Source organism: Triplophysa dalaica, chromosome 7 (genome assembly GCF_015846415.1).
Source record: "Triplophysa dalaica isolate WHDGS20190420 chromosome 7, ASM1584641v1, whole genome shotgun sequence".
NCBI lineage: Eukaryota > Metazoa > Chordata > Actinopteri > Cypriniformes > Nemacheilidae > Triplophysa > Triplophysa dalaica.
In genome coordinates, this window is record NC_079548.1 from 17,854,509 (window position 1) to 17,926,597 (window position 72,089).

The 72,089-nt window shown below is 38.3% G+C and overlaps 3 protein-coding genes across 6 annotated transcripts; 2 read left to right on the forward strand and 1 right to left on the reverse strand.

Annotated features, from left to right (window-relative positions):
* Positions 1-17,752: 17,752 nt before the first annotated feature.
* On the reverse strand, positions 17,753-21,067 carry uncx (UNC homeobox). The gene is made up of 3 exons (XM_056753496.1): positions 20,744-21,067; positions 20,076-20,251; positions 17,753-18,996 (listed from the first exon to the last, which is right to left on the reverse strand). The coding sequence occupies exons 1-3, from the start codon at positions 21,000-21,002 to the stop codon at positions 17,995-17,997; spliced, it is 1,437 nt and encodes a 478-aa protein (XP_056609474.1). The 5' UTR covers positions 21,003-21,067; the 3' UTR covers positions 17,753-17,994.
* Positions 21,068-29,677: 8,610 nt separating this feature from the next.
* On the forward strand, positions 29,678-35,594 carry zfand2a (zinc finger, AN1-type domain 2A). Of its 3 annotated transcripts, none has more exons than XM_056753707.1 (10): positions 29,678-29,809; positions 30,294-30,375; positions 31,221-31,315; positions 31,629-31,760; positions 31,885-32,036; positions 32,118-32,237; positions 32,304-32,394; positions 32,497-32,573; positions 34,224-34,363; positions 35,236-35,594. In XM_056753707.1, exons 2-9 carry the CDS (start codon positions 30,321-30,323, stop codon positions 34,333-34,335), a joined length of 834 nt encoding a protein of 277 aa, XP_056609685.1. In that variant the 5' UTR covers positions 29,678-29,809; positions 30,294-30,320; the 3' UTR covers positions 34,336-34,363; positions 35,236-35,594. The 3 variants fall into 3 exon arrangements, with proteins under 3 accessions (XP_056609685.1, XP_056609683.1, XP_056609684.1); XM_056753705.1 differs by having other exon boundaries at positions 34,224-34,308; XM_056753706.1 differs by having other exon boundaries at positions 29,691-29,809; positions 30,297-30,375; positions 34,224-34,308.
* Positions 35,595-51,416: 15,822 nt separating this feature from the next.
* galr2b (galanin receptor 2b) lies at positions 51,417-58,838 on the forward strand. Of its 2 annotated transcripts, XM_056754037.1 has the most exons (4): positions 51,456-51,525; positions 53,510-53,593; positions 54,141-54,538; positions 56,502-58,838. In XM_056754037.1, the coding sequence occupies exons 3-4, from the start codon at positions 54,165-54,167 to the stop codon at positions 57,262-57,264; spliced, it is 1,137 nt and encodes a 378-aa protein (XP_056610015.1). In that variant the 5' UTR covers positions 51,456-51,525; positions 53,510-53,593; positions 54,141-54,164; the 3' UTR covers positions 57,265-58,838. The 2 variants fall into 2 exon arrangements, with proteins under 2 accessions (XP_056610014.1, XP_056610015.1); XM_056754036.1 differs by lacking the exon at positions 53,510-53,593 and having other exon boundaries at positions 51,417-51,525.
* The last annotated feature ends 13,251 nt before the right edge of the window (positions 58,839-72,089 follow it).

Genomic DNA, 72,089 nt, shown 5'->3' on the forward strand with positions numbered 1-72,089 from the left:
TACTTTAATCTCGACCGCCCGATAAATTATACAGCTCTGCTCTCAATCTAATGAAGTAATTGCCTAAAAGATTCATTGTTCCTTTCATTTCTGGACCCATCCTAGCAACAGAACTCTCAAAGCTATCATTCCCCCCCCTCAATTTATTTCTTTCCATCCCTCTCTCTCCCATGGCATACGTTTGCATAAAAACATGCAATGACCTCGAATGTAGTTTCCCAATCCTCTGTGTGTGGTTATCCCACATGGCCACATTCCCCGGTTTGCACAGGTTTGTATGTGCTAATATGCTTTGGCGTTTGGCTCTGTTGATTAGAGTGATTGCGATGGGTTGTATTTTTTTCACAGCGAAGCCACCGTGCACACTGGGTGTTACAGAAGCAAAAAAGACCATAATCCCTTGCAAACAAGCATCTTTGGCTGGAAGCTGATGGCGGTTTGGTGGCGTGGTGAAGCGAGGGCCGCAGTTAAACAGACACTATGAGAGACTGAGAGAGCTCAGCTTAGATAAGGGCGATCATGCTGAAAATGACTCCCAGGTAAGACCTCTATCTCTGGATACCCAGCTAGAACAAGTCTTATCTAGTCTGGTCCTGATCAGGATCTTAAAGACCAAACTGCATGAGCTCTCTCTGTAGAGCAATAAGACTGTGGAAGCAGTTGAGAGTTATTGTTTTTGTTGGCTTAGCTCACGGCCCACTAAACTTTCAAACCAATCCTTGTCTAATCAGCACACAAAAAGAGTCAAAGACAGGAAATCATCGAATATAAAAAAGAACGGCTTTTTATTAAATCCAAATTGGATCTATAAATCCAATTTGCTTTTGATGGCAGTAATAATAATATCCAATCTAATCACACGCCTCAAAAAAAGGACTGATGTGTTTTTTTAGACACTTTGATATTTTACTTTAATTTATTATATGCATATTATAATTGCCAATATAGGCCAACATCTACAGTTTTGTGCACCGATAAACAGTCAGAAAAATACAGAGGGAGGGGAATGCTAAGCGGATTACTTACTAACCTACTTGCATTTTAAAATCAATTCTGAAAAATTAAAACTACGTCGAAAAAGTAAAAGATTAATAATTCCAAGCACCATAGCAGACCTCATAGGTTCGACTGGCTTTTTCAATTCCTCCACACACAAAGCTCAAAGATCTAATTGATGTGCTTTTAAGTGCACAAACCTTGACTTGTTTCAGAGGCAAACGAGAGATAAGAATGTGTCTGTGGATCAGGAGTAGCGCCATTCAAAATCCCATCACCCAGGTCCCTACGCAGAAGCCTCTGGATTAGAAGAACCAGATTAAAAAACTCAATTTAATTAGGATGAATGGAGAGATCCTCCACATGAAAGAGTAATAACTCCAGTCTTGCTAACCAAAGATAGCTCGGGTCCCGCCGAGTTCTCTACACTACAGGTAAAACTGAAGATGAAATCAGACCCGACGAGATAAGAAAAGAACGTAATGTTGGTATCATCTCCTTCCTCTCTGCGTTTCTCATCTTTCTCGCCGTCTTCCAAATGCAGATCAATTACAAACCGGAGAAGCCCGGGTGTCACATGTGATTCACAATGTCAATTTCATGCTTTCGAAAACTGTTTGGCAAGTGCTCCCTCACTTTACATCTGGTAACCAATCAGAAGGGCAGCATGTTAGAGAAAGAGACAATTTAATGGTGTGACAGTTAACCAGCGAGCGCAATGTCGCGAGATGGTGCCAGGAAGCCTCTGTCTGTCATGGGCTGATATTTATTTATTTACCGAACAGCACGGCACAAATAAAATGTCACATCTCATTTACACTCTTGCCCTTTGGAGATGCACAGAATCTCTTTAAATCACAAGTGTGGAGTTGCTCTGTCTGATTAAAGTTCGGTGAAAGAGCTCCGATGACACATGCCGCGGTTTAATACAGGGACAATTGAAATGAGAGAGTTAACACACTCGCACCCCCGCCAAGAAAATGAGTTTAAGTAACCGATGCATGCTGGTCCATTTGATGCTCCGCTATAGGGGTGACTTTTCTGTTAAAGCATATTTCCTATGAAGCCATTTTAGAGGATTAAAATTGACAAATTGGTGTTGTCACAATATCAAGGGCTCCTTCAAGTCGGAATTTTACATTTAAACCCGTGTTTGGCAAGACAGAGGGGGAGATGCTGAACTCCACCCTCCACGAGCAAGGTCCCGTCTGAAGAAAAAGACAAGATGCTTCCTCTGTCCAGGGGGGTTAAGCTTTGGGAATAAACACGCTGCACTGCCAGGGCTATTTCGCATGCTGAAAAGAAGCAGTCCACTAATCTATGAATGGAAACGCCAGGGCACCCCTGTGACAAATGTTATCTCGGCGTGGCATAGAGGGTTGAAACCTATTCAACCCCCCCTCCCTCGCTCTCCAGCCATTGCAAAGATTATGTCACCATAATCCCTAATGCAGACGTTTTGTAGCCTAGATGGGCAGGTGATTCCAAGTGTGAGGAAAACAGCAGCGCAAGTCCAGCACAAACGTCATTATTCTTTTTCTTTCAATGCCAACAGAGGTGTACACCGCTGAGCTGTTGTCGTATATTTTTATGAGGCTCAGGAGCTCCTGGATTGAATAACTTTAGAGGAAGAGACGGCACGGCCTGTCGTCGGAGTGAACCCGCACGAGTGACAGCAGACAAAGCGAGCCAGTTTTTCTCTCTTTCCGTGCGCAACAGTGTTTCAGAACAAATAAAAGCGGTAACTGAGACCGCGGTTGGAGACGTGAGGTCAAAGCACTCATTATTTCTCCCAGCCCAGTGGAAGCTGAACTTTCTGCGAGTGGGCTGTTTAATTGATTCTTATGGAACGGTGGTATTGATTACTTAAGAGCCTCTGGTCTTAATGCCTGGCTTGCCTCCTGCCTCACACCTTCATAAGGCAGAGCCTGGCGCTGCAGGCTTTTATTGTGCCTCTAAAAGTGTAGCTGAAATAATAAGGCACGAGCGGCATCTCCGGTGACCCATTGGTTGCGGGTGATTGTGCCGCCTTGATTTTATTTAATTGAGTTTGCGTTGGCTTTAATTTAAATGTTGATGTAGCCTCAGATGAGGTCATTTACAGGGCCGCGATTCAACGCGGCGTAATTGGACTCCGTTCTTTTTGCGCAGGTTTGGGGAATTCATCGGCGGATGCTCAAGGACACGCAGGCAAGATGTCCAGAAATTAGACGGGATTAATTGAAAATCTTAATTACTTTCTGAGGGCATAAACATCTCAATATCAATTAAAACGTATTTCCAGCGCACTTGCAGGATATGAGGAGCAGTAGTAATTAGATATTGAGACTGTCAAGACAACTCGACGGGGTTGTGCATAAGCCCTCCGATTGAGTGGGAAGAATAAATGCGGAATTTGCGAATACCTGTTTCGTAGGAAGGCTTCGGCCTTCCCGAAGTTGAGCAAAAAAGTGGGAAAATCCAGCAAAGCACATTCGGGTTATTATTGAAGTGTCTTAAATTATAGAGTGCATATTAAGCAGCGTTATATGACTTGGGCCAACAGGGAAATAATATCCTCCAGCTTGTGCAGAGCAGTGCGCTTGAGTGGGCAGATAAAAGCTGGTGTAAAAATGGGTAGTGGATGAGGAAATGTTTTGGAGGTGAAAAATGATTGTTATTCCGGGGACACTTGTCTGTCACAGCCGGCAGTGTGGCCTTGAGCCCTCCCTGTCATTCGCTCGGATTTCACACACATCTGTTTCTCCTACATTTTTCCCGCTAGTTTGTTTTTTCCATTTTAATTTCCTGTCTATCTGTGGGGATTTGAGCAAAGGGCTTGTGTTTTAGAGTCGGTCTCGACCTCATATCTCTCTCTCTAACATTGACTCTTTCCCACAGCGGAAGAAAAAGGGTCTCGGCAGTCATGAACCATTTAGCCAGAGGAAACCGAGGGGCTGCTCCTTTAAACTGGGATTTTTGGACCAATCTGTGCAGTGTATTCGAATTGCAGAGTAACAAATGGACAGTGGAAGGGGTTTGTAATGGTGATTAGAGTCTGAAATTGGTTCAGATTTACAGTGTCAGTCAGAGATGGAGGGGAAGGAATAAGCAGTCTAAGCGGTCTAATGGATCCATCAGCTCGCCGCGGCTGCTCAGTGGGCCGAGTGAGGTCACCAGCCATCCGCGGGCGGCACAAAAGCACTTCAATTTTGTTAGGAAATGTATCAATTTAACTGACTCGAGCGGCACACTGGAAACCTAATGAATCTGGACTCAATTTTCCACCACACTGCCTCTGTGAACCGGAGGAAACAATGCTGCCGGTGAAGGGTTGAGGGAAGTCGGCCGCCATTGGCTGCTCGCAGGCCAGTTGGGAAGACATAGCCCGGCCTTCGTTTATCTAGCGATAGCCGCGACCCGGACCGCTGTCACTCATCTAACAATGATGTCATTAAAGGTAAATTGGCCTCTATTTCAGCGGGATGATAATGCTAATTGAGTGGCAAAACATAATACCGAGAGCTGTTGTGTGCCGTCGAGGGGAGGAGGGGAACAGATTAAATGGCCATACAATAGTGGGTGTCAGGCACGGCAGATGTTGCTTTGTGCAGAGGACTGCATTGACATATCTCTTGCTTGTCAGGCCTGGGCTTTAGGAGAGTCTTACAGGACCGGGGACCAGATGGTCTCAAACAGAGTTTGACTAAAGCGGTTAAACAGAGGCTGGTTATTAAAAAAAGACAACTCTACCAAGAGAAACGGGTTGCTTGGTTGGTAAATAAGAGAGCGGGACGGCCTTATCGATCAGACTGACACGCGCCGGCCCGACTTCAGGCTAATGAAAGGCCTCTGGACGGCAGGCGTCATGTTTATTTAGGGGGCTGCGCCTCTCGGGATAGTGGATGGGCAAGCTGCTCTTCTTAACATGCACGCTTGCAAATACGCCCATCCCAGTGTGACGCTTTCCATTCTAACATTTGTCAGACAGTAAATTCTCTGTGTGAACAGCTGAAAATTACAATGCAGAAAGAGATATAAAGGGAGTGTTTACCTCATAACAATAATCGCATAATTGTTCGTTTCCTGTCTGAATGTCAACCGATGCCGTCTACACCATTAACCGTTAAACTTTTTATCACCACGGTGTTGAGATAAAATTCTAACGGTTTTGCTTTGATGCTGTTTGTTAATTTGTCAGGGAACATCACACTGTGCTGTGATTTCTGCAAACATAATGATCATAATTACTGTACAGCTGAACCTGCGATCTGGGTTTTGATTGCAAGCGAAATGGCGCTGGTGTTGCGTTAAAAAAAACGTTACCCTGTTGGTGTAAAATAGCTACTGATTCTACACCTAGCGTAACGGTTAGCTTTCGCTTTTAAATGCTGGTTTATTTTAATGTTCGCCGCCTCGGTGGATTAGAATTGAAAGGAGGCCCTTCCACTTGACCTCTCTGTTATTACGAACACTGATCTCATTTGGCAAGTCAGACGGCGGCAGCTCCGTGTGTTTCACGTGCCTTCAAAGCAGGCCACGCTAAACACGGGGTGATGAGGAGAATACCTGAAATAAAGACTTGAAAGTGAATTTAAAAGATTCTGAATGATATCCTTGTTTTTAATGTGGTTTTGTAATCAATGGTTTTGGTAGTTTTTTTTACAATTTGTCTTTATTTCTAGTTTGTTAATAAAGATAATTGTCAAAGTGGATTGTGTGATTCCATACAGCTGGATACAATAGAACAGGGAAACTAAGCTGTCTATGCATTGCAGCTCATCTCAGTGGGGTGCACAGCTTAAATCTGCAAAATAATGCAAATGATCAACACGCATCAGTCAAGTTTGCTTTGATACACAAATCCTAGTTGTGCATAAAAAAAATCCTTATTTGTTTCAGTCATGTTTGCGTTCATTGTTGCAATTAACCTTTTACTTTACAGTATATACACATACATTAAAGGGATAGTTCACCCAAAAATTCTATTTTTCATCTTTTTTCTGCGAAACGCGTAAGAAGAATGTTGGTAACCAAACAACAATGGCCCCTATTGACCTGCATTGTATGTACACAATACCACTGATACATTTTTCAAAATATCTTCTTTTGTGTTCCACTAAAGAAAGTCTTTTAACTGACATGAGGGTGAATGAATGATGACAGCATGTTTATTTTTTCGTATGATCTATCCCTTTCAGTGTATAAATCACGCCTGAATCTATACAGTATAAACAAAAAAGCCGAATTGTCAGTCACATTGTGTGCTCGGGTCACATAGGAACATCCCTGTGTTTCTTTTCTCGGCTGTAGGTTAAAAAAAGCAGTTCGAGTGCCGCCTAAATTGTTCTCATCCCACTTCACTTACGCCGGGATCACACTCCTGAATTACTCAATCAGAGTTTGTTTAGGAGCAGGATAAAGCACTAAGAGAGGCTGATGATGTGACCGGAGCTCAGATTGATGTGTGATTCCCTGACATTTCAACCATGCTTGCTCTGCTTTCCTTCAATCAGCCCGGGCTCTTCGCTTTGTCATTTCAGCCGGAACAAACACAAATAAGCAGGCAGATTTGCACCCGCGCCCTCAGGACAGGGAAAGTTCTGAAATGCTATTTGACAGGTTCACGTAGACTGTTTTATTTTGTCTCTCTTCTCCGTCCCCTAGGTGTTTGACTGTGAGACATTTAATCGCGGGACTGGCGCTTTCATATCAGTAACAAAAATCAAATAATGCAAGATGATTTACTCCCCCTAGCAACCAGGGAGCACTCTCATAGCAACCAGCCGAGCCTCGGGCCTCAGTGTAATCAGCTTGAAAATATTTCAATTATTGTGTTGATTTTAGTGGATTTGAGAGGCGGTCGGCGAGCGCCTCAGTACATTCAGCCCATGACCTGCAGAGGAAGACATTGATTTAAACAGGTGTCAGAGAGGGAAAGTAGAGGCAATTTAAATGGGAATGGGATAGCAAAGTCATTGAGCACTGTTCGGGGCACGTGTGACATCCGCCTGCTGCTGCCGAATCAATGCAGCTCAACTGAAGAAAAAAAATCTCACCTTGAGGAATCATCTGTCTGTCGTGGCCCAGTGGAGCACGAGGATGGAGGTTTCACCGAGCTTCTCCCCGGCCTACCTTAAGCCCGATCAGGTTTTTAGCGGCACCTTTGGGCCCACAGGTAGCTCTGTGGATTGAACGGCTAAGGAACCCGGGTGGACGATAAATAATGCAAATAAATGGATGCAGTTTCACGTAGATGGCCGCTATGCCGTGCTTGAGCTCTGATAAATTAACTGTGCTGCCCGAAATAGTTTAACAACAACGGCTTTGTTCAGGTCAAAGGTAATGTAGTATCCGCTGCGAATGGAACTTTTTGTTAAAACTCGCATTTATAATTGGGACTGGATTTTGCCGTTGTCTGCATTAGTGGCTTTTCTTTGTTTCCACAAACCGTGGGGGAAGAAAGGAGACAACGGTCGCTTCATTTAGATAAATGAGAACTGCATAATTCAAAACATGAGAGGCGGCGTTAATGTATAATCATACTTTTCACACTGCCGGCTGAAGTAGAAACCGTACGGTATATTGTAATCTTTTTTGCTTAAAAATGTCATTTCTCTTTAAAGGATTCATTAGGACTAAATTTAGCAGTGGCGCTCACCATTATCTTAACCGCTGGAAATATTAACGTTGGCCTTTTATTGAATTTGCAGGGTTATATTTAGCATGCAAATTGATTCCTTTCACTTTTCCACAAATACAGATCATTTCAGCATGGCTAATTTTGAGGCGGAGAGAGGAGTCGTCGCTGTAATTAAAAGAGCAGAGATCTCCGTCTACAAGTGTCCCGAACTCAATCTCCCCCCAACCCCTCCGTACCAGCCTGGATTTATCTTCCGGGGTGATTGTATCATTGTCCCAGGCTTATCTACTATTACCAGTAATGGTCACTGGTATTTATAGCATTATCACGCAGGATTTCACAATTGTATAATATTCAGACATAAATATGGCTGCTTTCGTTTCTTTTTTACCTTTGCTAGTGCGGTTACATGATCAATGTGTCAATGCACTTCCACCATTATGGCTCTTAAATCAGGAAAATATATATCAATGGATCAGATGGATCAGGCCTCATGGATCTGGCTACACAGCTATTAGAAGAAAATACCCAAGTTATGTTGATGGAAAATAATGTAAATGTGTTTTTGTGTTTTGTGATCACACAGATGAGGGTTTGTGTAATGATTTGCTGATGTCATATGCCCACGGTCAGTCTGTGAGCTGTGGGCATGTGTAGGTGTTGTGTTATGTGTAATGAGTTATGAAACACACTATTCCCAGAGGTAATGGATTTGAATATTTTATAAATGCATTTTTAGGCCAAATGTAGCATATATTGTTATATTGAGCCATATTGTGTATATTGCCGTGAAAAACTCTAGAATAGTTTTTTTTCTGAAACAGTATTTATTCATATTTATCCCCACCTGGAGTTCTTTATATGCAAAGAGACCTCATCCAAATTCTCTAATATTTACAGACTTCATAGATGATCTCCAGGCATTATGTGTAGTAAACATCCATGCATCAGCTGTCACACCATTTGTGAAACTTGCCATCAATGGCACAGTTATTTAAAACTTGTGAAAGATATTTGAGATATTTGATCGCCTGTGTTAATATCCTCATTTGAAGCACAAAAAGCTCCATGGGAGGATTTTTTGAATATGAGCCGTGCTAATGCGTGTGATCACACATTAACCGTCTGACAGCATTTCACTCTCCGCAGCCAGTCTATTAGGATTTTACACAGAGGTAGGGTCTAAGTGTCAGGTGTCATAATTTAATTGTGTTGTTTTCTATGCCTCTCCTCTCACTTTTGGGACGGGTTTGCGGGCTAATCTATGTAGTGTTCTGTCACTACCCTCTTTTCAGCCTTTCTTTGTTTTAAACTGGGGATGAAAGTAATCCACCTTCTCATTTAAAGGGATATTGCAAAACTTGTAAATTACTCATCCTTCAAATCTGTTCTCGTTCTTCTGCAGAACACAAAAGAAGTTCTTTTGAAGAATGTTGTTAAAAGAAAACCAACGGTTTTTGGTCAATAACATTCTTCAAAATATCTTATTTTGTGTTTTGCGGTGAAAAAGAAAGTAATGGAGGTTTGAAATGACAAGAGGGTGAGTAAATGATGACAGAATTTTCATTTTTGGATGAACTATCATCAAGTGGATCATTATCTCTACGTGATTGCATTGAATTAAATTTTAATATTGTATTGTATAAAAGTAGCCCGTTAGCTCAGTGGATTCACTCGGGAAAATACTGTAAAATATGAAATCAAGTATATGGCCAGAAAATGCTGTTCAGTGAAACAGGACTTGTGTTTTTGTCAGTTTTATGGCTATTTTTTATAGTTTATTCTCATAACAAACAAAGCACTGTGATGTTATATGAAACTGTGCTGCAATTATTACTCGTTTAGAGCAGTGACTTTTATATTTTGTTATATCTAAGTGAAGATGCTCACACTATTTAAGACAATTCTGTTGTTTTCATCCTTAATCATTGGCAACAGATAATAACACATGCCTTGCTCAAGACCAGCTCCAATTTGGCAAACGCAAGGAATTAGTCTGTTGAATGACAGAACGAGAGAAAAAAATCCTTCCTAATAGCCTAAATATTTGGAAATTCCTTCCATGTGTTTAGCCGTGCACACTCCTCATTCGCACATGTACTTTATTCCAAATAAATGAAGCAGGTTTTGATAAGCTACTTTGGAAGGACAATTGTTTGCCAAAGTTAATTACAGAGTCAGAGTATCTACAATGATAGTGCCTTCCCACTATTGTCCAACGTTGCATTTCCATTTCTATATTATTACGCTGAAATTCGGGTTACAGTAATGCTTGCATGTTATCCCGAACAAGAATTAAAATTCCGCCTGACGTTTACTTTACATATATTATGCTTAATTGAATTTGTGTTTTGTAGCCAGACTGCTGGGGGGAAATCTTGATTTGTTTGCAGAAAATTAACGTCCTAGCGCCAGCCTACGTATCCATCTTAGAAGGTGTTTGTGGTGCTTTAATTATTTCCGGCCTACCTTAATCGTTTATTTCGAATGGCTGAGCAGCTTATCGATAGCACCAAAATGAGTGTTGTGTCTTAAAACTTCCCTTCCTCAGGTTCTCCCCTGGTCGCCAATACAGTGTGGATAAAAGCAATCCACAGCCAAGCGGACTCACTGATAGATATGGTCACACTTTAGAGAGGTAAACACTATCGATTCAGCTCCACTATCGTCTCTAATTTTCTTCAAGCCATTGAGCAATACAATCCTTTATAACTAATCGCACTCGCTTGTAGGCTTGGAGCACAAAGTTTGAGCCCGTTTTTCGTGGACTTGTATTCGTATTGGGTGGGATGATCTCTCAGACGGACCTCCCGAATTGGAGCGTTTCTGCACCATCACGTCTCCCCACTTCCTTCGCTCTTATGTGATTGATCGGGCCAGCGTCAGGGTCGTGGCACGCTCTTCTGCAAGACACTTTTGAAGGTGATATTTCAGACCCAGTTAGAACCTATTTTCCCTCACTATTGAATAAAATGTGGACCCTGGGCGAGTTTTCGGAGCCTGTCCTTGAGCCCTAATGGGATAGTGAATGTCTGTACTACCGGGGAGATTAAACCTTCAGTAATGTGAACGTAATAGTTAAGTCTGGGTTATTGGCCCTGCTGCGTAAAAAGCATTTGCAATTTTGGTTTAATGGGGTAGCTAGGGTGGTGAACCTTCATGATGGGTTTTGAAGCTTGACAGCACCTAGTCACCATGAGCATCATTGTATAGGTAATGATTCTTAAAACACTTCTACTTTCATTTTAAGATATCAGCGTAAAGGTTTTGTACAACATGAAGGTAAGTACATAATGACAGAAATTTTCAGGTGAACAGTTTCCTTAAATAGCACTTCTCTGTATGTAGTCACGGTTCTTCCGAAACCTTGGATGTCCAAATTCGCTGTTTTCAGGAAATGTGCTTTTTAAATGATAAGACACTGTGATTTTAAAATTGCACTAAAATACTTTTTATTTGTTGGATATTTGCAAAACCCAGTGACAAACACACTTTAAAACTTTGCTGTTGTTTTGCAGCAGGTTTACCAGTAACTTACTGTAGTTTGATTACTTTACTATTAGTACTGTTTTCCATTTGAGTTGAACTGTACTTTAACCAAAACTTTAACACTTTAACTTTTGAGATTCAACATGAGCAAGAAGAGACCGCCATTAGCACAGCAACTTTGCAAAAAAATACATTCTTTCTAAGCCTTTTTGTCTTGTGTTTAAAAAACATTTAAAACTTTTTAAATTACATTTGCATAAAAAGAAAAGTGACTTTACATTTGAAGTCTTGTTTCATTAAAGAAAATATAAGAAATGGGTAAGTTTATGTTTAAAACAAAATTGTAAATTCAATCTGAAGTAAGTTACCGGCAAACCTGCAGCAAAACTACAGCAAAGTTTAACAATGTGAAGAGTGACTAGTATAAAGCGAAAAAACAGTGTGTGCAAAACTTGCGCATATTAACAGTGTAATTATCATTATGTCCAAACATACACAATTATAATTTTTGAGAATTTTGGGAACTTTTCTATTTTTCGCTGCCTTTGGTGCAGAAATTACACACTTCATATTTAATATCATTCAGCAAACCTCACACCAGCAATTCATATTAATCTGGATCATGACACTGTGAAATGTTTGATATCTTTTGTTTGCATCATTGAGTAACTGCTTTAAAAGCATCACCAGAGGAGTTTGATAATGGACTGAGAAATAGCTTTGACATTATGTCTTTTAAAGTTCACCTGAAAATCTTATTTTTTAAGGAGATTCTCTCCCTGTGAGATGTCGCCAAGTGAACCTGTTTATTGCGCGTCTGGTCTTTTGTGAATCTGACTACCTGCGTCCTCTCCGTATGAAACGAGGAAGGTTAATGCAGTTTAAGGTATAAAATAATTACTAATTATCCCAGGGTTAACTATACCCGTTGGCAATTCCTCTCATGTCCCGCTATGCCAGGCTTGACCCAAATCAATGATAAAATTTACTTTATAAATTCCCAACAAAGTTTGACCTTGCACAGGTGGAGAACTGGGGAAGGGAGTTAAATATGGGGATGGATAACAAACAAAGGTTTATTTTCATTTGAGTGATTTGTAGAGAGAATAACACCACACTATAATGAAAACCATAGCTAATGTTGAATATAAAAAGCCTCCAGGAGCTTAACTCTGAAATTCAGCACCAGTTGCAGATTTTTTACAACAACCCTTCAAACTGTCACTTCACCGTTATATGAAGTCATTTTGATGTTAGCATGTTCTTTACTGAGCACATCAACGCATTTACACCTTCTTCTGAGCTGTGATGGGTTACATTACGTCACAGAATCCATGTTTAATACCGCTCCCCTTACGCTGTATATATTTTAACAAACGGATGGATCAAAGAGCCAGTAGTTTTGCTAGTTGGTAAACGGTCAGTGGGGAGCTTTTTTATCTTTCACATAACTAGAGTTATTTGTGACCCGTAAAGGGCCGACACTTACAAATAGATTTGGACAGTGTTGCCTTAACATCTGGAAACCCTATTTAACTCATCCCATCTCAGGAAGTTTTCACACTTCACGCTTCATTAACCTCTAGGGTCTGGAGTCCCTGGGAAGACAGGGGAGTGAAACGCTTGTTTACACAGCGCCATCTAAATCACCACCAGAGCTTTAGCCATCACTGTGGCACATCAGCGCAGGTGAGGAACATACAGGTGCCGAGCTCTGGAGGATCCTTCCCACCCATCTCCATTTTCACTTCTAATTGATAACGAATTAGCTTTCAAGTGAGAATGAACCGCTGGTGTCACTTCTCGGTGAAGCACATCTTCCGATTTGATTTGTGTCTTACCACTGCCAGATTCTGCATTTCATTTTCTGATTCATTTTGCTGTGACACCTCACACTGTGACAATTGTTAACAACGCGTTATGGATTGTGCCTAATTCTGTAGGATGATCACGAAGAAAATTACTTTTGCTTTTAATCATCCGCACAATGTTTTCTTTCATTGACTAATATACGAAATGTTGCCATTAGCATTCAAAAAATATCTTGGCTTGTGAATCAGATGAAATCCACATTTAGATGTCATTTAGATGCATTTAAAATGTTAGATTTTATTCTAGCAAGCTTTCTCCTTACTGGGTGACAGAATTCGGGCATAAAGCAATTAGAATTGGTTGATAAAGAGGTAAACCTATTTATTTGTATAGTGTACTAATGGCCTTGTGTATTTTATTTGGTGGAAAATACTAATTGAACTTCTTTGTTGCGTCATATTTTAAAACTAATAATATTTTGGCAGACGTGCTTTTGCCAAACATCATTTTATGACCACATTGTAAAACATGCACGATAAAATATTGTGGTATATTACCTTGCATTCCGTTTTGTATAATGTCTTTGCATCACACTTGATTATGAGACTGTTATACTATTCAACATATTTGTTCAAATAAAGTTTGTATAACTTGTCAGCATATACCAGCATTTCGATAATTTGTTGGGCAGTATGGCCAATGAGACCCAAAAAGATGTGTTGCCTCCTAATATTCATGAAACTCACGTTGAGACTATTGTCATGGACCAACAAATTTTCCTTTAGCCAGAATTCAGTAGTTTATCAGATGAAATATAGGTAATGAAACACATTTCACTAGGTGATAATTAGAATTAGAAAAGAAGAGCAAAGCACCAGTCACAGGCTGATAGATTTTTAATAACTACAATGACTAGAGGAGCCGTGTGAACATTAGGGTCCTGTTTATCTTATTGACTTGTGACGGGTCAAAAATATGTAAAAAAAACATTTTGAATGCTAATATGTGTAATTTATGGCTCTGACAAAGATGTTTATAATTTAGTGGGTTTGTTTTCAATAAAAGATCGATACATTGAACTGCAGATCAATGCTTTGTTGGTTTTCCTCATGATACAGCTCTTAAAGTGATGTCTTTATATAGTACCGAGGAGCACAATATTGCTCCAAAAGAAAATTACGTTAACATTTTAAATGCTGTAAAATCATGTGATGGATCTATGTATTGAAACATGACTGAATTAATAAAATAATACTGCACACTTCTAACTATATTTTCACTCTTTTAATAGCCCTCAATAGGGAATTCATATTAAAAGGATAGTTCACCCAAAAATTAAAATTCTTTCATCATTCATTCATCATACCCTAGGTTGTAATTTTGTTGTTCTGCTAAAAACAAGGGAAGAAATTTAGAAGAATGTCAGTAAGCAAACAGATCTCATCCTCCCTTAACTGCCATATAGGGAAAAATCATACTATTGGAGTCAATGGGGGATGAGATCTGATGGTCACTGACATTCTTCCAAATATTTTCCTTTGTGTTTAGCAGAACAAAGAAATGTAGGTTTGGAACTTTCTGAGGGTTGATAAATGACGACAGAATTTTCATTTTTGGGTTAACTATCCCTTTAACTCACTGAAATTAACTGGTCTTCTTGTAAACTACACAATTGTGTTCTATATGCAAGAAAGCTTTTGACACATAGTATTATGGGGAGGTTGAATCACAATTCAATCTTATTTCAAATGAGTGGTGAAATGCAGGGACACAAGGCTCCACCATATAGCCAAAGAAAAGCAGTGCCACTTAGATCTTTCTCACAATCACTTAAAACGGTACTTGACATTTGGCTCCTATCCTGCAGCTACTCTGCCATGCATTTTAGGATTACTTTACAGCGTATGCCCATTAATTCACCGGCGAACTTCAACGCTCTTATCTCTGCCATGCAAAAGCTGCTTGAGAGAATAACTGACATGCGCATTGTTTATGCACGATTGCTAAATTGATTAACCCGAATATTTGACGTGTTAGAGAATTTAATATTTTGTCACCTTTTTCTGTATTTAATTAACAAAGAGCTTTTATTCATTTCATTTTACATATCAATCTGATGATTCAGTTTTGCTAGTCTCTTTTTAAATCAAAAAAGAAAAATTGTCACAAAGGTTTTGTCCCTCAATAGTATACGACGCAAGTTTTTGAGCTGTTTTCACATAAAAACATATTTCCACGAGACAATTGTTAATAGTATTTTTTTGTTTAGATCGTTTCGATAATTTACATATGAAAGTTGCAATGTAACAGCATTGCAAGCAATGAATCACCTAAAGTCACAAAAGCATTTATTTATTTAGCTATTGCCTACCACCAGAAAGTCTCTTTGCCTCTTTAAGTCAGATTATGAGAGATTGTTTATGAAAACCATAATTGAAAAGCAAAGGATTGAGGTGGGAATCAAACATTTAATTACCTAATGATTTATACTGCGGAGTCGGGCAGACAGATTTTTCAAGCCGCACGTTAAATCGGTGTGCGGCGGAATATAATCACTGCTCGGCTGGCCCGTTGGCCTTGCACCTGTCCTCGAGGTATATGGAGTCTATCTCTGAGTTTGGCAAAATATGAAACGACAAAAGAAACTAATCTCCAAAGCACTCAGGGAGGGGTTAAGACTGGGTGTTGCAAATGAGGCTCTTGAAATCACCTTCATAATTAATTGCGCGAATCCGATTCTATTAAATAAAAATAACAAGTATTGAGGAACTCAATTAGCATTAATTAAGCTTGATATCCTAATTTGGAAAATGTGTTGAGGAAAACAAGCGTTTTCCGAGTCGTTTTACCCCTGATGTTGTTGAATACCAGCTTTCTGCCTTTGGGCTGCGTTTCTCTCCTTAGAGACTTGAAAATGAGAAATGGAGATGGAATATCAGGAGGTGCTAAATTAGCTGCCTGATCTGCACTTATTGCTGCACACACACCCCCATTACTTTGCTGTTCTCTCTCTCTCTCTTAACATTCCAGGCATGGCGCGGCCTCGAGATAGCAGATTTATCAAATGGGAAAATGAATGCATGATGATCAGTTAAATTGAAAATCAGCGCCTGCATGACAGCCCGACCTGACACCTCCGTAATTAGAAAGAAAAATGATGGCGTCCGATGCATAATAGAGCAAAAACAATTTACACTCTCCCATAATGATCCAGCGTTCAAATTGAAAATTTCTCCGGGTAGAAATTGAATTCATAAAGTATGATTCATGGAGGACACATCTCCTGGAGGCTGCCTGGGCCATATCGATTGATAGTTTGTCTTGAATCATACAGCGTGCTGCTTTCCGGCAAAAGCTTAACTACTTAAGCAAATCGCTAATTTCACCTTAAGGCCACCAGTGTGCAGCCAGCGATACTCCTATTCAGACTGCAAATGAATTAAACATGAACGTGCCCCACTAAAGGGAAAAAACAGCAGTAAATTGAAGGACACCTCCAGACAACTAACATCTTACAAACACTTGCTGTTTTTCAAATCTACACAAAAGGCAATTCATTGACACTGAGAAAAGGAAATGATGACTGTAAAGAATCGAATTTTTAGGAATACATAATTGTTGCTGTTATTGTTGCAACGCCATCTTTATTCCACATAAAATATATTATTATTGTTATTGATTGATTTTCTATTTATTACTTGTAAATCTTTTCCTTTCCCCCCTGTGGTTTTATCATGCCCACGTTTGTGTATAGTCTACCCTGAACGCCATATGCTAAGTCTTAAGTCTGTCTCTGGTGAAAATTATGTAAATATTATGAAAGAGACTCTGGCTCAGAAATTCATTTGCGCCTGCCTCACTTATTATTTTCAATTTATTTGCAAATCAAGGCCCAATGGAGGTGGGAGGACTAGAGGATCGTAAAAAAAGAAAAGAGTAAAACAATAAACGCACCTGTAAGACCAAATTAAAAACTCAGAATTTAATTAATGCCACTTGTATTATTATCACGGAACTGATGATCAGAATTCTATTATTTTATTGCCTTTTCTTACCTCGCCTTTAGATCTGGTCAACATTGCTAATATTGTCAAGGCGCAGATGTCTGGGAGCCCCCACAGGGTCCCATGGGACCGCCAACCCTATTAGAACAAATGTGTTCTGCTATTGTAAATAGGCACGTTTGCTTCGCCCGTCCTATTACAGCCGACGCATGATCAATAGGCTGATAACACAGGAACATCAATATAAGCGACAGAACAATGAGGGATATCATCGAACATCTATCTTAATATAGCCAGCTACAAGGGCCCTGACAAAGTGAAAAGCTCATGAAAATTCCGCCCCACGAATTCCCATCTCCTATCCAATATGCACAAACACACTCCCAGCTGCCGGGGCTATTATTTTCGTATTTCAATTTGACACCCCAGCCTTTCATGCTAATTCTATTATTCTTGGAAGTTTATGTGATTTCATATCACTAGAAATCGGTAATGTATTATAACCCTTTGGGCTAAAATAAACTGAATCCCTGCAGTAGCCACCGGGAAAATAATTACTTTCATATCAAAACTCTGCAGGAGTCGAACGGGTCTTTTCGCCTCCGGCTCGTAACCTCATTTCAGCGTAGCTTATAGATGAATAAATTTGTTAAAGCAATACACAAAATACAACACAGAGTTTTAAGAGAAGGAGCTATATACCCCATGCACAACATAAGCTCTATTTAGGGCCATGCACGCTCGTACGTTTGTTGTATACAATCGATTTATTTATGAAAAACTTACATATATAAATATCTTAATACTTTTTACAACGTCTGAGGTTTTGTCTTGTCTCTTTTTTTACAGTTTGTTATACAGGGAGCTGCTGATGCTATTTGTTCAATAAACATTTGATAGCCCACCACACATATACAAATTATTCACACAGACATTTCTCCTAATCAGAATATAAATATTTCAATGAAAACGATACGTTTCGATATGTCGACATTTTTTCCTCTTCGGTTAATCTTTGGAGGAGTGTCGTGCCCATATCGACACGCTCCTCGTTTTCTACTATAATTAAATTTATTCCATATCGACATCAACTGAGTCTTTGTCGGTGTCCTTGCTGGTTGTCGCTGATTCTGAATTTTGTGGTGGATAGTCTGGTAACGACTGCTCCTTTTTCTCTGATTGTGGAGATTTTGGCTCGGCGAGGTCTAACTGTATATCTTGTGGGCATCTTTCATTACAGCTGCCCGATGAATGACCATTAATTGTAGTCTGTGGTGGACTGCTCTGTGGTGAACACGTTATGTTGCCCGACTGACTGACCTGGCCTTTGATTGCACGCGCGACTGTGCTGTTTACAATGCTGTTCTCCTTGGTGTTCCTGTGTCCTGGGTTTCCAGCAAAGTTATTATCAGTGGCCGGCCCTTTCTGTCCATTTTCACCATCAGGGCTTGACGTCGTTGTCTTCAAAGCAGTCTGTTGAACAATGAAACCTAGAGGTTGCGTTATAGGGTAAAGTAAAAAATGTCCTTTCCCTATCAAAGGCCGTGGAGTGGGTACTGGGAAGTCCATTGGCGACTTGCGCCGAGGCCTGGAGTCCGATAGAAGGCTTTCCACGCTAAAGGGACTGGGTTTTTGAAGAGCGGAAGACCTACTACTGGAGCACAAATTTGACTGCTGACCGCTTTCGGATGAGTCCAGCTCGGATCCACGTGCGTCTTGGTCTGTGTCTCTTTGGTCCTGGAGTTTCTGCGGTGTTTGGTCACAGCTTGGTTGCGTTTGGTTGAAATGGATATTTTGCTCGCTGTCCGTTATTTGTGACAAGCCACTGTCACTGTCAGATCCTGGGGTGTGAAATAAATCCCCCGACATGAGTTTATTCTGGGATTTTAAAAGCCGTCTTTCTTGTTTCCTTTTCTTTTTTTCCATCCTCTCCAGTTCTCTGCGTGCAATTTCCTCCGGGTCCATGGGCTCGCCACTGCAGGTCGTCGGATGGGAGTTGTGTGCAGGTCGCCCCGGTCCCTTTTTAGTGTTCTCCTTTTTTCTCCATTTTGCTCTACGATTTTGAAACCATACCTAATCATCGAAAACAAAATAAACGTTAAATTATCTGTGAAACTAATGCAATGGCAAATAGGTCTGCATTAAAAAACTGACAGGCCTATGGCTACTTAAAGCTTTTTTAAATTAAAATGTAAACATTATATTTGGGTGTGCAGGTATATATTACCACGAAGAGATGTGCATATTTGTCTGGCCAAAATAATAATAATAATAAAAATAAACATAATAATAATAATAATAATAATAATAATAAGATGAAGAAATAATAATAATTCAGATAAAAAAATGTGTATGATGTATAAGCCTACTTCTACATAATGTCCTTTTGTCCTGATAATGCTAACATACAAATACTACAATTTAAACAATTTAAAAATACTGTTGAAATTAAAATACATCATCAGCTGTTTTAAAAATGCCGTTTTAAAAATGAATGCAATTTTTTACGCTTATAATCATTTTAGCCAAGCAGTTTGGATCTGTAGGCCAAACGTTTGACACTAAAATTACAGACCACAATAAGAAATGACCGAACGACTGACAAAGAAGAAATAATGCAAATTAGAAAAGACCAAATTTTATATGAGCTCATATATTTGTAACTTGATATTAATTTGTAATATTTTAAAAGGAAGGTGCAACATTTCCCCCCACAATCTTACAATATTTTACTCTGGTTGTATAAGAGAATAATAAAAAAAACATTAACAACATATATTTTCTTTCAAGGTAATCTATTTTTTATTATTCTTACAATGCTATGTGGGGCCTACTGCATGGTCTTACACAATAATAAAATACGCAGATAAACTACATAAAGCCGATGTCGTGTGAGAAAGCACACTTATTTATATACAAATAAAACTATTGGAAAAAATGTTTTTAACCTCAATTATTTGTGAACAGAAACATTAGCAAAATTAGCATTTCTGGTGATTTGAACAAACAAAAATTACAAGCAGAAAAAATTAAATAAACTTAAACTAAACGATTAACATAAAACCATAGCGTTCAGTCAGCAGGTTTATTTTGATCCATTGAATGAATAACGTCACATCACAACACTTAAAGGACAAATTCGTTGAATTTACCTGGACTCTTGATTCTATCAAATCCAATCTCAGAGCAAGTGCTTCCCTCATGAACACATCTGGATAGTGACTTTCATTAAAAGCCTTCTCTAATTCTTCCAGCTGCCAGCCTGTGAAATTGGTACGAGTTCGTCTTCTTTTACAACCCGGACTATCCTTTTCTGGATCCCCCGAATCTATATGAAAAACAATAAATTAGAATCGCACACAACTTGCTCAGTTGTGGCCACCATAACAGTGGGCCCACTGATTTTCTGCATGATGTTTATTTTTCTGCAACTAGTATGTACTATTATTATACAGCTACTACTATAACAGTATACAATATACTATATTAGCCTATGTACTATCATATGTGTGTGACAGGGCAAAAATAAAAGAAATATTTTATTTGTATATATTTATAGACATGTCTGTATAATTTAATAATAAAAATATGGAAGTCGTGTGTTATGTTAGTCTCTATAACTCTACAAATCCGGCTGCTTTTTCCAAGTAGTAAACGTTACAAACACACGAGAGAAACGCTTCTTTTGTTTTGCAGGCTGAAACGCGTTCTCGAAAGCTTTATGGAAAAACTCTTCTTTGACAACATCAAGACAAAAAACATGCCCCCTCGCGTCAGTTAAAAGCCCATTTTAGTAAGTGTACGCGGTCCGTTTGCTTACCTGTCAGTTTGTAGTGTTGGTTATCTCCATTCATGCCGCAGCCAGCCGACAAGAGGGGGTTCGAGTTAACCACAGACGCTGTGCACGAGCCGTTAAGTAATCCGTCTATTGAGAAAGGAACCGCGGCCGTAGATTGAAGTTGATGACCGGCTAATTCGTACATATGATGGTGGCTGAGATGGTAAGGAAAGCTCACCATCCCACCGAGGGAGCCTCCGAACTGGGCATGAGGTGGATCCAGTATCCTGCTGTCCATCATCTCCCAGGCAAAAGGAAACGACGTCTGGTGGTCGGTGATGTGAATTTAAAAAACATGCAGCGCGAGAGAGCAGCGAGGAGGGGACATGATGTGGGGAGCGGGATGTGCTGTTCTTTATCAACACGAAGCTTCCAATAATTAGCTTAGGCTCTGGGAATTTGAGACCAATGAGAAGCGTTAATCGGCGCTGACGTCAGAGACGTGGTCCGAAAACGCTTTCCATATCGATTGCTAATTAAACCTGACATCCACCTCAATAAACAATATCAGAGCTGTCACAACAAGACAGGAGGGCTTTGATAAGAACTACATCACGACTACACAGGGGGCCTTAGAGGGAGAGCGATCAGATTTGATACCCAGTTAAACGCTAAATAGACACTGAAATCTCACCTCGGACCGCAGCCACACGCGGCGGCGGATTCATCACCGTTTGAGACAATGTCCCTCTATTCAAATCCAATCCAATCTTTTTTTTCCACGCACAAACAAACAAGAACTCGCAAAAGAAACGGGGGGAAACAAATACACATCAATACACCGGCAAGCTGAAACGTTGCCATGTGAGCAGGTAAGATAAATTGACCGACCCTGTGTGGCTTATTTATTTACCAGGGGATGCTTAGACTACCTGTCACAAGTCAACCAGAAGATATTCGTTAAACGAAGCTGTCACATGTGATTCAAATCTACAACCAGTTAAGACAATGCTTAAAAAACATGGAATTATCTTAACTCATCTGATTCTGCTCGAGGAATAAATGAACTTTTAATTACACGAATGGCTAATTAGAAGGCTCACGACATTTAACAGAAAATGAGATATTTCCCCAGCCATGGCACTCTGGTATAATTAATGTCATTTAAAGAACTATGTCTAAATTGCATCCAGTTTAGCTATTTGTGGTTTCTATATCACGCTTTAAGATGCTTTTAGCTTGGTTTTTAAGTAAGCCCTTGAGTATTAATTAATATGTAATGCAATAAGTCTATGGGCAACAAGACGTGTTAACAGGTTATGTATTAATAGTCGTCTAATAATGCAAAAGAACAGTAGAAAATAATGAAAGTAAAATTGTAAATAATAATTGTTTATTATCATTTAACATTTTAATGACATCTGCTACAATGTATCATCACTAACTGTGTGTATTTGCAGTGATTGCCCTTTTGTTACAGCTTACATGATATATAACTGAAATTATTTGTCATTAATTATTTGTCTTGCATTAAACCAAAAGCACAATATATACGTTTTGCAAGTGGCGTTAAGCAAGTGAACTGTGTTTTTGAACACTGAATGTAATCAATGCCACCCCCGTCTCCACGGAGAATAAATTCGACTTTATTTGGCCAATGCCTGGAGTTGTCATAATGTTAATCTGAGCTGAAATTTCGTTCCCCACTCACTCCCTGACCCTTGGCACCCGGATTGGCGTGTTGTAATAACCCGAATCTTTCAACAGAGGCCCCGATAATTGTTACCTTATTAGCATGCAAATTGTTTAATTAATATTATTATGAGGAAGTATATAATCCGTTCGTCTCTTGACCTCGAGCTCAAATAGCACCCTTCTGCATGTTTAAATTTTAATGAACCCTTTTAAAAGTGTCTCGCGATCTAGCCTTTTATCCATCCATTTTACAAAAACTGCTTTTTGAAGTTTGATGAATCTTTGAATGTCGTTTTCTTTGTGTCTTAAGCTCACTTTATCATACTGTACACAAGTACGAATAATTCGGTTTATCCAGATCCCCCTTTTGAACATCAACATTCTATAATTGCAGCTTTGACAGTTCAGGGCGCGGTTCCGTCCTGGTGCGATCTTAGCTCAATGAAAAGCAGCCCTTGACACGCTTTCCCGGGAGACATTGCATTTAAATCCGTTTTTCTACAACCAAGTGACATTGTCAGATCCTAGCTTTAATTAACCCGATAATAAGACGAACAAGACTTGCTTTCAGGGCCGTTGTTAGGCTGCCATTGATTTGGATTCTGGGTTTTATTCACAATCTAAGCATAACGTTACTAAATAATTGCTTGGACTCGATAGATTAATGTAATAATATTGGACTCCTGTGAGATGACTGGACATTGAACGGTTCGGTTCATTGAACACGAATGTATGAGTCTTATTGAATAAGAGTGTGTTGTTTATTTGTTTATTTATTTATTTTACAAAAAAAGTGACAAATGTGTTTTTACTGTGAAATACATAGGCCTACATAAGATACATTTTGCAGTTCACAAGCACGCTTCATTCTGGCTTTACGAAATCCATAACTTTATTTGATCAACTCCCAGGGGAAAAGACGGAGACAGACTGGACCTCATCCACAAAACCAACACGCATACACATGAACCAGTATCCCGCATGCATGGTGCTCCATGTATTTCTTCTCCTATTATAAATTCCCACATATGATGTGTTATAATTGTCAGGTGAAATGTCAGTTACAGTAAGTTATCTACACTCAAAGAGGATATAGAGTATTGGAGTGTACCTGAGCAGAACCCACCCAAAGCTACTCCTCAAACCATGCCTCTGGCTGAAAATGAGCATGTGCAATCAAGTAGACGTCACTGACCCCATTAACAGCAGGTGTTCGGATGTAACGCCTAACCAAACAAACTAATCAAAGCGCCCATCTAACAGCGATGGCCGCATCACTAACATTACATAAAATCAAATTCATTTTTAATTAGGCTAGCAAATTAATACGCAACAGCTGAGGAGTTTAATTACTCAATTAACTTCACGCGCGTTAATTTTTAACTATCTAAATTAAGTTGCACATTATTCGATTTGATGATAATTATAGAATTAAATCTAAATTAATTGTTGTGAATGATTTGATAGGACGAGATGCAGTTCCAATTAAACGCACAGACGTGGCGTTACTGTTTTAAACCAAATCCTTTGATTCGATTTGAGCAGGCACGAAACGCCGCTTCCGAATTTTCTCTGATCCTGAACATTTCCCCCCTCTTCTTAATCCCTACAATTAAAAGTTTCCTCCATCTAATTATCTGTAATTGTGCTGCTGTCAAAGTAGAATGGAGAAGTGAAAGCGATTGATTTGGACTTTTAATTCACTTCATTTCTGATAGAAGGGAAAGTAATTCCCTTCAAATTACCTCATTCAATCCTGACACCCTAATACCCTTCAAAATCTTTTTACTCGCCACATTTATATATTAAAGGGGAATCTGAAATGAGTGCGGCCTCCTAATAATAATAACCAAACTTCCATTAGAATAATAATTTCATTTCAATTAAAACTGACTTATCACCTTTGCTAAAACGTGCTTAATATGCCGAAAATTATCAATGCTTGGAGGAGCCCAAACCGGGGAGTCTAATTGTAATCAGCAAATCAGAGGTGCTTGTCGCTCCCGTGCCATCGCAGCGAGGCAGTTCGGAAATAGAACTAATTTACTCAACTCCCCCGGGAAATCCGCTCAACAGATTAACATTTTCAAAATATAGTAATGATATAATTTGAGAAATGGTGACGCCAATTTGTGAGAAGCCTTTGTGCAGAATCATTTGCATTTTTTCACCGCCTGCATTTTCCCCGTTAATTACAGCTCCACAGATGAAGGGTGTGCAGTTTGACTCGCTGCTTATTATTCAACTTCAATCTAGTCATAGAACACACAACGGGGAAAGAAAATAACCAAATCTTCCTGGCTGCTAACCCGTTTCATCCCTGAAGTGTCTCAGATCTTATGGAATGCACAGAAACATCTGTCTCCCTTGTACAAGAACCAAAAGTGGCAAAGTAGCAACGAGTTATCATTACTCCCCCAAAAAGCGTTCAAATGGGATGTCACGTGAATATGTCCCCCAAATGGGAGGAGGATGTGGTGGTTGTCATGAACTTGGCCACATCACAGTCGTCTTATTTCACGTGAATCTCTTGTACTTCACAAGAAAAACACCTACAGATTAAACGTCATCATGATATAGCCAACCTATAAGAAGCGTGCGTGGGCCAGAAATTGTTAAACGTTTCTTTTGTTAAGATTTGGCTGTCCGTTAATCTCCTGCCAGGTCGGCAGCTCACGTTGTAGGGATCTGAGACAGGGAGAGCGTTAACTATTATCCGCAGCCTGGCCATCTGCTGCTGTAGAAAATTCAAAGCCCAGGAGATCTGCATATATCCACATCGTAAACGAGGAAAGATGTTTTAATTAAGAGAAATCAGGTTAACTTAGCGCTAATTAACAAGCTATCTTCTTAATGAATTGTGTGTGCTGTTCTCTTTCCATGAAGCGAATAGGACATATTTCATTTCCAAAAACCAGTCCCCACTGCACCATCCATGCAAGTTGCATTATGCTCGCCCGCTATTAGGCCTCCTAAATTGTAAAATCCTAAGTTAATCAAAGTCAGTGACTCGTTTACACCCCTTCGCAAATGCACAGTAGTCACTTTTAAGCATCCGTTGACGAGCTAATTGATAAAAGCTCTATTGCTCATTAATGAGGTTGTCTTTTTAATTACGACTCCAAAAGCGCGCGTATACTCAACTTGAATACAGGAGCGCCATCACGCGGTCGGCTGTTTCCAATTTAGCCAAGGCCTACTACTATGTTTAACCCTCCAAGCTAAACATCATTTTTCATTCAGGCTATTAGCATCCTAAATGACAATGACTTTGCGTTTCCTCCCAACCCCTCTCCATCTGTTCACTTCTTTCTTCTCTTTTTTTCGAGTATTTTGGTTCATTGTCTTTGACACGTTTACTGACGCCTCTTTTAAATTCACCCTCCCTTCAACTCTGGCCCTGAGCCGCCTCCTCTTCTGGTCCATTAACTCGTTGAAGAAATCTGCTTAAACAAAAGACTGAAAGGACATCCACGCGCGTTAACAAGTCACGCTGTCACTTTGCTCCGAGCAGATGACTCGGAACGTGCGTAAACAGTGACTTCATAAACATAATTTTATTTGCATAATCGCCTTTTTTATTTTTACTTAAATGAACTCACATCAGTGAAACTTTATTATAACTCTTTTACATAAACTGCAACCCAGGCCTCTAATACAGTGTCGTTTAAATGTTAAAAGTAATATTCGGGCTACTATCCTAACCTGTTTTGCAAACCTCGATATAAACAAGCGATGTCCAATCACAAAAGCATAACAAGCCTTCAGATGCAGTGGTTATTACGCGCAATTATCATTCACACAGCCTATCAAAATTCAATCATGCATAAAGGGATTATTAACCAAGAATAATACTATCTCATAATAGAAAATACGTCGGATTGCTTCCCTTCAATTTGTCGTGGCAGTAATTACTATCCAATTTAGCGGCACTGCCAAGCTTATATTTATGGATGCGCTCAACTGACTGCTATAGGACAAAACAAAGAATGGCGTATTTGTTTTGAGAAGGACTCAATGAGCTGGTCACCCTTGGGCCACTTACTTCAGAGTAAACAGAAGTAAGAAAAGTAAGTTTAATCGTGCATAAACATATTTTTTATGTTACAAAGTGGTCAAACAAAGCTGAATTCGTTTTATACAAAAATCTCATTACGATCTTAAAGTTGTGCGCATTATTTATATTTTAAATATCCGCAGTCGGCTGCTGTCAAGCACTCTACATATAATGTTTGTATACAAAAGAGAATTTTGCCATTATGTCCCATTGGAACATTTATATTCTCAAAGCTCAGTGGTGAGTGGTGATCTTAGAAAAGTGCAGTCACATTTCAACAGGAAACCCCCGCAGTTTAGAAAGTGTGAATGTGCGTATGAGGCGCGGTGTGTCAAACACACCCATAAAAAGTGAAACGCTTTGCGAGCACTGGACACCTGGGAAATTTGTGACACCGCTGACAGGGTGAGTGTGAAATGGTTATGAGCAGGTCCTAAACAAAAGCACTTACGACATTATTTGACAGTCACTGTCAAAGCGCAGACAAACGGAGGGTGACCCAAAGAGACATTTTGTCTGAGATCCATGACACGTTTTTGTATAGGCATAAACATTTGCTCCTGCAAAGAAGGGATAATACGCGGATATGAAATTATTACAATCATTTTTACTATTCGAGCAGACAGAGTTTGCGCAATGTAAAGGAATCCCGACGATGAAGCAGGTGTTCTGTGTGAGGTGCCATCTGGCAGCAAAATTAGCAGCTTATGAGCCAGGTGCTCTCGTACCGGGAAAGAATTTGAGATGAGCTGAGTTGTGATCTTTTACACGGGCCTCCAGGAGCATGACTGTGCACTGTTGCATAATAAGAGGCGACGATTGAGTGCTTTTTGTTTTGAATAATTGATGTGTTCTTGTGTTTATGGGCGTTGTGTAAACCTGCTGCAAATATTGGAATTTCAGGTCTTTAAATTGGATCTTTGCTTGAGCGATCAATGCACTAATTAACACGTTAGAAGTTATTAAGGATTTCAAAATACATGTGGTTTCACAGGCTGAGCATGTGCTATTAATCTTCTTGAGTGCATTATTCTTTTTGATTCATTTAACGGTGTAAGACTATACAATCTCGAGAACGCATTCTGATATACAATTAATATATATATAGACTACAAAATTAGTCAATCAAAATAAAGCTATAACTTCAATAAATGAACAAATCCTGACCTTCTTTTAATATTCTCTAATACTGCTGTTCTGTTAAAGTCAAATCAGTACTAGATCAGTACTTTGGCTCAGTAAAGTAGGAGTTAAACCATGCAAAAGTGGCTATATGAAATGATTTGAATGCTCTTTGAATTTGAAGCTCTTCTGTTTATAAATTGTGCTAAACTCAAACCGTTATTTGGCTGATTTCAATTCTTACATTTCATTCTTAACTAGGCAGTTTGGTATGTTTGATAAATAAAACACCACATCATCAAATGAAGAGACGATAAAGACATCTGAGCATGAACTGTGAGATAACTGAATGAAGCAAATTCCCTCTACATAATATCAACCCTAGATTTTTTGTAAGTTATCTCTTAAAGCAACATTGAAATATTAAGTACATGATTTAATATAGGCTGCTATATTTTGAAGACCAAAAACTCTTGAAAATGCTTGGCCAGCATAAACAAAAACAGTGCCACCACGTGGTTTAAATAGGAACGTCATATTCAAGCTAAATTTCAAGATATTTGTCAAATTCCTGGATGTAACATCTGATAGACAGTTTTATAGACAGAACGTATAGTTAAAAACAAAAGTCACTGTAAAGTCTTTTCTCTATAAAATATAGCAAATACATCTGAAATAAAAAAACACACCGTGTTAAATATGATGACTCATGATGTTCTGGAACTACTATCCAGCACAGTCATTGTGACTTGTACATTTCCACCACTGACTATTTACATATCTATTTACATTTGTTGTATTATTTCTAGATTAAACAGTATCTTCATTTTAAATTAAGTTTAATTATTATTAAAATAACAATTTCAACAACAATAGGTGTAAATTACAAAATTTGATTAGCTTTTCTTGTGAACTTTTCATGTAATATATTTTTTACATGTAATAAAATAATAATAATAATGATAATAATAAAATATATATACATTTATTTGAAGGGTTTGGTTCCAGGATGAGATAACTCTGTTTTTTTAAATCTTCAAACATTATATTTTTTAAATGTGCATTCCAATTAATATCAATCAAACTGAAGTTGGTGGGTTTTGATTTGAGCCATTATAACTAAACAAATACAGCTAACTAACACAATTAAACATAACAAAAACATGTGAAAAATCTTTAAAAAAATCATTTTGGACCCAAACTCTTCATTTGTTTATTTATTTTGGCTGGTTGGTTGGTTGGTTGTTTTATTACACCACTCTATTTGATGTCACAATAGCAGTTTTACTACGAAATAACAAGCATTTTACTTAGAAAAATGCTGAATCACGACCCCTTGTGGCATTTTCTAGAAATCTCCAGCAATGACGTGACTTGTTAGGGCGTGATAATGGAAGTTTGAAGCCAGAAACTAAAAATCTGTAAAAACCGGAAGCATAATTTGCCGAAAGGTCTTTCACTTATAAAGGTCCTTTAAAACTTCAGTAAATGCAAATCTATGTTCTTATAAAAATGTTCATCTCTTTATATACGACCCTTTTTATTTAAATAAAGCGTATGGCTTATTTGCTCATAGTTTTACTTCTTTTAACATATACACACAGTGCATTTATGCATGCATGTATGTATTTTCAAATATGTGCATAAAAGAAAGTCTATGAAAACTGAAACAAGCTATAGCAGTTTATTATTTACAACAACCAATTCAATTATTCAGTTAAATTAGGACGTATTCGTATTTCATACTAAACGGTGTACTAATATTTGCATCAACATCTTAATACTTAATTGGCAATATGTCTGAATGTGTTTTGCCCTGAGATCTGCAGATGCACCTGACTTATTAAGGTAACTGCTTTTGGGTCTGATATTAGTTCCATGACGTGTACAGAAGAAACACACAAATTCAGATGGGGAATCAAAATTTGTAATGCCAAAACCACTTCGCTTATCTGGACTGGATTTGCATTAAACAAGTCACTACTGATCGAATTGTTTCAACTCAACCTGCTTCAAGCGTTGAGCGTTTCAAGAAAACGGCGCTATAAGAAAAGCTAACAAGACTTTTATTTTGAAATGAGAATCTCGAGTTGTAGCTACATCACAACTCCCGCGATGACAAGTGAAAATCGCAGACGAGTACTAAAGCACAGTAGCTTTGCTTGATCGGAGCTAAAGACGTAAGACAGCTGTCAGTAGAGGGACCAATATAAGGGATTCTTCGCACAATTTAGGTAACGTTACGATATACATTTATTGTGTTGACAACCCAAATAACGGGGTTCACGATTTTCACGTTTCGATCGTGTTGTTTTCATAGCAAATTAAACGACAGTCCGCTGAAAGGCGTTTTATTGAGGATCTCTTTCCTTGTCGGTCTTAAATGATAATGACTATAATTGTATAGTTTGATTTAATAACAGCAGCCAAAATAATGTGTTATATATGTGTTTATAGTAAGGAACGTTTATCGTGGTAACTTACCGAGATTCCCGTTTGTTTTGTTTACTCGCATGATTCAGCATTAGAGGCATAACGATAACTTTGTTAACGTTAATGGTGTACATTAGGTAAACATGAGGGCCGAACAGGCCTTCCGCTTTTTCAGTAGTGTTTCGTTCTTATGGTTGTGTTTTGTCTTGTTTTGATCAATGTGACCGCATGCTAATAGCTAGAGAGTCATAGATGGTATTCATGTTTTTTATGTGTATGATACAGCAGTAAAACACTCATCACCACTGTGCCATGGAGTTTCCAGATCTCGGGGAGCACTGTTCCGAGAAGTCCTGTAAACGTCTGGGTGGGTATCTAATAAACGGCTTTAAGATTCAATAGCCTTTAGGCATAAACGTATTTACGTTGCGAAAGCATCTAAATATTTAGACGCAATACGTTAAAAGCATATATTTCTATATAAATATGATAGTTGTTATGAACGACAGAATCCAGCCATGTCATGTAAACCTCTTAACAGCATGAGAACTAGCTTATTCATTGTTTGTGATCCGATTACGTCATGACTAACAAGTGCATTTATGTTGTACTGAGAATCACATCCACACACACCCTTTCTGGGTTAATAACCTATTTAGTTATAAATTATCATTGAAATTGATTAACATTCTTTAGATCTCTACTATGGCATGAATTATTGTGTAGAATGACAAATCGTCATTACTAACCTTCATGTTTCCCCAAACCTGTATGACTGTCTTCTGTACCATCACAAAAATAGATATTGAGCTGTGGACTGACAGCCACAGGACAAAAAGCAGGGTTAGTGTTTCTTGATTTATTTTGTGGTTAATGAAAGACATACAGGGTTGGAGAAACATGTCAGGGCGTAGATGACAGTAATTCCTTTTTGTGTGAATTGGACATACCAAAAACTAAAAATCATATTCATATTCGTGCTGATTTAAATGGTTATATTGAAAATATAAAGAAGCAGTGTTGCTAGTGGTCTATTTGCGTGTTTTTTCACTGGATATATTATTAATGGCCAGCAGCCACTCTGTTTTTTAAATGGATGTGGCCATTTAAAAGCCCATATAGTTTTCTCTAATGTTGTACTGATTTAACATTAGTTAATGTCTAAAATGTGAGTTTAAAGTCTTTTTTCATGTCATGTGATGTGCACAACAGATTTTCTTCCAATGAGATGTGATGCATGTGAAGACATTTTCTGCAAAGACCACATAAGTTATGCAAATCACAAGTGCACTTCATCATATAAAAAGGTATGTGTAATTGAATCTTATAAATAATATATATTCTCCACGTGTATAATGAACAGTTCGAACACATTGTAACAAAAGAATAACACAGTTCTGGCATTTGTTAGTCGTTTCAGTCAAATTTGTCTCATCCCAAAGTTACAGTGTGACACTTACAATGGAGATAAACAGGGTCGTGCATTCAATGAAAAACTAGATAAAAATTTTTACGTCTCAAAATTTTGAAAAGAAAAATGATAATATTTGTGCATGTTTGACTTATTTAAAACAAGCAGTTAACCAGATGTGACTGATGTTTGTTTGTTTCCGTGCACAGGATGTCCAGGTTCCTGTATGTCCGTTGTGCAACACCCCCATTCCCGTTAAAAGAGGGGAAATGCCAGACATCAAAGTTGGGGAGCACATAGACAGAGATTGCAAATCTGACCCCGCTCAGAGAAAACGAAAGGTAGCCTGGATTTAGTGCACACAAAGAAGAAATAGACATGATTTTATCTCTGTTTCTCTCACTGTGCTTCAAGATAACAGATAAACCGTGAAATGAAAACCAACTGGATTATTTTCCTTTACAGATCTTTACAAATAAATGCTCCAAGGGTGGATGTAAGCAAAAGGAAATGATCCGGCTGACATGTGATCAGTGCCACTTGAACTATTGTCTCAAGCACAGACATTCACTCGACCATGACTGTAAGACTGACGGAAAGCCAGTCTCTAAGTCAGGGTATGCATGATGTTTCAGTGACCATACAGATTAATGTCTCAGAGTAGCGGTCAAATAATGACGGTGGGCTTTGTTTTGTAGACATTCTGCTCTTATGAGGGCTCAAGCGTCTTCCAGTACTGCTGCAGCTTCATCCACTAGAGGGAGCTCTAGGACTATGTCCAATGGAGTAACTGGATACACTAGACCTCAGAGCAGCAGGTAAGCACATTTGGGGAGAGAAAATGTTTATGATACATGTTTGGACTATTTTCTTTTGCCCCACAGTGCACAGAGGGCGAGTGCCGCATCATCTCCTGCAGTGACCCCTACAGCACAGAATGTAATTCCTGCCTCGGCATCATATCAGGCCGGACTGGTGCGTTACTTATTTTGACAGGGATTTAATTTACAAGGCTTTAGAAAAAAATGGTTTTGAATATAGAGTGACCTAAATGAGTTGTTGTCTTTGTTTTGGCAGACAGAGGAGCAGGCCCTCCAGAGAGCCTTAGAAATGTCACTGGCTGAATCTGCACCTCCAAGACAACCTACTCTAAGGTATTCCAGAGCTTCATCTACGAATAAAGATTCTGATTATTATTATTATCCCAAGATTATAATTATTTTTAATTGCGTGAACGTGCTCCTGGGCACAATTGTTAAATCATTGCGTTAAAAGTGCACGTTACCTGGATGTAATTAAATTGTCTTTATTGCAACGTGCGACTGAGCTTTCCTTCAATGTTAATAATCTGCAAAGCTTTTAATCAAAAAGATATTATCTCCCAAATTAAAGAGTCGACTCCGAACTGCCCAAACAAGTTTTTCCGTTTTCAAATCTTTTGAGGATCATTTTCATACGTCACAAATTAAAACACCTGCAATATCCCCATATGCCTGCAAACAGTTGGGAAGATGCTGTTCTGTGCTGCAAAAAAAATAATGTAGTTTTATTACTTCCAAATCCAAATTATGGTGATCAAAATATTTTCCCACGATTGCACATTAGTATAATTAAACCTTTGGGTTTTTAACCATCATTTTAATGACTGTTTCTCCAACCTTGGCAAGTTTAATGTGGGATTTGCTCAAGGCTGGTCCAGGAAAGCTGTTTGGACCAATAAACATCTCTGAATCACAATCTGTATGTGTGATTAATAAGACATGTGTGTATGTTCTATTGAATGTTGAAAATCTCTCATTTTGTGTGTCATGTTGTACATTTAGTGCAGCTATTACTGTCCTACTGAAATAGTTCTGATAATCAGATGTGAGCCCAACATTTTCAAAAATTAGTCAATTCATGTAGTGTCTTGTTTTTATTACTTTGATTCATGACAAAGGATGAGGATACATTTCGTTTATAAGCTGTAATGTACCATCAATTATTTACGTTAGCATTGCGGCTTAAAAGCTGTGGATCCAGTTCTTTTACATTAGTGTAAAAATGTGTTGTTTAATGTAGTGTCTGTCGTCTTTATTACTTGGATTCGTGATAAAGGATGACGATACATTTCGTTTTAAGCTGTAATCTTTCATCAGGCAAGATGATCTAATCTTGGGTAAGGTAATCTTTAACCTGTTGTTAGGAACTCCAATATAATATTAGGACACTTAAAAACATAACATGCACTTAAATAGCAAAAGGATTGTGGGGATGCACCTTGCATTAGTGTCTGCCAAATGGAAAACAAAATGAATCAATGTAGACTTAAGGTGAGATTGTTTAAAATAGATTAAACCAAATGATATTTTCATGACAATTCTGAAGCATCTGCATTTCTCAGACACTCCAACGGGACACTGTTTTCAAACACATAACATGCTGTTGCTTGTGCATCTGTGGTATTTTGTGTCACAGTGCCCTACACAATGATGCGTTATGCACCACCGCACCTGTAAAACATGTTTTTCGTTTTGTCATTCATAGACGTTTTTTGTCTTCCAAGCCTGTGAGACATTGTTTTGTGTGTTTACCTGTGAGCCACATGTACAAAGTACAGGTTCAGGCCATAACCCAAAACGCAGAAGTTGCTGGATGCAATACAAATTATTTGTTTTAAAGAATCTCTGTTCTTGGCTTTAATGTATAGGATGCATTGTTACTGATGAAGTGGGATCTGTGTATTTCACACCAATCTATCAGACTCCAGCGTTGTTTTCCTGTGTCTTGTGATTGCTGTGCTGATATCTGTATGTGTTTCTCAGTCCTCAGGAGCAGGAGGATCTGGCTCTTGCTCAGGCTCTGGCTGCTAGTGAAGAGGAATACAGACGACAGCAGCAAAGACAACAGGTAGCCAGAAACCTTAGCGGTCAGTAGCATGCTATGCTAGCAGGACCTCAGCTAGGTACATAGCCCCAGAGGCTGTTTCTCTCTTTTACCTTGGGTGCCAGGGGCTATAAAATTGCTTGGTTTGTGGTATTGCTGTAGTTTAATTGAAGACTGGACATCCTTAAAAGCTTTTCAACTTGCAGCCCAAATGGAAATTACCACATAAACAAGCATTATGTTGCCCAAACTTAACTTCCGGTAGACCTCCGCAAATAATCAATAACTGTGGAGTAGTTTTAATTTAAATTTTATTAAAATACAATAAAATATTAATATAAATTAATAATATTATGAAATTGATGTAAAATAAGTTATAACCAAACACAGACCTCAAGTTAACTGACATGATTTAGTGACAGGATCAGTTATTGGCAATTAACTAACAGTAATTTATTTACACCACAACTATAACAAAGAGGGATTGGGATCCTTTATAAGAGCTATTATTTCCTAAATCATTCATTCATAGTTTGCTTAAAATATAAAAATGCAGCATGTGAGCTTAAAATAAACTGTGTCATCTCTAATATATTTATAAAATACTGTTATAGTAATTAATCATCCTGTGAAAAGGCTTTTATTATGTACAGTGTTTTTCTTGCTGTCCTTCACCCTATCAAAACAGGTCCTCCATTTGAGAAGCCCTGCGCTACAACAAAAAATTGAAAAATCACTTTGCACACCATTTACTAGTTCTGTCATTGTAATTCACTCTTGTGAGCCGTCTGGGCCAGTTGGTTATAAAAACAGCACAGTCGCGGTCCCCGACTGCATAATAATAGTATTGTGACCATCAACCTCGCCGCACAGATGCTATGAATGAAATTATTACAGTCATTAAACTCCCGATCTCTGATTTGTTTTTCTCATTGTCTTTTCGATCCACAGGGAGGTGTTTCCAAGCAGTCTAGCTGCTGCCTATCTTAATGTGAGGTGGCACTGACTTGAACTTGAATCTGCCTCAATCTGCACATGAGCACCAGTAATGTACCCGTGAGCTGCACATACCTGTATATTTTTCAGTCCAGCATATGAAGCTTCCATTTCCCGAATCAATGCATCTGAAGGCTTTTATGTTGTTGTTTCTTCTGTTCTGCATCACTTTTTGTTGTGCTTCTTAGATTGCAATTCTGCCATTGTGGCAAGTGGTGCTTTACATTATGTAAATATTTTATATAGTATCATGATAATCTATCACTCAATATAGATGTCTTTTGAAATAAATTATTTTAAAGTGTTTATCTGAACCAGAGCTTAATTCGTCATTTCTTGTGGTCGCCATTATTCACTTCATCAACACTGAGCGTTATGTTCAGGAACAAGCTTTGTTTTAATTTGAATACTTGACACTGAAATGCCTGAGAGGCTATGATTGTTCATGGTTTGTTAGAATAGTAGTTTATGGCAATGTAATAAAAATCCTTTATTACAATAGTAGGAAAGAAATACTTAATTTTTTTGTTCAAGTGGAATACTAAAGAAGACATTTGAAGACATTTCTGCGGCGCTTTTGACTGCCATTAATTTTTTTCCTGTTCATCAGAACTAAGAAATTTATACAGATTTGGAACAAATCAAATGTGAGTAAATTATGACAGAATTTTAATTTGTGGGTGAAGTATCCCATTAACTTATTCATAAACTATAACTAGAATTAAATATATTTTAAAATTACACTATTAAAAAACTTTGAATTCATAAACCAAGCAACTACTCTCCCAATGTAATGTCCTATTTCAAATCACAGAATATTATAAAAAGATTAGATTATCTGACAAGAAAAATGAATTTAATAATTTTGAATGGTTTATAATAATGGTTCTGTAATAAATAATGAATATCTGAATTAATGGAGCAAATATATAGAAATATACACAATATTAACTTGCATTTGAAGAGACATGCCTCTTGGGAACCTAAAAGGAAAGTTAACCTAAGTATTTAACAAAGTATTTTGAGAAATGTCTCACTGGTTTTGTGTCCATACAATTGAAGTCAATGTGGGGCAATGGCTTTTGGTAACCATTATGACAAGAGGGTGAGTAATTGATGAAATAATTTAAATTTACCTATGAACTATCCCTTATTGGATGCATTTTCCCAGCAGATGGCAGTAAAAATTAAGATCTCTCTCTCAATTAAGATATTGTCTAGGTAATTGGACATTGTAAAATGAGTCACACTATACAAAGCTGAGCCTTTAATGAGGATTAATAAGTATTTTTATTTTTTTAATGTTAGCAAAACTACAGTCATCTTTTGCTAGCTTGTTATTATGCTGTCACTACCCTCTCATTAAACAAGCAACAATATGCTTAGTTTCTATCAACAATCTGGGTAATAACATCCATTATGATGTAACTGATGCATTAATGTTGAAAAGCTAAGTGCTATTGAACATCAGAGTCCATTCAGGGTCATTTAACAACTACACTAGCCCTCAATTACAGAGAAGGAATTATGGGTAATTATTCTAATTCATATTCTAATCAGTTATTGTTTTTTATAGAAGTGGTTTAATTTTTGGTTGTCATCTAATGTTACATTCACCCCTTTTATTCTCACGCTGATATTATTTAGTGTGGACGGAGAAAGCTTTGGAGTAACTGCATTGAGACAGATTGATGACCCTCGTGTTGAGGAGATTAGAGGAGCAGGTGGGTTGCAAGTAAAGCTGTTGTTTATCTCCGGGTAGAACACAGATCCTGGGTCGGTCTAACGTGTGCAGTCATGCCTCACAGTGACGGAAGTTCACAGGGTTCCTTTGCCTGCTGTCTCAAGAAATTCCCTTCATGGGGTCCATGAGGCAAAAGGTCTGGAGAAGAGCACGAGACATCCAGCAGTGACACTGAAAGCATCTGTCAATATTTGTAGACCCGTGTCAATCATGTCAATTCGGCGGCAGAGGGACCTGATCACCAGGTGATGGCTTTTATGTTGACACAAAGGTTTTCGTAGCCATAGATAATATTGAATACCATGGTGGGGAGTCCAATACACTGACCTGAAGCTATAATCGAACATCAATAATGCATTTTCTTCTGTTTGCGCAGTATTTGCTTTCAAACGACCACGAGTAAAGCATCAACATTTAAGAAGTATGATACAACATTAAACAAACAAGTTGGTCAGTGTTTAGTAATGGTACTTATTTTATCAAATGATTCAGCAAAAGGCCAATCTATTGCATTTTTGATACATGGTTATAGAACGTTGTTGTGTTGCATTTGCCTTCCAGCACTGATTTGATTACATTACTCAGTGAGGCAGGTCAGTGTTTGCATTGAGTATTGTGGAGTTTGAAGAGAGCCTCCATTTCCTCTGGTCTAATGAGTGGGAGGGCAGGGGCCAGTGTACAGAGCATCACCCAGCTTCACTGCTCCATTGTTATTCCAGAGATGAGCCCAGAGCTCTCCAGAAGAAAAAGTGTGTGGGCAGTCTGCATGGGCAGGTTTGATGTCACTGATATTAATATTTTACACCGCTGTTTGCTTTAAGAAATCCATCCAACCGGATATGGTAGTTAAAACTGTGGGGCCAAAATGAGGTGATGTTGTGATAATATGTGATGTCTAGAGCAAGTCTTACACCATTGTTCTATAAGTGTTGGTCTGCAAATTTAATGCTGGATTTAATTCTCACAGGATGGCAGTGCTCCTCAGAGCAGAGCCTTTAGGAAAATGCTGTTCTTCTTTGAAGTGAACTCTCAGAGGGAGGGGAAGTCTACTGCCAAACATACACACTGAGGCAGAAAGTCCAGAACTATATAGTGTGAGCATATACTGTATAAGTTGTTGCTCCGTTTCTTAAGTTGGAACATGTAGGGGGAGAGTGGGGTAAGATGAGCCAGTCGGTAAGTTGATCCTCCCGCTGTATCTCAGCGATTGAACACCTTTGTTTTCATTTGATCATACATTTTGGAATCACCTGTTATTTCTGCCAGAATGTGAAGCATGTGGGAGAATCGGACAGCATAAATTGACTTTAAAAGCTGTTTTTGGCTTGTCAAAGTAAACATTTTGCAAATCAGAATCATTAGATTGTTGTTGCAAAGTGTGCCTGCACACACAAGGAATTTTCCTTGGTGTTAGAAGCGTCTAATACAGACATTCAACACAATGACAATACAAATATAATAAGCTTTAATTGGATGATGACAAAAGGATGATGTTGTAAGGAGAGGTAGTATGTTATATACATGTAGGCACTATAGTGCACACTATTGGAGTAGTGAAAGTGGAATATTGCTCTTAAAGGAGTAATTTACTCACCCCCATGTCATCCAAGATGTTTATGATTTTTTTCTTTTGTCGAAAAGAAATGAAGGTTTTTGATGAAAACATTTCAGGATTTGCTTCACTATAGTAAATTTTATTGGACTCCAATAGGTTGAAGGTCAAAATGACAGTTTCAGTGCAGCTTCATAGCGCTTTTAATGATACCATACGATGAACAAAGGTCTTATCTAGTGAAAAAATCTGTCATTTAAAAAAGAAATTATAAACACAAATGCTCGCCTTGCTCTGTTCTGTGATGTGCATTCATGACTTCACGTAATAGATTGTTACATTGAAAACTTGAACGTCCAACTTGTAAAAACTGACTTGCACCTACATCAAGCGTGACCTTTTCAACGTAATTACGTATTTTGTGAAGTCATGAATGTGCGTTTGTGTTTATAAAGTATACACTTTTCCTTTTTTTAAGCCATTGAAACTGTAATTTTGACCTTCAACCATTTGGAGTCCATTGAAATCCACTTTATGGAGAACAATCCTGGAATATTTTCATCAAAAACCTAAATTTCTTTTCGACTAAAGAAACAAATACATAAACATCTTGGATGACATGGGGGTGAGTAAATTATCATGAACATTTATTTTGAAAGTGAACTACTCCTTTATGGAGCCTTTAGCTGTTTAGAAGGGCGATTGCCTGGGGGAAGAAGCTGCTTTGTGTCTGGAAGTACTGGTGTTTGGTGCTCTGAAGCGCCAGCCAGAGGGCAACAGTTCAAAAAGTTTGTGTGCGGGGTGTGTGGAGTCAATGATGATTATTCTTGCCCTGTTTTTCACTCTGGAATCCTACTGGTCCTAAAGTGTGGGCAAAGGAGTACCAATGATCTTCTCAGCACTACGAACTGTCCGTTTTAGTCTTCGTAGGTCTGATTTGGTGGCCGAGCCATACCAAACAGTTATTGAAGTGCACAGAACAGATTCGATGACCGCTGAGTAGAACTGGGTCAGTAACTCGTGTGTCAGGTTGAACTTCCTCAATTGGCGGAGGAAGTATAACCTCTGCTGGGCCTTCCTTATAATGGAGTCTATGTAGGACTCTCACTTCAGGCCCTGAGAGAAGGTGGAGCCTAGGAATCTGAATGTCTCCAAAGTATCCACAGTGCTGTCCAGGATGGTGAGGGGAGGAAGTGATGGAGGGTTACTCCTGAAATCCACTATCATATCCACTGTGTTGAATGCATTCAGCTCTTGGTTGTTTTGACTGCACCAGCTGAGCAGCCTCCTTTCGGTAAGCAGATTTAATCACTGTCTTGAATATAGGCTAATGACTGTGGTATCAACTGTACATCCAAGCAAATGTATCTAGGTCTAAAAATATTGATGATGCATGTTGGTGATTTACCAACATATAAAACCATGCAAATAATTTGGATAATTACTGGCCTGAATTTCTAATCTAGCTAAATTTTTCCAAAGCGGCAGCTATGGGGCAAAGTGAGCCAAACGCTGTGGGTTAAATAAAGTCAACTTCAATTTTAACCTTAAACCTATATAATTTCAATGAAATATCACATAACGTTTGAGTTTATCATCTTTACTTTAGTATATTGAGTTTGTGGAGGGTGTACACCAAAGTACACTTAATCTTAGACCTGGTTTTACTCCTACAGTATATTTTATATCTTTCCAATTTTAGTCACTAATGGCCTAACATGTTTGGCATTTAAAGCACTGCATAATGTCAAGAATCTACAAAAACATTCATTAATTTTTAATCAACAAAAACTCTGTTTAGTCTGTTTTTGGAAGGTTACAACTTTGGTGTTCCACACCACAAGGTATTTCAGAAATGCAAACCAAAAGATGTCGCAAATTAAAGATATTGAAATATTAAAGTTTATTTTGTTATTTTTGGTTTAACTAGAACTTACTTTTAGAAGGTACATCTTCAAAAACATTGTCCTCATTCAAATTCATTTGCATGCTATATCCCCATACGGTTCAATTTACTCGCTGACTCGGATCAACTATCATGGGGCAAACTCAGCCATACCGTATGTCATAGATGTGTTCTTATAATTTAGATTGATAAGGAACATCCTGAAATTAGATCAAATACTTTTATTTCACTTATACATCATTTGGTTTCATCCTGAGGACAACATAAGAAAAAAATGACTCATCTTACCCCACTCTCCCCATCTTTCTATCCAATCCTATCCTTCTGTCGTCCTACCAATCTGTCTGTCTGTTTAGCTGTCTTCCTATCCAATCCTTATCTGTCTTTTTGTCTGTCTGTCTGTCTGTCTGCCTGTGTCTGTCTGTCTTCCTATCTCTGTCTGTCTGTCTGTCTGTCTGTTACACAAAAATATAACATTATAGGCTATGATGTGCTGCTATTTTATGTTCCTCTCAATTTGCGTGGAAATGAATTTTGCATTTGAAAATCGCAGTACACGGAGCACAACAGTAATTAGTCTAATTGCTAATCGTCAGCCAGAGTGGTGCTTCAGTGCTTGCTTTAGAGTTCCCTTGTTTAGTGACTTGTTTACTTGTTTCTGCAATACCTAAAGTTGTCTGGTATTAGGAAACCTATTCATAGTCTCAGTGTCCTATTCTCCACATTTTCCTTAACAAACCAAATCATATCCTGTGCCTCTCACTTCAGTATGAAGTTTTTCTATAGAATGTGATCCACCAGTTAATTTATTATGTTTATATGTATTATAAAAATAAAAAAGTAAAGCTCAACCAAGAAAATAAGTGCTTCATACATCCAGATTATGTTTACACGTGCATTGATGCATTCAACTCTGCTCATTCAATTTAATGCACACCTCCTGCTGTTTTTTGCACTATAGCCTAGTCTTTATTCCATATGGTGTTTATTAAGGTCTTACAGTTATTTGTTTTGTACACAGAAATCTATTCATCTTTTTCATTGTGATAGCCTCTTGGCTTTGCATGCCTCAACCATATCATGCACATTATCAATTTCAACATCTAGTACTCTGTTTACATCATTTTCACACATAACATTACTGTCGCTATTTTCCCTATACCTACTTGTCTTTGTAATCAAACAGATTAGTTTTTTGCAGCCAAGTGAGCACGCAACATGTCACCCGCGTGCAAAAAATTCAATTTCACACTCTGAGCATCCTGACAAACCAGTTTGGACCTGACGGCACATGTGTAGGAAGTGACACGTTGTGGAGTGTTTTTGGGGAGGCATCAACCCGGGGGTTCAGCTGGGAGATTTTTCTTCCCGATGACGCACATAAGTTGAATCACTGTGCGGAGGCTCATGCCGATATGAATGCTCCTGAAAACTGGCACGCTTTTTTTGTGCTCCATTTAAAATTTCCCTATTGTTTGACTGTCAGATTCTGGTTTGATACTTGAACTGCACTTCCATCTCTCAATCTTTCATTCATAAGAAATCAAACAGTCTTGTGTATGGAAAAAAGACGTAACACCACATCTCATTACTTTAACCCTGACATTTACAGTAAAATCCTGCATCATTTGCCTGTGCATAATGTGCGCATGTGCATAAATGCGGGTACATTGCCAACGTTCTCACATTTAAGTGTTAGAGTTCACAAGTAGATCAGATGTTCCTGTGTATCACTGGTGTGCATGAGGGATGATGCTGCGCTCTTCTGCCATACATTTTTGATGCCATTGATTTTATTTAAATGGGTCAAATGACACGGCTAAAAGGAATATTATCGTTTGTTTTAGATGTAATGCAATGTGTATGCACGATTTAAGGTTCAAAAATGCTATATTTTTCACATACCATGCATGTTTGTATCTCCTCTTTACCCCAATTTTTTACAAATCTCATCATTTTTAGAACTTATATTGTCTTTTTTCACGTACGCCCACGTCTACATTTGCAGATCAAACAAAGAAACAAAATGCGCTACAAACACACGACACGACAAACTTGCGTTAGTCCTAAACATAGTCTTTTACAATGAAAATATACTTATTGGCTGTGAATCTGAAGCTCCAGAATGTCCTTGCGAAGTTGTAATTGTTGGAATTGGCCCACTTTTTAACAAAGGCTTTCGTGCACAGCCGGCCCTGATCTCTCCCAGGTTCATGAAGCAATCATCTTTGAAATGCTCTGCACACACTTGAACATTTGGATTGTACTGTTCTGAAATAGTATTGTATATAAAATGTAACCATTCGTTTTAAGTTGTCTCGTCTTTTGAAAGGGCAAACAAAGAGGCTTTCTTTTCGCAACGAAACACACAGCGTCTCCAAGACATGGCTGCGGTGGCGACGATACAATGAGATTAACCAGTATGCCCACCTTACTTGCGTATCGTTTTGGGCGGTCTTAGTCAAGTCATTCCACAAAATGAAGTACATTCGTGGGGGTGTGGTTAGACGAGGCGTTTCAGGCAGGTCTGGGTGAGCATTCGCTTTTAGAAAGAATGCATCTTTTGTTCCGACACTTTCATTTTTGCAATTTTACGTGTCTAATACATGCATGGGCAACTTATAACACACCAAAGACACAGAAAACATGTGTTCGCGTCATATATTACAAAGGAAAGGGCATATAAATGACATGTTTAGCCATTACGCCACAGTTGTGATATTATCTTATTCCTGTGTTATCATTCAATCAATGTGTTTGCTACACTGGCAGGATAAGTATCTGTTTAGAGAAGCTGTTTATCGAAAAAAATCAAGCTATTACCAATATTAAAGAACTTCCAGAATTTGTTTGCAGAATATATCTTGCTAGACGAAAGTGAGATGTTATATTCTCTTTCTCCTTCTTACTTTAGAGAACAGGCCAGTGATATCCAGACCCAAGAACATGCTCCATAATAAAGCCAATCATTAACTGAGTCCAGCAGCAAGGTGTAATAAGCCAATGAATGGGTGCTATTCCCGGCAAGTTGTAAATGTCACCATCATTATCTCTGGCTATCAGCCACACAAACAGCACAAGGAGCGATGTAGTTTAGAGTGCAGTTGTTAAAAACCTTTCGTTTAATGTGGGGGTCTGTACGTCGAGAGCAGCTCAGATTTCCTGTCGTTGAACATCAGAGCCGTACGGAAGTAACGGTCACGTATTGGAACAATCTGTCGGTACACACTGTACAAAGAAGCCAACATTAGCAGATACCAGAGGAGATAATGGGAAAAGGAAACTAAGGGTGACACATACTGAAACGCTGTTGAAAAATAACCACGCTATGTGTAATAGATTCGGAATCATGTTATCATGTTCCGCTGTTCAGTGTAAACAGGCAACTCAAGCAAAAAACAGATCCAGTTAATGTACCCACAGCTACATGTGGATAAAAATGTCCTGTGAAATTTCCAGTCCAGTGTTTGGTGAGTTTCTCTGGAGTGACAAAGTTATCCAACAGCAATTTGAAATGTGAATATTGCCTAAAAAACTAAAAAATGAAATGGCAATAACATTTAGTTAATGAGTTAATAAGTGCAGTTTACAAAGCCGTGTTTACATGTAAGACCACAGTTACTAGAGAAAGATGACAACAAAGAGGAAAGTAATCAACAGGTGTGTTTTCAGTTGTTTCTTGAAGGTTGTGATGGATTCGGGGGAGGCTGGCAGCATAAGTGAACATTTTTGCAAATTAACATTATTCAGTCATTTCACAAATCACATAACAAGTCTATGAGCAACCTGACCTTACATTCCAAAGCTCAGTTTCATTAGAATGGATTCAATTTGCTTGCTGTTGAAAAAAGCGTACTCTTAAGTTGATAATAAATTGTGCTTATGTTCAAGGTCTCACGACACACTGCAGCTCTCTTAATTTTAATGCATTATGCTAGTTAGTAATTACATATTCAGAAGTGTAATTAGATTACTGTACAAATGACTCTCTCCCAAAAGTATTTTTTTACTTACATGAAACAGCTTAATTTTAATTCATTCAAATGAATAATATTGAATATAAACTATATAAAGTAGTATTATTAACTCACCAAAGTATCACCAATTTGAGAATTTTACATTACACCACAGATTTTAAAGTTAAACTTTGAATTTTGATGTCAATTCCAATATTGCACACACATATATTACGCAAAGTATTTAGTTTAATTACATCAGAAATAATTGTAATTAAATAGAGTAATCCCTTACTTTACTTTTTCATGGGAAATAATTACTTAGTAACTAGTTACACTCAACACTGCTTGTCAATATAGCCAAAGAAAGTGGTCATAATTTATATTCGTCATGTGATCTCCTTATCAACCTTGTGTTTTCCAAACTCTTCAAATTAGGATATAAAAACGAAAATTCTTTTCATCACTACATGGGAAATGTTTTTTTCCTAACATTTGGTGATTAATACTTGAACCATCTGGCTGTTGGATATCTTGTCAGATCTTCTCCCCTGCTGTCCAGCCTCCATCAAATATCCAAATGACATGATTAGAGAAATGAAAGTGTCGATAAATCGTGATCTTTGGAGGGGATTTTATTCTTTCGGCGTTAATCTATTAATCTATTTTCAAATGTTTCATGTTTAAATGTTTACGATTTTGAAAAGAGCACGGCTCAGATTTGACATGGTTTATTCACATCGGGGATTGTGATTCAACTGTCAGAGAATAATTGAGACAAGCACACAGAGAGAATCTAACAGGATGAATAATCAATATGAAATATAAAAAACATCACTTGTATTATCGCAGTCCAGTTATTAAGTTAGTCTAAATTGATTTAATTATAATCTTTCTTGTGGAATAAAGAGAAAATGTTTTACATTTGGTCCATGAATGAAGAATAATAAGTATTAAACTTTCTTTACCTTTCTCTTTCTTATTAAACATTTCTTTTCAGAAACATTTGAAAAACATTACTTTGTTAGATGTTTGTACATTCTATCTATAGTTTGAATTGTCTCTGATTACTCAGAGCCAAGGAAACCTCGCACAATGTCACGCTTTTTTAACAATGCAGGAAATAGACAAATATTCATGAATATAAAGCGTGACATGGGTGACACGCATAGTCCTGTGAAACTGCTATTTAGAAAACCTTTAGGAATAATGCTGATATAATTTCACAGTAACACTACTTGGACCAGATTTCACCGGTTGCGTTGCCATGACGACCGAGCAAAAGAGGGAGATCTCTGAGTATGTGCTGTGAATTCAATTTGTTTGTGCGGCATTTAAATATTTCAAGATGTAAGATCAAATGATATACTGTAAATAACACCAGAAGAATACAGACTTGAATGTGCAGCGTAGGTTTCAGTTCTTGAGCGGCTGGAGGAATCGACACACTAGTACTGTCCTGCTGAAACGACATGAGCTGGCCTACACTTGACCTCCACCCCGGAGCCTCTCACAACGCCTGACATTCAACGCTGTGGGTATAGTATTGATCTAATGTCGTGTTAATAATCCATATGTAATGTAAATGTTATTAATCCATAAGTGAGGTGTTTTGCTTTCACAGTCTACCAGTAACAGACAAACTCCAAATGCCTGAGGTCATAAAACTGCGTCATATATACAGTTTAAATATGCATAAAAAATAAACTTCCTGATGTAACACAATGATCACACATGCATGCAAGCAGAAGAATCTTTATCGTTCTGGGGTGCGTTTCCCAAAAGCATTGAAGTGTTTCGTGCTTTGAACTACAGGTCTAGAGCTGTGGTTAGAAGCATCATTCCTTATTATTATGACATGTAGACTTGCATGCCCCGAGCGTTTGATACAAATTCAATTTTACATTATTTAGTTTGTCAAGAAAATAGAAGCAATGATGTTTGAAAAGTGCACAAGCGCTTGCTCTATGACCCTGGGGAATTCCTGGGCGGAATGATAAAAATATTGTAAAATAAAACAATAGATGAGAAAAATAGAACAAAAAAAGTATGCCTTAAATGCAATGTAGGTAAATTACAGCAAGAATTTGACATTAGCTTGGTCTGAACGTATTTATTGTTAGACGTCATTATTCCTCCACCTGTGTGGCTTCATCAACTAGATTGCTGAACCAACTTGGTTCTCACATTTGATCTCCGACAGAGTTCCTACAGTTTTGGGAAACTGTCTTAACTACATCGTTAATTTCCCAAATGATGCATCGTACAATGGTGGTTAACCAACAAGTTATGTCGTTGTCCGGGAAAGGCACCCCTGTTCTGGTCATCACCACCATGAATTTACATGTTCACAATTACTTATTTTTAAATAGTGCATTTGATGTATTTTAACCCCTCTGAGATAAATAACACACATACTGATGATCACAGAAGAAATAAAGCAAAACATTCAACCATTCATTCTGTGAGAATGAAAATAAAGACAACTTTAAATTATCAGCAAGACTAATCAATAGAGAAACTGTCACCAAGCTCAAACCCTCAGCTGACCACCCGCCAATCACACTCTCTTCCATAGATGTCTACAACGCACTGAACTGGATCAGTGCACACAAAGGTGCTGGGCCAGACAACATGCCTGGACGCACACTCCAGGTGTGTGCTGAGCAGCTCACTGGGGTTTTATAGAGATTTTCAACCTGTCTCTTTCCCAAGCAACTGTGCCAATATGCTTTAAATCCACCTATATTGTACCAGTGCCAAAACACTCCAGCCCAACGTGCCTAAACGACTACCGCCCTGTAGCACTCGCATCCATTTTTATAAAGTGCTTTTAGAGGCTGGGCCTAGGACACCTGAAGGACTCTCTGCCATCCACACTGGACTCATACCAGATTGCCTACCGCAGCAATAGGAGCAAAGAGGATGCAGTTTCCATGGCACTGCCCTCTTTACTCACACACTTGGACAATAAGAATACTTATGCAGGAATGCTCTTTGACTTCAGCTCAGCATTCAATACTGTAATCCCATTCAAGTTAATAGCTAAATTTGGAGACCTGGGTGTTAACACCTCCTTACGCAACTGGATTATGGACTTTCTGACCAACAGACCCCAGCATGTACGATCAGGCTCCATCTGCACCATCACACTTAACAGTGGTGTACCACAGGGCTGTGTGCTAAGCATATAACTCCATCATCAAGTTGGCTGACAATACTATGGGGATCGGTCTCATCAGCAACAACGATAAGACTTCCTTCAGGGCGGAGATCCTTCACCTGGCCATATGGTGCAAATACAATAACTTGCTCCTTAACACATCCAAAGCGAAGTAGCTCGTTGTGGACTTCAGGAAAGAGTCAAGAGGCACACATGACCCCATCCACATCAATGGGATGGCTGTTGAGCATGTCTCCAGCTCCAAGTTCCTGGGGATCCACATCATGGCGCACCTGTCCTGGACAACCAACACCTCCAGCCTGGTCAAGAATGCTCATCTGCGCCTTTTGTTCCTGAGGACACTGAAGATGAACCAGAGGTCCCAGGCTATCCTGGTGAACTTCTATCGCTGCACTACAGAGAGCATCCTGACCAACTGTGTCACGGTATGGTATGAGAGCTGCTCTGTTGCAGAGCGCAAGGCATGGCAGCGGCTGTTGAAAACCACCAAGTGCATCATAGGGATTCCCCTTCCAGCCATTATGGACATCCAGAAGAAACATTGTCTACGTAGAGGTCGCAACATTCTTAATGAGTCCTCTCATCCCGCCCACAGACTGTTTTCTCTTCTGCCCTCCGGCAGGCGTTGCAGGTGCCTCCGGACCAGGACCAGCAGACTTAAGAACCGGTTTTTTTCCTAGAGCTGTCTCTTCATTGAACTTTGCCCCTCGCTGATCCCACTGCCCCTCACATACGCTACACTCTCCTCTCCCCCTTCACTGCACATCTGGCTAAAGTTTTGTAATTTGCGCCACTGGTCTGTTCATTGCAGTCCCTACTGATTACACATGCATCTTTGCACACCGGTACTTCAACTAAATATGCAATAACTTCTTTCACTGCACTGTTACTTGGATTGATTCTGTCCATACTTTTTTGTACTACTCCATATCAATTGCTTTACTACTCACTCTAGGCTAACTTATAATTGTATATACCCATCTGTATATTCTGTTCACTGTACATACCCATCTGTAAACTACTTCATAATACTGATTTTTTCCTGCACTCATGCAACTACTGTAAATCTTGCACTTGCTGCTATTGCACTTATGGTTAGACAAAACTACATTTCAATGACTTGTACTTGTGCATGTGTAATGACAATAAAGTTGAATCTAATCTCAAGTCTGTTGCATCATGAGCTTCACTAAAAACACACAGTCTGACTGTAATGATGCTCTTTGTATTCACAGCACGTCTGGCATCACGCATCGCTAGAGGGATCCTTCATCAAAGTGGCACAATTCCCCAGTGACCATCTCTGCCAATGTCATCATGCCAATTTAAAGCCCCCAAGTCAAGATCTGGAAATAATTATATGGCTACCTTTGCCCCAAAGAAATACACAACACGTCATTCAAGTGACAGGCAGTGCATGCAATTCTTATTAAGAATGAGTGACTGGACTAAAGCATGTGTTAGTAACATGAACTCTGTGATTACTCTGAAATAACTAGAGGAGAAAACCATAGGCATGTTGCTTAAGACTCTGCCCTGAGGTACACCAAAACTGATCATTTTTTGCCACCTTTAGTGTGACATTTACACTGAGATGGAAAGATTAAATGGACCAGAAAGTAAACAAAAACAACCACCAGTTCATACATTAAGTATAACGCTAAAGATATGACACCAAAGAATAATAACATTCTCTTCATACTGTAATGAATGCATCATAAATACTTTTATAACCATATGTTTGATCAAATAAGTGCAGATGATTGCAATCTCATGGGAGACATTTTATTCTGTATATATATTTGTCTAAATAAACAACAATGTTGTGGAGATCCTGTGCAGGGGAAGATGGAACATAAAGATTTTGCATGAAGACATATTTCTGAGTGTATCAAATTTAGATTTCAAGAAAACTAGAAATTTGATTACATTTACATTTTCATTTACATTAAAATATTTGGCAGACGCTTTAGAAGCGACTCACATTTCTTTATCCTATACATTTTACAAGGGTATGTGCAATAAACTGGGATCAAACCCACAACCAAGCATTGTTAACGCAATGCTCTTACCACTGAGCTACAGGAAAACTACAGGAAAATACTTAACAACTGAATATATCAAAAATAAATATGAAACAATATTACACAGGGATAAACTCTGCTTTGTGAAATACTGAAAAACATACATAACGAGTTTTCAATGGAAACACACAAATTTGATGTAAATGTGCAGAAGCATCATTTTTTATGACGTGTGTTTTGGTAAACAGGCACAAATATAATGATTTTTCAAAAACAGTCATCTGCTAAGGTCATAGATCGTACATAATAGAACAAATTGTCAGTAATAGCTGGATGTGGCCAGGTCATTTCATCTATGAAACAACTCACAGGACGTAAACAATGCACACTGTTGTAAATGGTGGAACCTGACATCCACATAAAAGTTAACACTTCCCTAACCCAATTGACGCTCAGGTGCAGGACCAAAAAACATAAACAATTGATTGATGGATCCATTTTAGCACAGTCAAATTTAAGCTCCAAAAGATTTTTATTACAATTGTCACAACTGATTTGTGACAATTTGTGACAAATGAGACATTATTTCATATAAATGACAACACTGTTTTTTATCAACACTGTTTTATTGTTTTTTACATACATTTTCCCGAAATACAAAAAATGGTAATCATAATAAATAATAAAACATAAATTTAACATTAGGAAAACAAAGGATAAATTAAAAAATTAAAAAATGTAACAATAAATTATAAACATACAGTCATTGCTCATTTCCATCAATATAACAACACTGTTAAAGTGACAGATCACCCAAAAGTTATTTTGATGAATACTGTTAACCGGCACTTGCAAGCTTTTGAGTCAAAACAACTTTTGTGCTCTGTGGATGGAAACATGTACAGGTTTGTAATGACAAGAGGGCGAGTAAATTTACTCGAGGGGTGAACTTTCCCTTTAATGAGATCTCGCCGCATATGCTTTTTCTCCGAAGGTGAGAATAGATGCTTATATCAGGCATTGAGGAATTTTAAAAGCAGGGCTGTTCTGTGCTTTATGGCTCCATTCAAAGCTGTCAGAATCCTTTCAATTCCTATTTGTTGCTGGAACATTTTCATTTGAAGTATTTTGCATTCAGATTGTCTATTCAATTAAAACACTGTAGAGAGTAATAATTCAGCAAAAGCTTTTATCTGGCACTTAAAGTATTCAAGGTCTTGCTTTTTTATACTGTATGAGTTCCCTCAGAATCAAACCTGCGACTTTGGCGTTGCCAGTGGCATGCTCTAATAACTTTAATTCTATACACATCTTTGGATATATTCCAACACATGTCTAAATGATGCATCTAAATCCCAACTTTACTTTGGCACACGCACAGGCGCAAGATTAATCTGATCTATATGTTAAATATTTTATCGCGTTTGATAGTCAAGACTCGGGCAAGTGCGCACACCAAGGACCATTCTTGTGTATTGACGCATTCGGCACGGCATGCATTAGTAAAGCGAATGAAAAGATCTTTCACATGCATACCACATCATGAGCTTCAATGTGTATGCGCATGGAAAAGTGTGGAAGAGAGACACCCTCTCTCTCTCGCTCTCTCTCTCTCTTTCTCTCCTGCAGTGAATTGTGAGTCTCTCCTGCATTTACCACGATATGGAGGAGGAGCCTCTATACATGAGGGGGAGTGAGAGAGGTAAAGCAGAGGGATGGAGAGACGGAGAAGCGAAAAAGCAGAATGAGAGGAGATGAAGGCTGCTGAAGTGTTCAATTCTGCAAGCGCCAACACCTCATCCAGACAAACAGAGCTTCTCAACATCACAATGACTCTGAGGAGTGGATAATAATGTTATATGGTTTATCCAGTGAGCAGGTGAGTCAAAGGTTTAAATTCTTATACTACCTTGAGAATTTGGGATGTTTTCTGGCATTTACAGTCTGTACTCTGAGATTTCCCTTGACACCTCTGGATAAAAGATTCAATGAAGTGTAAATTAGACTTGTGCTTTGGATTGCCTTTCTTTAACATATCCATGTGCAATTTGCATAGTTTATCTTCATTCATATGCATAAATCTTTACACGGCACTTATATAATGTTCAGAATTAAATGCGTCTAAGATTGCACTGGGTCTTATCATATTGTGTCTGTACACTTTATTTTGTATATTGCATTCAGTATACTGCATGCTTTCTTCACCACATTTCAATAAGTCAACATTATTTTTAATCATATTCTTTGTCAGACTGAAAGTCAGTCGAGTTCTTATTCCCCCAGGGATGCAGCTGAGATGCTTTTTATGAGTTTATAAAAGTTTCACTGTTTTTGTTTTTAATCTGTTTGAAATGGGGTTCAGGACAAATGTGGCAGTGATGCGGCTTGGGTTTGTTCCCTTTGAATATGACAGATGTATGAATCAGACAGACTGACTCCGCGACTGTTACCGAAGGGATCAGTTTAGCCTCCCCTTCATATTGAAGGACACTTCATGTTATATTCACTGGCAGGCGGTAATCCAGCATCAAATTAAAGAAAATCTGGATTGTTTACAACGGAAATTGCTCACAAACAAAAATGCCACAAACAGAAGTACCAGTACGACACCACACAAGGCAAAGCAGAAGATGAGACCACATTTATTGAGCAAACATTTATTCAACATTTCAGTCCCGGTAATCTCTTGAAAGGCTGGGAAAACACATAATTATGTGCCATAAATCTGTAAATGCGTTTTAAGTCTCTGAAAATATTTGTAACCTAGTGTTTACATTCTGATCAGTAAGGTTTTAGGACAATTCTCCTTCCTCACAGTTAATGTGAATAAGTCCCAAACAAGCTGTTTTAAAACATGGTGAGAATCTTCAGGCTGTGTTGCAGTGTTTATATGATGTTTATAAATCACAAAGACAGACGATGTCAAAGCGTCTGCTGAGAAATAATTGAGATTAGTCTTGGGATCGTCTCACCCGATGCGCATAAAAAAACAACTTATTTGTTTTTAAAGAAAAGGAAGTGTAGACATGTTATATTCCCACTCTCTTATCTCTACGAAGGAAGCGGGATAATAACGGTGCTGAATGCATCCAGGAGAGCTCGCCTCTCAGGATAAACGGCTTTCAGTTCATTTAGCCCAATTTACTGCAATAAAGGTCTTGCTGTATAATGAGTCACGCTGAGTATCTGTGCCTATACAGGAGTTCACTTACAGAGCTATAAAAATATCTGACATCAACTGCTCCTAATTCAATAAAACAATCAGTGTTTTTCCTGTAGGGATTCCAAGTCGGCTTTTGGCCTTATGAATGCCTAGAATACACTGTCTGATGAGTATGGAGCAGATAAATCTACCCTGCGCATTCATTTTTTTATTATAAATTGGGTATTATATATTTTGAGTGTGCACTTTGTCAGTCTATTAGGCAGCTCCGCATTACATTTGTTAGTCCAATTTTCTTAAACCCAGCTGCAAGCTCTATCTGCTTCTCACATTCAATGTCTTTGCTACAAAAATATCCAGCTGCCTTAATTCAATCTATTGCATTTATATTATTAGTCTGGGTTTGGATTGTCTTCTTTATACTTTATTAGATTCAGAAGTGCTTGTAAACACAAGGACTTTTCTTTGGTTATGAAGATTCCAGAACACGCATCCAAAACAAAAGATGAATGATGATGAAAATAACAGTGTAGAAGAAAAAATATATATAGTATATAAACATATGAAAAATCATTCAAAAATCAAATCAAGTGCTTTGAAAGAAGCATCGATCCCTGTTCAGTAATGCAACGTATCATTCCCTGAACCCGCTTGTTCACGAAAAAGATAAAAAGTGAGATCTTTTTTAATCCTCCCACAGCTGGATCAATATTTGAGGTGAAGAAATCGATGTCGACTGTCTCTGAGCAACACCTATTGGGAAGTACTCTTGGATTAACCGCTGGTAGGCAATTCCAATCCTTCCGCTTTCAAGGTTTAGATAACACAACCCCAATGTAATCCTTTTATTAATTTATACGTCAGGTATCTATTCTTATTCCCAATCCAAACAACTTTGAACTAAGATCTCTCATGAGGAGTATGAAATTCACTTGTCTGTTATCATTTTGATTAGCTCTCAACCAGAAGGAGACATGCTCTTCATACCCTGATGAAACTGCCTCTGGAGAGGTTATCATGGCATTCTGAAATTGATTTTAGTCATGAATCCATTCTATCCTCCTCATACTCATCATCACGATCCTTAGAAATCGTGATCTACTTTGTCATGTTCATCAAAATTGTAGGTCTGTCCATATGTGTTTCATCTGTTTCATCGCTTTGTGATAAAAAATCTTCATTATAAAAACCTCAGACTGCAAACAGGAAAGTTTGCAGAGATTTGCCACAAGGATTTGGAAATCATTCACGTCCTTTTATGAGAGGGAAATCCATCATGTAAATTGATGCACAAACTATATCCATGTCTTATATATCGTGACCTTTTGCAGGGCTCTGAAGCTAAACACCTTAAAATGTCAGATCACGAGGACCTAAATAAAGCCATTGGACACTGGAACGCCTCGGAGAGCTACCAGCTCAACCCAGCCAGCGTCATTGTGTCGGTGGTCTTCTCGCTCATCTTCCTTCTGGGAACAATTGGGAACAGCCTGGTTCTCGCTGTGCTTCTCAGAAGCGGGCAAGTCGGATATAACACCACCAATCTCTTTATCCTCAACCTCAGCGTAGCTGATTTCTTCTTCATTATTTTCTGCGTGCCTTTCCAAGCCACCATCTATTCTCTAGAGGGCTGGGTGTTCGGTTCCTTCATGTGCAAAGTGGTTCACTTCTTCATCAACCTCACCATGTACGCTAGCAGTTTCACCCTTGCTGCCGTCTCTGTGGACAGGTACGTTGGATGCATGTTATATTAAGTTCTGTGTAGGTATAATAATGTCCTTGACACACCATGTCCAACGTAGGCTCGTGGGGATGAAGGTGACCGTGTCTGAGAGAACCTAACAGAAATTTAATTGGTCAGAGCTGTAGTTTAATGAAGTAGATTGTCTGAACATAAGAAGGTCTTGCAAATTGCTTCAGCAAAGGTTCAAATTGAACTGGATAAATGTCAAAGATGTTATTTCCACCCATTCACTATGTTTATGAAACAAGTCCAGATCTGAAAAGAGATCGTTCCTTTTACTAAAATTAATCTATTCACGCACCATTATTTCAACAAATATCATTTTATTGGACAATGCTTGGTTAGATTGTGCTGTTTAGATGACCTATTTTAACTTTAAAATAAACTAAAGGCTTGTTTATACTTGTGTAAGAATTAGCCGTGAATGACGTAAAAATTCCAGTCAGATTATGTTGATATATATCAACACTTAAAAACACAGAGTCCGAAATTTGCGTCTGAAATTTTTGCACGTAAGAAAAACACAACCTTACGCTGTCAATCACATTTACACACTGCCTCCCAAACTTTCGTCAGTCATAAAAATATGGGACCGTGCTCGATTTTCTGCATTTTTCACATCCGTAGCAAGCATTTTGAGAGGGGTTTTGACCATTCAGAGCCATTGTACAAGCGAATGCAAAAATTTTAGGATGGCGTCCGAGTCCACTTCGTCTCACAGCACAAATCTCAGTAGGCTATGAGTGCGGATGACAAAGACATAGCATATAAAGAGAGATTGTGGCAGATGAGTAGATGATTGCAGAACAGCTTAATAACAACAGGATAGTGGGCTGCTGATTTTCTAGCCAGAAAAAATACGCTAATGAGTTCAGGAAGTAATTACTGAAATAGTGGAGTTCAACTGGAGAATTATCATCAGAATAGAGAGGTGGGTGTGAAAGCAGGAGACTCCAGACGGAAACGTGAGTGTTGACAGGTATGCAAGACGATGCGGGCAGAGAGTGAGTACATCCTTTGAAAACGCATATGAATAATTTGGACTGAGTGTGGAAAGACCTTTAGAGTTTTTCGAGTCCAAGTTTTACTATAGTAATTGAAATTAAACACAAATTTAAAATTGCCATATTTGTATTACATGTTTATTGTAAAGCTATGGTAATACAAATGCCATTCTGCCCAAAAAGCACCTTTCCTAGGTTATACTTGTGAATTTAGAGCAAAATATATACATAATACTGAATTGAACAACAATCTCTATTATGTTAGTAGTTAGTTGTTTGTTTGTTTTCATCCATCCAACAGTATGTAAAAATACCTGATACCTGGTAGTACCAACCTTTACATACTTGATTAAGACACTTTATAAGTGTTTTCCCCTAGTAGATTATTGTCCAATCTCATACTAACTCATTTTTGGATGCTTTGTTGTGCACTGAAAATACACCATTCGCCTGCCATATGTAATGATGAAGCCTTGTGTATGTTTACATTATTGATGCTGCACTCACCCACACACTCGTGCGGCCACGTCGAGTATAAACCAGTCTTAAAGTGCCCACCACCTGTGACTAGCAGGGTTTGTACAAAGATCTGATACAAGGGTGGGCATGTGCAGTAGAGAAATGCACAGACAGCCAAGCATTTTCAATTGCACTAATATACCACTCATGCGCTCCGGTTTAACAGGATAAGTTTCCTTCACCCACAGCAACATGGCGACTGCCCTTGATCCATCCAAACTACAATGTTTTGGCTTTAACCTGTTTACTGGGAATAAAATACAACACACATTTATCATGTGAACAACAACACAGCTTGCCAGATTACACACTACTTGATTTTTCATGAACAATTCACATATCCATTGCATATTATTTATAAGACTATATATATTCAAGTCAAAGCATTATATTTGACAGCTCTATGTTCATATTTTCTTTTGCAGATATCTAGCCATACGTTACCCCCTGCGCTCCAGAGAACTGAGGACGCCCTGTAACGCTGTTGTCGCAATGGTAGTCATCTGGGGCCTGTCTCTCGTTTTTGCCGGTCCCTATTTGAGTTACTATGACCTCATCGAGTTTGAAAACAGCAACGTGTGCGTACCGGGCTGGGAGGAATATAATCGTAAAGTGCTGGATACCTGTACCTTCGTTTTCGGCTACGTCATTCCTGTGCTCATCGTAAGCCTGTCGTACACACGAACCATCAAGTACCTCTGGACGGCGGTTGACCCTTTGGACGGCATGTCGGAGTCCAAGCGTGCCAAACGAAAGGTCACCAAGATGATCATCATAGTCACTGTGCTTTTTTGCATCTGCTGGCTACCGTACCACGTGGTCATTTTGTGCTACCTTTACGGAGACTTCCCGTTCAACCAGACCACGTACGCTTTCAGACTGCTGTCCCACTGCATGGCCTACGCCAACTCGTGCCTCAACCCCATCGTTTACGCGCTGGTGTCCAAACACTTTCGCAAGGGCTTCAAGAAGGTGTTCAGCTGCATCCTCAGCAAAAAGGGCCGGAACAAGGTGCACGTGGTCCACGTGGCGAACACCGTTCCCGGCTTTGAGGCCGGCTCCACTGAAGTGTCCCAAATGAACGAAGAGAACGCCAGACAGAACGAGAACGAAATGGTCAACCGCCCAATCACCGAGCCGCAGAACACGACCATGACCATAACGTTGCCCTTTCAGAATCAGCCATGATGGAGCGGAGAACGGCTAATAATGCCTTACAGAAAGCCTTATTAAAGACCTCAAACAGAGCCGAGGATTTTAGCAGCATCGATCCACATCACCATGGTTTTTTGTTGACTGAATAAGTACAGCAAAGACTCCGGTTATTTAAGGTTCAAATCACTGAACAAACTGAAAATGTGTTTTCAATTGGTTTGGAACGAACACACTTTTTCGCTTTGCTTTCTTATTTTGGCTGTAATGCTGGAATATGTTTATTCGCAAGCTCTTGTTACTGAGCAGCATTTTGTGTTTGTTTGTTTGTTTAAGTGTTCTCCTCAGAGCATGTTTCAATTTAATGCTGTGATGACTATTCTCCTGTGAAAATCTGTAAGCGATTATTGTACGTAACATGCTTTAATATCTGAAGAGCGTAGTATCTTTACATGTGTGAAGCTGTGATTTATTTATCAGGCTTTGAAGAGAAATCTTGATTGTGCTCCTTAGCCTCTCCTTACAAGCTCTTTACAAAATGTGCTTATGTTAAGTATGTTCTTGCTCTCACCTCCAACTCAAATATTTCTAGTGACTTGTTAAATTTTTATTTCTTATTGTCTCAATTAAAGTTATGTACATTTAATAATAGTCACAAGTGATCACTAGAACATTTTGAGTTCAGTTCAGAATTGTTTACAGTGTTTGTGTTTTTCTGCTGTTGTAAAATGTCTTGAAACTTGATTATTGAGTTTACACCCAGCTGAAAAAACAACAGAACATGATAAAACACAACAGATCATTTAATGGATTTAGGGCCAGATTGTCAGAACAGGGCAAAATTGCGCGAGAGCACGATTTAAAAAAAGTGCAGACGGGAGTGAAAAGTTCTGCTGTTGATTTACTAGCAGGCGTACATTAAAAACGCAGGCGCAATATCTCATTCCCATAATCTACCAAGAGCAGCCGATTTACTATTGGGTTTAAGACATGCTCTTTTAGACGTTAAATAAAGCCGCAAATACTGTACCAGTACAAAGATGAGTGCAAACCTTAGAGCGCAAAAATTAGTAAACCACGTTGCGTGATTTATCTAAATACTCTCCTCCAATTAAGTTTGCATCTGAAGAAACTCCTATAGATGCAATACAAATGCAGTCAAATAAACTGTGTCCATGCCTTTACAGCACGAAATTGTGTCTTAAGTACAAACAAACATTCATTTTTCAAAAAGAGGTGTTTGTGCTGCAAACTGTTCATAAATCTGGCCTTTAATGGATATAATTGGAATATTATAGGTTTTAATGTAAATCATAATGCCGTCTGTATGTGATGGATTCTATTGGTGGGGTGTTATCTGGAAGATCAATCCTATTGGAGTAATGCCCAAAACACGTTTTGTAATGAATTTCGTAATGGTTTTAATGGAAAAAGTTGGTTCAAAATGGTATTTTAATGGAAACCATTAGACTTTTTGTACTGGTTTCTATTGGGTTTCTAATGGTTTTTTTTCAGCCGGGCATAATAGCTGCACTTCAAATTCTACACGCTGCTCAGATCTTCTAATGTTTACTACAGCCAAATAAACATAGCTAAACCGTATATTTATCTCAGAGTACAGTCAACTATTATTTACTGTCCAGTACTTGTGCTGCCTTACCTTTATGTCCGCCCTGAGTATGTATATGCACTGTAGCTAAACAGCAAATGGTATGTTGGCAGTTTTGAATTTGATGTTGACAGTAAATTTCAATAAAACGTGCATTGATAATCCTTTTGCACCAGCATGGTATTTTAAAATATACAAATGAACTGGGAAATGAAATGACCCCTTATTGCTTCAACAGTCGGCTGAGAAATCTTGTAGCCTAGGACAAGCATTTGAGAGATTTATGTTAGATGAAAGAGGATTTTTAAGTAGGGTAGTGAAGCTGCAGCATTACATGAGAATTAAAGCCTAATGTCCTGCACTTACTCTCCTTGAAAAACAACTTTAAAGCAAATGAGGGTTGAAAGTGCTTACGCATGCAGCGTGAAAACCAAAGCGTCAAGATACTCTTACTGCAGACACACAATCCAAACAACACGAAAACAATCATTTTAATACAGCTTCACTAAACGCAGGCTTTTAAACATCATCATTTATGTTTTACTTGTGAAGCTAAGAAGTTAAGCGTGGTCATTTGTCCAAATCAGCCAAAGCCCTCAAACATGCATTCGGCCCAGATGTAGTTTGTTTATTAAAGGAACATTTCGCCCATTTACTCAGGCTTTTACTTCTTCCATTGAACATACAAGTTTTGAAATCACTGCAAATCTTCACCTCAACAAAACCTGCCGTATTTTATTATTCTGGAATCGAACAGCTGCACAGCAAGACTTATAAAGGTTTCTTGTGCTCCAATGAAACATAACAATGTATGAGTTTGAAGCAGCATCAAATGATGACATTCTTTGTATTGATTTTCCAAAAACCTAATACCAAAACCTTCTTGACAAAACTGGATCAAACGAGCCACGAAAAAGCTTCACTATTACAACAGACACTCGTAATGCGGGATGAAAAATGGAGTGTCAATTGCCTTGTTATGCACATTAGTCGTTCATGACGAATCTGAAAGCTTTCGTGCAAAATTATATGTGCAGTGCTATTTTTATACAGTTAAAGCGGTTAATTCATCTCGACTTTCCGGAGCTCGCACTGTAATTTAATGCTCATTTAACATTTCTGTCAAGCTTAAGGTACACTCAAAGTAATCAGCCTATATGACAGTTAAAGTCGAATATATTTCTTTGATGTTGCAGAGATTAAACGGATTAATTGGTTTTAGCAATATGCATAAATTATTTGGACATCCGGTGATCTGCTGACTTTTAATGTAATCTGACATAAACCTGACATACGTAATGTCACGTCATAATTGATTATGGACCTATACCAAGAATAATTTTTTTTTAGAAATGTTCTATAAACTCCAAACCAATTTTTTCTTCTACCTGCTGGTAGTTACATTTCATTAAGAAGTATTTGTTAGCTTTTCTCTTACATTGCTCAATTTAAACCACCAGGAAATTGTATATGAAATTCTAAGAATAGGACGGCTTGTGTGAGAGCAATTACTTTGACCCTTCCTTGATTTTGACAAAAAAATGAAATTACCGTGAATTTCGGTCACAATGTTGCTTGCATAACCCTGAGATCAACAAAAAACAGCCTGAATGTAAACACAGTATATGATACGATAGATCTAACTATGGATCTGGCTTGCAGACCTTAAAGAGCTTGTTAATCGACCTCATGCTGCCTTGAATGTTGCGCCATCTTGGGAGGATGGCTGCAAGTGTGTTCAATGCAGTGTTTTGTTTTTCTTGTTTAATTAGGTTATATAACTATGGTAGGTCGGTCTTGCTGTGTTAAAAACTGCAATAGTATTACACAGAGTCGTTCAAAAGCCCATGGTTCTTTCACTTTCAAACAAAAGCAGCTGTGCATATCAAAACAATAATAGTAGTGGAGTATTTTCCTCCCAAGATGGCGGCGCAACATGCAACATAGGGCGTGACGTCAGCTTCACATTCTCTATAGATCTCAAATTTGAGTCCAGTTTCACTAGATCTCTCCCCGTCAGGAATTTAGTAAATCTGAAATATTAACTCCGTTTTTAGTTAATACTTCAAATCAACCACTAGGTAGATACAGAGATGAAGGGAATAACAGCAGGCAGGAGACAAAGCGCTATTGAATAAAATGAAAAATGGTTATTGAAAAATCTCAGTTGTGCTTTAATGCTCAGTCTAGGTCTGTCCAACTTTGTCTAACTAGAAACAGATTCAATAGGTATTAATAACCATGCAAGATAGTGGAAAACGACTTTATCAAAACATTGCCTTGTGAAGTTATTATGAACCTTGAGATGGAGACCATTGGAGACTCATATCAGCATAAAACTCAACTCAACTCAACTTTATTTATATAGCGCTTTTTACAATTTTCATTGTTACAAAGCAGCTGTACATGAGACACATTTAATACAAGTATGAATTCTAAAGCAGCCCCCCCGGCCAGGCAGATAGTGCAAAACAATATGCAAACGGTGGTGAGGAACCCAAAACTCCCATCGAGAAAAAAAACCTCAGGGGAACCCAGGCCCAACCAGGGGATTCCAGTTCCCCTCTGGCAAAAGCTGCTGCCTCTGCACAAGCTCATCAGTGCTTGCACAACAAGGCTTAATAAAAATATAAAAATTAAAGATTATCATTAACAATCTAATAGCATTTGAAATGTTGTAGAAAAAAAACAAAGTTGTCGCGTCCTTTATCCAGCTCTATCCTCTTAGCACTTGTCAGGTCACCGCTTCCCATTCTCAGCTCTGCCATCAGGTCTGGGCATGAACTGCATCCTGCGGTAACCTTGGAACAAAGAGACAAGACTGGCTGAGAGTAGAGTACTGTTCTGCACTCTTTGATGCAACAAGTACATCATTTGTTGTTGGATGTGTTCCTGGTTCCGGTTGATCTAAATAATGCAGCCTAAATCCTCTGAGGATTAATATTATGGAGGTGTAGTGTATGCAAGATTAAAAAGATGAGTCTTTAGTCTAGATTTAAACTGACAGAGTGTGTCTGCCTCCCGGACCGTGCAGGGAAGAATATTCCAAAGTTTAGGCGCTAGATAAGAAAAGGATCTACCACCTGCACTTGATTTTGAAATTCTAGGTATTACCAACTGACAGGACCCCTTAGAGCGTAATGTACGTGGTGGTCTGTAATACAATAGAAGTTCATTCAAATACTGCGGCGCTAGACCATGTAGGGCTTTATAGGTAATAAGCAAGATCTTAAAGTTAATGCGATGCTTTATAGGTAACCAGTGCAAGGTTGACAGAACCGGGGTTATATGCTCATACTTTTTTGCACGTGTAAGAACTCGAGCTGCCGCGTTTTGAACCAGTTGCAGTTTTTGTAATAGGCCCGCAGGGCAACCACCTAGAAGTGCATTACAGTAATCTATTCTTGATGTCATGAATGCATGAATTAATTTCTCTGCATCTGACAGTGACAGCATATGACGTAATTTAGATATATTCTTAAGATGGAAAAATGCAATTTTACAGGTGTTTGCGACATGGCTTTCAAATGAGAGAGTACTGTCAAATACAACGCCAAGATTCTTAGCTGATGACGAGGATTTTATGGAGCATCCGTCAATCGTTAAGCAGTATTCTTGGTTATTACGCATAGCAGTTTTCGGTCCAGTAAGTAACACTTCTGTTTTGTCCGAGTTTAGTAGTAAAAAATTGTTACTCATCCACATTTTTAAGTCAACTATGCAATCCTTTATTCGATGAAACTGCTGGGTTTCATGAGGCATCGAGGAAATATAAAGTTGAGTATCATCAGCATAACAGTGAAAGCTAATTCCGTGTCGCTTTATTATATCTCCTAGAGGTAGCATGTATAATGCGAAGAGCAGGGGTCCCAAGACTGAGCCCTGTGGTACACCGTACTGGACTTGTGATTTGCGGGACACCTCATTGTTTATTGCTACAAATTGAAAACGGTCGGATAAATAAGACTTAAACCATTTCAATGCTATTCCGTTAATGCCGACGTAATTTTCGAGTCTATGTAGAAGTATGCTGTGGTCAATGGTGTTAAATGCAGCACTGAGGTCTAGCAGCACCAATAACGAAATACAGCCACGGTCAGACGCTAAAAGCAGATCATTTGTAACTCTGATCAAAGCAGTCTCTGTACTGTGACATGCTCGAAATCCAGACTGGAATTCATCATTAATGTCATTCCTTTGGAGGAAGGAGCATAATTGAGTTGAAACTACTTTTTCCAGAACTTTAGATATAAAAGGTAAATTTGATATAGGCCTGTAATTCCCTAGTTCTTAAGGGTCGAGTTTGGTTTTTTTTAAAAGAGGCCTTATAACAGCCACCTTAAATGCTTTAGGCACATGTCCTAATGTCAGAGATGAGTTAATAATACTAAGAAGAGGATCTATAATTTCGGGGAGCATTTCTTTCAGTAGTTTTGTAGGTATAGGGTCTAGCATGCATGTTGATGATTTAGATGATTTAATGATTTTAGACAGTTCATCGTGATCTACTGTAGAAAATAATTGCAATTTCTCCTTAGGGGTGCTGTAGTTAGTTTGTTCAGCGGATTTCACTACAGGTTGCATTGTTATAATTTTTTCTCTTATATCTTGGATTTTACTTGTGAAGTAGTTCATAAATTCATCACTGTTATGCTGATAATCAGAATCTGACGTCGATGACGACTTATTTTTTGTTAATTTAGCCACGGTGTTAAATAAGAACCTAGGGTTGTGATGGTTTTCCTCTATTAGTGTTGAAAAGTAGGCGGATCTAGACGTTTTTATTGCATTCCTGTAATTTCGAGTACTATCCTTCCATGCTATACGAAATACCTCTAAATTCGTTTTCTTAAAGTTGCGCTCCATTTTACGGGATGCTTTTTTTAGAGTCTGAGTGTGTTCATTATACCACGGTGTTGGGCTGCTATTTTTAATTTTCTTTAAACGCAGAGGAGCAACTGTGTCTAATATTTCCGAGAAAGTAGAGTTAAAATTTTCAATAGTAGTGTTAAAATCGTCAACGTTATTACGCATGCTGGATATTTTAGACAATTCAGGCAGATTATCGAGAAACGCATCTTTGGTAGTTGAAGTAATCGTTCTACCATATTTGTAACAAGGAGTTTGATTTGCAGCCGTAGGCCATTGAAGCAAACATAATATCAGATAATGATCCGAAATATCTTCACTCTGCTGAACGATTTTAACATCGTCCACATTTATACCATAAGAAAGTATTAAATCTAAAGTATGATTACGAAGGTGAGTGGGTCCTGACACATGTTGACTAACGCCCATGGAGTTAAGAGTGTCTTTGAAAGCCAGTCCCAAGGCATCTGTATCATTGTCTACATGGATATTAAAGTCACCGACGACAAGGACTCTATCTGCGGCCAGTACTAGTTCTGATAAGAACCCACCAAAATCTTTAATAAAATCTGTGTGGTGCCCTGGAGGCCTATATACAATAGCTAGAATAAATTTTAAAAATGTTTTGTCCTTAGTATTAGGTGTCGATACGTGAAGTACCATGACTTCAAAAGAACTGTACTTAAAATTAGACTTCTGAGAGGTAATAAAAGAATTCTTGTAAAGTGCAGCGACACCTCCCCCTCTACCTTTTAGACGAGGCTCGTGTTTATAGTAATAATCATGGGGAACGGATTCATTTAGAGTAATAAAATCATCTGGTTTTAGCCATGTTTCTGTCAAACAAAGCATGTCTATTATATGATCGGTTATCAAATCGTTAACAAAAAGTGCTTTATTTGAGAGAGATCTAATATTAAGTAATCCGAGTCGTAACAGCTGATTATCTGTATTTTGTTCATGTTTGATTTGTTTAACGTTTATTTAATTACTTTCAAGAGGTTTACGCAATATCTTATGTTTGCTAATCCGGGGGACAGACACAGTCTCTATTTTATGTTGTTTGTAAAAAGGGATTATTACATGTTGTATATTTTGTGTATTCTGTAACGCGAGACGGCAAGCAGACAGTTGGTTAAGCCATTCTGTCTCCTTCCTGACCTGGGCCCTAGGTAGTCAGACTTTAGCATTATTAAGACTGTGTGCCAAATTTCTAGAGAGGAGGGAAACCCCATCCCAGGAGGGATGGAGACCATCTCGTTTCAACAGGTCAGGTCTGCCCTCAAAACTCTTCCAGTTATTTATAAAATCTATATTATTCTGCAGGCACCACTCAGACAACCAGCCATTTAGTGATGATAATCTGCTATAAATCTCATCACCACGGTAAGCAGTAAGGGGGCCAGAGAATATTACAGTGTCTGACATCGTTTTTGCGAGCTCACACACCTCTTTAATATTATCTTTAGTGATCTCCGATTGACGGAGTCTAACATCATTTGTGCCGACATGAATAACAAGCTTACTGTATTTACGATTAGCCTTAGCCAGCACATTTAAGTTTGACTTGATGTCAGGCGCTCTTGCTCACAGTAAACATTTGACTATGGTGGCTGGCGTCTCTATGTTAACGTTCCGGACAATAGAATCACCGATCACTAGGGCACTTTCAGCAGGTTTCTCAGTCGGTGCGTCACTGAGCGGGGCAAACCTGTTCGAGACTTTAATCGGAACGGTTGAGTGATGTTTTGTCCTGCGACTATGCCGTCTCACCGTCACAAAGTTTCCCAGCTGCAGGGGATTTTCAACCGGAACCGAGCTGTGTGCGCTAACATTGCTCGCATCCGAAGTGTTTTCTACGGTTCTTACACTCTTACTATCCTCAAATAAAGATTGGATGCGAGATTCTAATTCTAAAATCTTCTCCGTCAGCCTAACTACTTCCCTGCATTTATCACATGTAAAACCCTCGCCGCTGACAGAGAAGGCTAAACTAAACATATGACATGAGGTGCAAGTAACAACAATAGGAATAGAAGCCATAACTCACCGGGTATGAAGTGCAATCCTAACTTACCAAGGTTGCTTGATGAGTCTTAGTATATACGCTTAAAAAGAGAAACAGTTAGCACACAAGACAAATAGGGGGAGATGATATTCCACACTGTAAACAGAAGGCAAGCTAACACGCTAATATGCTAGCGGCGTTACGCTTCAATTAATATAGATTTAGAAAATAAAGTTATAAATAATTCGGCAACGACAATGATAGGTAACTATAGTAAAGTACACTAGTATTTAGACCAGGAACACCAAACACCAAACTCTAAAGACAATAGAGCACCAAACAGAAGATCAAACAATAAAATAAGGACTAAATGTAACGAATAGTAAGGGTAAAAGTGAATAATAAATTGATCAAATAAATGAATTAATATATATGAAACGAATATATTATAAATGAAACGTAACAAATGCAAAAAACTTAGTAAGGGTTAGTTAATATTTAATGGAAATAATGTAATAAATGAAATAAGAAACAAATCTATTTTTCTACTCAGATCAATCAAATAACAGTTCTCATTTGACAGGACATGAAATATAATGTATAACGTACATAATTTGAAGCTTTGAATGGTGGATGTACAGTCTGTTTAGTAAGGTTATATAATACAGTCAGAATATAATACTGTATTTTTTTTAAACCTTACTTAAATCGTCACAGTTTGGTCAATTGGAAAGTCTTTCTGAACAATGAATACCAAAGTACACAACCGTACAGCATGATAACCGGTCTGTACTTCTGGCCCCCATTCCTATCCAAATAAAATATGCATTCTACCCTGACTAAGGTACATTGGTTTCCACCTTTTTTTGATCCGGAATATTTAAGTATTCACATTTTCAAGTCAAGAGAGACTTAATTAGACAGCCAAGCATAAGATGGGATCTTCTTTCAAGTGTTATCACAGTATTTGTTGTAGAGATATCTGAAAAAATACGGCCAGTTGTCAGATAATTGAAAAGCAAGAGTTTATTCACAGCACAATTAAGAGAGCGAGTGATGACAAAAACAACAAATAATTATAAATACATAGCCTACCTGGGTTGTCGGTGCATGTGTCTGGGTGCATTTGTGTTGTGTGGTTTTCCTTGAATCCAAGACACTAAATTACCTTGCGCAGTTTCTGCCACTGTGAAATCAATAACAACAGCTAAAACGAGTCAAAGCTTTCTGGTAACATGCTGTCAGCCACACCCTATAAAATATGTGATTTAGGTGAGTTTTCAGACCATTAAGGTGTTGTGACATCAAATCCATTTTATGACTGTAAACAGCTCTTTTGCATATCTTGGTGCATACTATAATGATTTTTGCTGAAATGGAAAGAACACAGTGTAAAAAATGCTTTTTGTATTTACAAAACAGCTATCTCATTTAGAAAATCTTTAATAGAAATGAAAAATCCTGTCTCCCGCTACACAGATTCAAGCATACATAATAAAAGCTCTTTCAATATTCCATCATTCTAATATTGTTCCTGTAATTTGCTCCTCTTGATACATGATGAACACTGCTTCAGAAATCCTCTGTTCATTCTGTTTGTGTATTGTAGCTAACAGGAGAGCTGTGGGAGGCTGATAACAGGTTACTTGTCTTTCAGTCTTTTAATGTGACAGTGACGGACTTACTTACCAAGAACATACTCTCATTTAAAGTTATCAAAGTCCACCACAGTGTTATTTACAGTACATTTTCTGCACATAAAGCACTAAGAGTGTATAGACATTTCAATTGAAAGTCTTGCGAGTCGCTCGCTGCTTCTGCACATCATCAGTCATTGAACAGTGGCATAATGTTGGATTCATAAAAAACAGTCCAAAATTATTCTTTTGATCTTGTTCCAGACCAGAGTGAGTAAATGGCTGCTTTGACAAAGCGCTGTGGGTTTTAACATCATCTGTTGCTCTATCAGCAGCTGCAAGGCTTATCCATGCTATCCATTTTCACTCTCTGCTGAACTGCAGCCTGTGAGAGCATATGGCATAGCTTTGTCACAGTTTCAAGGCAGTGGGATGTGACTTAACAATCAGACACAATCAGATGGTTCAGGATTGTGGGTGTGAAAGACGATAAAAAAGTCTATTGAAATCTAATGCACGTTATGCACCGCCTTTTCAATTTCAGCCGTACAGAGGACATGATGTTCAAGAACGATGTTTATTTTATATCTTATTGAACTTATTGAATAAAACAGATGATTCGTGATGGATCAATCGTGTAAATATTAAATATGATCACAAAAAAATAAAGAATAAATGAACCACATGAAAATATTTGCTGTCTTGATGACATCATCCAACTTGGCAAGTTCTTACAATCTAATTCATGCGTTTTAGTACAATTTGCTTACGTACCAGTTAGGTTTAGGGATAGGGGATGGGCTTTAGTATTGCTTTTTTCCAATAATCATTCATTTTTTTACAATTCACATCATACAAATTAAAATAGGAATAAAATATAAATTCCCTTTATCTTGGCTGTAACTTCAAATCCTATGACCATTTTACGAGGTGGCTAATTCGTACAATCTTATTTTTACGTTTTAGTATGCTTTGCTTTCGCACCAGGGATAGGTTTAGGGGTGGGGATAGGGCATAGGGGAGGGGCTGCAGTATAGTTTTTTCATAATCATTTGTTTTTGTATGATTCACATCAATGAAATAGTTAAGAATTCCCTTTATCTTAGCTGTGGCTTAAATTCATAACTATTTTACGAGGTGGCTAATTCTTTTTCAGTTGTACGATGAGAATTGCAAACCTACTCTACACCCCCCTAACACAACCCTTTGAAAGCAAATCATACTTAAACATACAAAAAATAGTAAAATAATTACAAATTCCTTTGAGATTGTGTTGGTGAGAGTATGGCGCCAACAGCATCAAGATCGTGGATGTGATTCTCAAGGAGTGCACAACTGTATTATAATTCACGTTGAATTAAAACATCTGCCAAAAACATCAATATGATGACTTTAAAAAACATAATGTGCTAAAATCCCATGTATTTCTTCAATTAAGTCAGCTGCCGCAATTCTCAGCCATTAAAGCAATGCTTTTTAAAGACAGTCCAAAACATCTTACTAGCAAAAAAGTTAAAAGAAATGCTACAATGAGTGAATTTCCTGAAGCTTCACCTTAATTGAGAAAGTGGACAACATACAACACGTAATCTCGAAAAGGCTTTCTCATTTCATTCGCAACAAAGACTTTGCTGTGAAAGCCGTAACTGCCTTTTCTCATCAAAGCTCAAACACAAGGATGTCTCTAATGTTTGCCAAAGCAACACGGCCACTTTTGAAACAGGCTCGAAATGATCAAAGCAGCATCCCTGCGTAAAGGCAATTAGCCAATGGCAGCTGAGAACAGCACGCTCTCAAAGGGCCGTGCCATGCAAAACATGACTCAGTTCTAAAAGGCATCCGGACGGCCATTTCTTCATTTTTTATTCATGACTGATTTCAACATAAAATCTAATCTATCTTTGTTTATTTGAACAGGTTTATGCCTGAAAACAGCTGAAGATGAGGCTTTGCATTATTCATATTGTATGATTGCAATAATATCGTCGGTTCGCCATCTTGATCTTGCCACCTTCCCGTTAGATCTGCCATTTATTTCTGCCAACCCATCCACTTCATCCTTTTTTAAATGGTTTGTACGTCTTGAACACTTGCACATGCCAGCACCTCTTGAACAAAACTGAGTAGCTCTTTAGGGAGAGAGCAAACCAGATGGAAACGCTCCCTTTGGTGGCTCTTACACTCATTTAACTCAAATAACCGCTTCACTTGATTTCACTTCAGTGATGTAATCAAAACCCACTACTACACGGCTGATCTTTATGCATTGATCATAAGCAATCACTTTTGGAGGAGAAATATAAGATAAATGTGGCCTTTTTCTTACCAGTCCTTCTGAAGAAATGATGAGTGAATGCCACTTGTATCTTCAAATGTATCAGATAAAATCCAAGTTTTCGTTCTACATCACTGGCAGCATATCATTTGTCCACCCTTGTGTCTTTGCTATATGAAAATTAAGGATATAGGATTACATTTTAAGATCTAAACTGGTCTTTACCGTGCCACTGAAATGAACAGATAATTCAAAAAAGTAAAAATTTAAAAGCAACTTTAAAATACAGAAAACTGCAAATGTGCTCCATACACCTGCAGCGGGTTCAGGTGAAGAACATATTCAGTTTTGCATCTGAAATTCCATTTTCTCACAAAGATTCTTACAAAAATTACAAAGTTATGTCTGACTTTTCAAGGACGCCAAGCATTTACTCCTGGTTCTCTCACAAAAGAGACAAGCATATCTTTTCAAAGGTGCGTGGCACACTCATTATGAAAAGATGAGCTCAAACTCTGCAGCAATTCTGTGTGGGAGTGAAGCCCACTTCCCATAGTTGCTTCTCCTTGAACAGATTAGACGGAAGGCAATAAGATTTCAGTAGAGAGGAATCTCATGGGAAATATCGTTCTCTAATTATGGGTGGAAATAATGGAGACTGCGTTTTGCTCTTGTTTTGGATGTCTGCCATTGGACACATCTGCGAATTTTAGACAGTAGGAAACACTCGAGTAAAATGACTCCATTAAAAAAATGGAGTATATTATACACACAAAACTGTGTATATTATGTAAATAACAGCACAATTTCAAAAACAAACATCACATGTACATTTTATATGAGGTATCCCTGTTGAAAAAAACTGTGTTTGCAAGATAGGTGGGTTTTGAACCATAGTAGCCAGTTTGTGCGGGTCTAAACTGGTCCTAAACTGGGTATGTGCTGGTTTTAGGTGGTCTTGTGCTGGTTTAAGCTGGTCATAAATCTGTCCTAAAATGGGCATGTGGTTTAAGCTGGTCCTGAGCTGGTTTAGGACCATCTTAAACCAGCACATGACCAGCTCAAACCAGCACAAAACAGCTACCATGCTTCAAAACCTATACCTAACCAGCATATGCTGTTTTTTCTCAACAGTAATGAAAGGAACATTTCTATAGCTGTGTGCTTCGAGCCAAAAGTTCACCCGATTTCACATAGTTGTTTGTAAGACCAATTCACCCCATCCCATCCACTTTTTTCCCTGTTTACCTTTGCGACAGCGGGTGGAGATAAATGGTGTCCTCCAGCCTGACTAGATGGTTTCATTAAGAGAGCACAGCCTGGTGTAGCAGCGACAGAATGAGCAGTTCAATGCTAAAGGCGCTGGATTGATTACTTCACAATGCATATAGAGCTGCTGAGAAAATATTGGAGAACTGACAAATAATTAATCCACACCAATAATGCTGCACCAGGGATATAACCATTCTCCTCATCTGCTAATGAATCTTATAGATTGAATGTTTACCATTTGATTTTTTAACGCTGTCTAATTTGTCCGGTCTGTGAATGTGTCGATGTTTTGATTTATTATCTTTGCTGCTGGCAACATGCAACATTACTCCAACCCATTCGACACACGTATGTCGTTTGTCCCTTCCTCAAGGCTGCTTCTTTAATACATTAAATCAAGGTTATGCATAAAAATTCTTCACTTTAATATATAACTGAAAACTTGTATTTAAGAGCAAATGTGTTTGTCATGTTTGTGAACAAATGTGCAAATAGCACTAAAGATGCTTTACAGACCTTCTGTTGGTTATGTGTGTGTTGTTGGTGGCATTCCAGCGGTTGGAGATTATTGCAAATGTACCAGACAACTTTATTAATTTGCTTAATCTAAACATTTTGAGACCATATAGGTGCCTAGAGAATCACAAGCAGACATCAAGGTTTAAATTATGTAAGCAATGGGGAGCATTGATCTCTTTATTTTATCATAGGGAGCCATACTCTCCTTCGATGCACTGAGATCTGATTATTTAGGGACTTTTTTCCATTAAACAACCATTTAAACACAATGACCAATACAAATGCATGAATGTTTTAAAGAAGAGCCCAAAACCATCTACTCACAGAGAAAGCCATCTTCACATTCTTCCCTTTGCATATAGCCCTGACATTGAGATATTCAACAGATTTATTTTATGGCTTAAATCTTTCTTTACGGGTTTTGTTAAACGTGCAGCTAGATCACTCTCCACAAGCAGTATCGATGACATATGAAGTAATGCTGCAAGCTAAGGGTCTTCAAATGTCACCTCGGATAATGATTGGTTCATTTATTCGAATGATGAATAATCCAACAGATCAACACCCCCATTGACAACATCCGCCCCAGGCCCCCGCTCATAAATAGCATTTTTCATTTCATTTTATTTATTTATTACACTACCAGTAAATGTTGCAGTGCCAGCAGAAACG

Coding starts and splice junctions, on each gene's coding strand:
- galr2b (XM_056754036.1), top strand. CDS start 51,499: ATGTTATATGGTTTATCCAGTGAGCAG. Junction 51,526..54,140: donor ATGGTTTATCCAGTGAGCAG/GTGAGTCAAAGG, acceptor GACCTTTTGCAG/GGCTCTGAAGCTAAACACCT. Junction 54,539..56,501: donor GCTGCCGTCTCTGTGGACAG/GTACGTTGGATG, acceptor TTTCTTTTGCAG/ATATCTAGCCATACGTTACC.
- uncx (XM_056753496.1), bottom strand. CDS start 21,002: ATGATGGACAGCAGGATACTGGATCCACCTCATGCCCAGTTCGGAGGC. Junction 20,252..20,743: donor CCAACACTACAAACTGACAG/GTAAGCAAACGG, acceptor TTTTTCATATAG/ATTCGGGGGATCCAGAAAAG. Junction 18,997..20,075: donor TGATAGAATCAAGAGTCCAG/GTAAATTCAACG, acceptor TTCGATGATTAG/GTATGGTTTCAAAATCGTAG.
- zfand2a (XM_056753705.1), top strand. CDS start 30,321: ATGGAGTTTCCAGATCTCGGGGAGCACTGTTCCGAGAAGTCCTGTAAA. Junction 32,238..32,303: donor ACTAGACCTCAGAGCAGCAG/GTAAGCACATTT, acceptor TTTGCCCCACAG/TGCACAGAGGGCGAGTGCCG. Junction 34,309..35,235: donor GACAGCAGCAAAGACAACAG/GTAGCCAGAAAC, acceptor TTCGATCCACAG/GGAGGTGTTTCCAAGCAGTC.